The sequence below is a fragment of the Lactuca serriola genome, chromosome 8 (assembly GCF_051521515.1).
Source record: "Lactuca serriola cultivar US96UC23 chromosome 8, Lser_US96UC23_V15, whole genome shotgun sequence".
Taxonomy (NCBI): domain Eukaryota; kingdom Viridiplantae; phylum Streptophyta; class Magnoliopsida; order Asterales; family Asteraceae; genus Lactuca; species Lactuca serriola.
The window spans coordinates 216,532,143-216,604,231 of record NC_136415.1 but is presented as its reverse complement, the minus strand read 5'-3'; the positions used below and the strand labels follow the sequence as shown (position 1 = coordinate 216,604,231).

At 37.9% G+C, this 72,089-nt stretch overlaps 1 protein-coding gene across 1 annotated transcript; it reads left to right on the top strand.

Moving 5' to 3' along the window:
• The first annotated feature begins 40,121 nt into the window (after positions 1–40,121).
• On the top strand, positions 40,122–40,535 carry LOC145067865 (uncharacterized). Its single transcript, XM_079014903.1, has one exon. It carries the CDS (start codon positions 40,122–40,124, stop codon positions 40,533–40,535), a length of 414 nt encoding a protein of 137 aa, XP_078871029.1.
• Positions 40,536–72,089: the final 31,554 nt, after the last annotated feature.

Below are 72,089 nucleotides of genomic sequence, written 5' to 3'. Positions count from 1 at the left end.
ACTAATACATATAACATATCATACTAGCACATAGAACACATCAAATAGTAGCAAACTAGACAATTATCACAAGGACAATCATCTCAACTATAATTAACTGCTAGTGGGTTGGCCTTCGTGCCTTAGACCCACTTCTACTAGAAGGTACCTCACCTCGATGTCGTGTAGTGTCTGAACTGTCATCGGTATGAGAGTCAACTCGTCTCAAATCCCGAATTCCTACACTTTAATCTTTGTTGATTACTATCTCATTTTCATAACCCTCTTACAACGGCCAACTCAAGTCCAAGTCAAATTCAAAGTCAACTTTGGTCAAAGTCAACATCTAATTGACTCGACTCGTCGAGTTGGTCCACCAACTCGCCGAGTCCCGATGTCCACCTGCTACCGTAATCCCGTCCTTACTCGTCGAGTCTAGCAAGAGCTCGATGAGTTCGCCTTCAATCAACACATCTGACTATCTTCAACCGACTCACCGAGTTTGACCTTGAACGCGTCGAGTCCATCTTCATCTATATGAAGGTCTTCAGTCTATGAATCGCCAAGATCATCCTTGAACTAGTTGAGTCCGTCTTCATGTGGTTGGGACATTGCCTTGAATTCTCCGTGTCGGCTCACTCACTTGCCGAGTCCTATAATTTCCATGTCCATAGCAACGCCAAACAGGCTGAGTGTTCCTTCAACTCAACCAAGGACCATTTCCAGAAGACGTTTGTGTTGGATTAATGTCTAAGTCTATAACTATATTCGGTATATACTTGACCCGACCCGGCATGGTCCATTTGGGTTGCACTTCACCGACACAATTGAGATGGATAGTCTTTTGAAAATAGTATATTTATGATTAATATTAATAAATTATAAGTTCTAATATATTAATATGGAATCATATTATTTAATTAGTGTTGATCAAGAATTAATTTAGAATTAATTAAGTGATCAAAATGAACTAATTAAATATGGACTCTTATATATATGGAATGGGCCAAGTTCATTTAGGTTGGGCTAAGCCTTCATGGATAGTCCATGGAGTGTTTAAACCCATGGATCATATGAAATGAAAGGTCATGGGTTTAACCCTAGTTTCCGTACTATATAAAGATGTCCATGGTTGGTAAAATTGGCACTAGTGTGGGTACACTATGGAGGGCTAGCCGATTTCACTAGAGAGAACCAAGTATCCATATTCTCTAAAGTCTTCCAAGGTGTTTTGGTGATTTGTGATTCCACTTGAGGCTTCCATACTATTGGGGCTAAGCTCTTAAAGCTTGAAGACATCAAGCTACATCAAAAGGTATGTCATCTAACTAGTACTTTGTAGTATAAGAACTTCATAATATGCTAGTTAGGATTAAAGCCTTGGAAAGTTCTTATTTGCATGTATAATAGAGAAAACATAGGTCCAAGGTTTATAGGGTTGCATGTACACCATAGGAGTGTTAGAATGCTCAAAACCCAACAGTTTTGGTGAAAATGCGACCCGACTCGCCGAGTCCATCCATGTCCACAACTATACAGTCTTTTATAATGGGTCTTCATGCACGAAAACCATAGATTTGGCCTCCTAGGGACCATTTTATACGTAAAGCTACAAACTTGATGTCCATGCATGGGCCCTTTGGTTCAAAAAGCCATAAAAAGGGGTATACAAGATGCATGGGGTGCTTATGGAAACAAAGTTGGAACCTTTATGCCATAAGAACCCCCAATAGTTCCAGATATCAAGTGCAACTGCAAGCACACCCACAAATCCGATTTTAGCTTCACTATGCTCATTAAAAGGTTAGAAATAGCCACGAATCACAATCTAAGCGATAGATGTTCAAGGTTCTAGCATTTTACCTTGAATGAGCTGAGAACGGAGTAAAACCTCAGGATCTTCTTCCTCCTACTTGAACTCCCAAGCTTTCTTCCTCCTTTCCAACTTTAAAACACACAAAAAGGTACCAACAAGCTCAAAAACACACAATAATGTGTAGGGTTTCGAGTTAGGGTTTTCTCTGGGTTGGGAGAGAAGATGGAGGCTGGTTGGTGGTGTTATAAGCTATTTAAATACGGTGGAAACCCAAATATTAGGGTTTCATCCAGACAATCCTACTCGCCGAGTCGGTTAATTAACCCCTCGATGAAAAGTCCAGTCTAATCAATGACTTGGCCCTCCAAGTCGCCGAGTCCCAGAGTAAAACATGGAGTTACTTGAGTTTAAATACGTACAAGGAATTTGGTGTTTACTTTATGCTTTGTGGAACCCTTATTGATTTGAGTTAACCATTATGTTAGTGCGTTATGTCACATGCTACAAAGGTTAAATAATCTCAAAATCATGGATTTGACCCTATTGCACAACTCTCATTTGAGTCTAACCGTTGTGGGTTGAGTCTTTTACTTGAAGGATTATCTAAGCTTTGTAACATGTGATTATATTCATAAAGTAGTTAGCTGAAATTAGTGGGAGTTGTTCAGCAGCTGATGGTACAGTGAGGAACCTAAGAGAGCCGAGGAAGTGTTTTAATGGGTATGGATGCGTTGTTTAGCGATTACTTGGAGTACTAGTTTGAGAAGGTAACTTAGAGGATTTGGGATAGTTCTTGAAGAAAGTATGTGTAGGTGTGGAAGGTAGTATTACTCTTGTACTACTGAAAGCAAAAGATCCATACTCGAATCAAGGAAAGGCATGGAGATTCTAGAAAGCCTATAGGATGACGAATCTTTGGGTATGTTTTGATCTTTTGTATGATTGCTTGTCAGAATGGTGATCAGCACGCATGGAGGAGGTTCATGTTTTGGTTTAGGCTCCGGTGCAAGTGTTGGGCTGATTGATGAGCAAATGTGGGAATTCATCTCATCGAAGATCACCTGTAGTATCCTGTAGCAGACTCGTGTGATCTTCGGTTCGATCAAGGAGGATATTATGAAGATTTTGGATGAATACATGGTCACGTTCCATATAAAGATTCTGGACAGTGTGGGGACTCAGGCTCCTAGTTTTCGAGGATTTCAAATCTGCATCATACGATCGAGACGGTGACAGAGATCACCTACAAATTTAGGACAGAGAGCTCTGGGATTGACTTTGACAATGTAGGACTCCATAACTGGGTTACCACTGATGTTTCACATAATTTACTAGAGGAGTCAACGAGTATCATTAGACAAATCACTAACAGGTTGATCGCTAAATTCGAGGAGCGGGTCACAAATGCTCAACCAATGGATAGGAGTGTCGAGGTTACCCAAGAGAAAGATTTTGGTTTTGGCGACGCTGCTTGGAATAAGGAAGTGGATACATGATCCGATTCTACTAGCAATATCCAAAAAACTAGACGTTGTTTTGCTAAGTGCTGAAAGCCAGAAGGACCACAACATTTATGATCAGGGTGGAGTAACCCATAAGCGTGTGTGCGGCAAGTCTAAATGTGGAAGGTACAGATAGAGGGGCCACATTCGCCAATAATGCACCTTGGAGGTAGAGTTATGTCATCATTTTCATAAGCCTGGTCACCTTAGGGCAAAATGCCCAAGTTTAGCAGTTGAGGCGACACATAGTACATTGCATGAGCTATTGTGGGGGAGGGGAACAGAACCTAGAGACACCACAAGTATGTATCATATTTTTCCCCTTCCATGCTTTAATCATTATGCTTATGATTCTGTGTTGGTGCATGTGAAATTTTATGTCCTGATTATCTAAGAGTGGTAGCACCTGTATAAGAGATGTAGTTATTTTTATCTAGAAGTCGTCTTATGCCTTTTTGCATACCCATAATCATGATTGGAGTGTACCAGGATGAGTTGGTATTAGGTTGTCGGCCATTGTTAGTGCTACTCTCGGATGGAAATAAAATGAGTGTCCTGCTCGGAGGATCAGCAACCGAATTGATGTGATAAATTCAACACAATCAGACAGAAGGAGTTGCAACGTAAAATAATTTTAATATTTTAAATTTATAATGGTTGGGATCTTAATGATTAAGAGGAGTGGGGGATTGGTCAGAACGTGAGTTCAAGGGAGTTACGACCATGTTGAAAATATATGAACAAATCACCACGAATAAAGGCTCGGAGACAAGTTACTGTGTGACATATATATAAATTAAAGAGATAAGATATGGATATATAAAGAATAAGAATTGCGGAATAAATATAAATTGGAAAGCTATAAATGACTGAAAGCTATAATAATATAAATAACTATATTTAAATGACGTAAAGCTATAAATAATATAAATGATTGTATTTAAATGACGTTAACCTATAAATAATATAAATGATTGTATTTAAATGAAGTAAAGCTATAATAAATACATAACTACATAAATATATATATCAAGTAGGTTCGCCAATAAATTGATTGAACGACTTTAGAACTGGACTGATGGAATGATTGGTCTATAGATGGACTGATGGAACGACTGGTCGATAGTTGGACTGATGGAACGACTGGTCGATAGTTGGCCTGATGGAAAAAATTGGTTAAAAGTTGGACTAATGGAAAGACTGGTCGATAGCTGGACTGAATCTAAATAGGCTTTGTTCCTATTTGGTCAAAGTTCAATCAAGTATTTGATAAGTAACAAAAAGTTATTCCGAAGCTCGGTTTAATGAAAAAAAAAGGTTGTTTACATAATAGTACAAAATACACGTGTTTATGTATTTGTATTTAAGGTATTTTTGGGTAAAGACATGTACACGGGTCGTGTAAAGGAAAGGGTAAGTGACACGGGTGGTGTAGGAGTGTCTAGTCTTCAAACATTAATGAAAACAGGTACACGGGTTGTGTAGGATAAGGCCCAAGTGACACGGGTCCTGTAGGAGGGTTTAGAAGGTTTTGAAGGTCAAAATCCTTAACACAGGTCGTGTTGATTTAGGCAAATACAACACGGGTCGTATTCGTGAAGATCCTTGCATACATAGATCAAAAACCTTCAGTTTTCAGAAAATCTCTCTGGATAGCCAATTCTCTCTCGCGTCTCTTTGGGATTTCACGTGGTCAAAATCATCCACAAAAATTACTAGATGTAGTTAATGTTCTAAAGAAATTGTGGTGAAAATCTCCTTAGTCGTATCTTAGCTATGTTGTGCCCATTTTTTTATTTTCTAACTTGCAAATTCTGATCTCGAAAACAGCAAGGTGGTGATAGTTGAGGTGACTTAGAAAGGGTTATGGAGGAGGTTTCAAGATGGTATTTGGAGGGTGTTTAGAGATTATTTTTAGGGTGTTTGGAAGGTATTTGGAGGTTGTTTGGAAGGTGAAATAAGGTGGTTAAAATGGAGGTATAAGGTCGTGATGGTGGTGAAGATGATCATCTTTAAGTTTGATGATGAACCTGTGATGAAGATGATGAACATGGTTGATGGTGTTCTTCATTTTGTTGTTGATCTAGGCGTTCTTGAATTTTCTCTAGGGATGAAGCTTATTCTTGAAGAAGATGAAGATTGTGATGTTCTTGGGGAGTGTTTGGTGACGTTGCAGGAAGTATTACAAACACAAAATGAACACACACACACACACACACCTCACATTACATACACACGTACATATATAGGTGGTGAAAACGAATATATATATTCTTCTAGCGTCAATGATGAAATAAATAGCTGCGGTTTTGCAAGTTGTAGTAGGAAATAACATGGCTTGGTTTTGCTTCTCATTTTCCTTTGTTTAGCAAGTGGTAAGAAAGGTGGTAGTTGCTTTTACTTCTCTCCCCTTTTTGACTTAGTTACACACAAACATACATATATAATACATACATACATACATATATATATATATATACATATATATATATATATATATATATATATATATATCTATATATATATATATATATATATGCATATATGTGTGTGTATGTACATGTGTGTGTGTTTTCTTGTCGTATGCGTTTTATTGCAACTACTCAGTCGTGTAGCTACATTTTCTTGTCTATGCGTTTTCCATTATTCGCGTATTTTAGTATTTTCTGTTTGATCATGAATTCATGCAACCTGAAATAACTGATAATATATTGGGCTTGCTTCTCATTTTCCTTTATTTTGCAACTGGTGAGAATGGTGGTTGTTGCTTCTACTTCTCTTCGCCTTTTTGACTTAGTTACACACAAACATAAATATATAATACATATATATATATATGTGTGTGTGTGTGTGTATATATATATATATATATATATATATGTATTATTGCAACTGCTCGGTCATGTAGCTAAATTTTATTGTCTATACATTTTCCATCATTCGCGTATTTTCGTATTTTCTGTTTGCTCATGAATTCATGCAACATGAAAAAACTGATAATATTTGTTAGATAACATTACAACAGTTTGTCTTATTTCAATGATGGTCACATACAAAAACATTTTTCAACAATTTCCCCCTATGTGATCATGCTAGAATAAGAACAATTATGATTTAATCATATTGACAGTTTAACATTTGAAGATTTGAGATAAAATATTTGTCAATAGATAAGATATATCAAACCATAGTAATTTATTTGAATGTTTGCGATTTGGTTTATCATATCTTATGTAAAAGATTTTTAGAAATTTGTTTCCGAATCAAAGTCTCGGGTTCAGTTATCAAAGGGTAGACGTATATGTATCTAAAGAAATTCCTTAAGATTTATAACATTATTAATGACGAAAAGTGGTCTAACAGGTTGATTCAGATGAATGTTCATAGGTATAGCTCACACTTTACTTGGGTATTTGGTTGTTCTGGCAATAGAACAAGTTAATGATCACTAAAAATGAGTGATATCTCTCTCTGACGACTCACTCTCATATTGGAGGTGTTTAGCTATGTTTTTCCTGTAAAATCACTTAGTCTCATTATTAGATAATCAATCACAAAAGACTTGTTTCGGCAATACTCAACAAGTTTCTTCTTTCATGCCATTAACATTCACTCTCTCTCCATTGGGAAATACATATAGAGGGGTTTAACAATTTTCATAGTGCACTTTGCAACTAAGAATCTTCAGTGATGAAGGCTATAATATCCTGGGAAATCCATTGTTGTTGCATCTTCTTCTTTGATGGTATCCTGTTTGTTGATGAATATCGATTTATTGTAAAAAGATATTTTCTTTTAGCATTGAGAATTTGCTACATTTGAGATTTTTTTTAAGAGTATATATCTTGAGTAATTGATATATCGTCTTTTATGAAAAATGGTTAAAAACAAATCGCGGGATCTTATGATGTTTGTTTTGAAATAACCATTTGGATGTTTGTTTGAGAATACCAAATGTAGAATATTTTTATTTTTTTTGGTATTTCTTTAGTGAATGATTCGGCTTTTTTATTGATTCATCTTTATCTAGATTTGTCTTTGAGGATTGGATATTGATAAATCTTTGTTTCTCCTCTGGTTTTCTTGTAATGATATGTCATTGCTTGGAGTCTTTATGTCTTGAGGTTCTCTTTGATCGATGATTCTTGAAATCCTTTTCATTTCATCCTTTCTTGTAGATGGATCACAGGATATCAAGTCTTCATTTTTGGTTGGCTTATATCTAGGTAGGGTTTAGTGGCATAAAAAACAGTTTGTCTAGTATCTAAGAAATGAATGTATTCGTTGGATAAGGTGTCTAAGTCCATAACTTATTTGGTATATACTTGACCCGACCGACATGGTCCATTTGGATTGCATCTCATCCAAACTATTTACGGATAATTTTATGAGAGTTATACACATATGTTTATTAATATATCATAAGTTATAATATATTAATATGAAGTTATGTTATTTAATTAGTATTAGTCCTAAATTAATTATGAATTAATTTAGAGATTAAAAGGAAAACTAATTAGATTATGGGATATTGGTTTTATATGGTGTGGGCTAACACTCATTTGTTAATGGGCTAGGCTTATATGGAAGTCCATGGATGATCCATGGAGCTTTTAACCCATGGATCCTTGGAAAGGAAAGGTCATGGGTTATTAGGGTTTCACCCTAACCATGCACACTATATAAGCATGCTTATGGAGCATGAAATGGTGGCTAGTACAACTAGTGAACTAGTGTGTGTGTGCTTGTGTGTGGCCGAAAATACAAGTGTGTATTCTTTCTCAAAGTTTTCCAAGAGTTTGTGGTGTTTTGTGATTCCATTTGAGGCATTCACACTGTTGGTGCTTGGCCCTCAAACTCCTCAAGAACCAAACTCATCAAAAAGGTATGTAATCTCTTCTAACTCTTTTATGTTGAAATGTTCCCCATGCCATGTTAGATAGGTTATAAACCTTGGAAAATTATTATTTTGCATGTATTTAGACAAACATAGATCCAAGGTTTACTAGGGTTGCATGCACACTTAGGAAGTGTTAGATTGCTCAAAACCCAACAGTGGTATCAGAGCCTAGGCTTGCTTGTGCGATACTTGATGCAAAATAGTTGAAAAAGTCGAAAAACTAGCTGTCTGCCTGATGAAATCGCCGAGTCCATGGGGGGACTCGCCGAGTTCATGTGTATCTTCAACCTACTCGCCGAGTAGGTTCATGCACTCGACGAGTAGGAGCGACAGAGTGCAGATTTTCGACTTTTGCTACTGGAAATGGACTAGAAACATTACCCTAAACTGTTTTGATGTTTTAAAACTTATTTTAGTTGGTGTAATGGTTGTTCTAATCCATTTACAATAGCGTATATCAAAATTCCATGATTTTTATGTGTTCATATAATTCTTGAAATTTTGATGATCATGTTCATGTTCTTATGAATTTAGAAGATGATAGGAATTATTTGCTGAATTGTTTAGAATTAATTCTTGATCATTTATGTGTTTGAATGGAGTCCATAATTTGTCCTCAAGTTATGGATATCCAAAGGTCACATTTCGTTAACACACACTTAAAACACATAAGTTACATGAAAATGAAGAGTCTTCATTTTTATGAACCTTTAATTCATAAGTTATGAAATGAAAAGTTTTGGATGGTTACAAAAGATGAAGAGTCTTGTCCTTAAGTTATGGAGGTTCAAGAGTCACTTCATTAATAAATATATAAATAAAGTGTAACCTTAATTAATTCCATAAGTTATAAAATAAAGAAAAGTAATTCTTTTATTTAGTTTAAAGTCTTCCGTAACTTGTCCTCAAGTTATGGAACTTGAAGAGTTTTTGGATTAAAACTACTTTAAACACATAAATCATGGAATTAATTAGTTTTGAATAGTTTCAAAACTTGCCCTCAAGTTTTGGCATTTGGAAAAGTTTCACACTCTTTAATAAACTTTAATTCCAACACTTAGAATTTTAAAAGTTAAAATTCAACACTTATACTATTTATAACATTAATGGTTTATTATAAATATATATATATATATATATATATATATATATATATATATATGTATAAGAACAAGTCGTTTTACCGTTAGTAGGTCTCATTCACGAAGCCGGTCTATAAGGTGGGTATAAGGTTTTTGCCTATAAAATGGCGACTTAATGGGTGTCCACTCTCACCCACCGCTTGCTTGATCGGTGGAGGGTCGTTAGCCGAATGGGTAGGACAATGACTTTAAGTTCTCATTAAAAGTATAATGAATATTATAAAGTAACTAAATATTTTTTATTTAATTCCCAATCTTAGTTACTTTAGGAAAAATGTGAATTTGGTGCTAGCCCATGGAATTCACACTTTGTACCTTACCAAGTCGTTGGTGGAGCGTGTGTGGTTAACCGGCACATTAACTTGGACTAGTAAGGATCCCAAAGGGTGACTTAATGTTTGTCATAGATCAATGGAGCATGTGTGGTTAACCGGCACATTGATTGGGTGATAATATTAAGGGTACCAAGTGAATTGGTATGGTTATTCACACCTTGTTTTGTGATCCTCGACATCCCAGTCACAAAATTTGAGAGGGCACACTCGAGATTAAAACATGCCATTGAAAAGTTCAATGAATCTCAAAAGATCTAGGAATTTCAAATCCAATTAAAACCTAATAAATTATTTCGTTTTTCATGGTGGAAATTGGTGAATCGTCATTCGCCTACCTTTAAATATTTTATAGCTTGGATTACAGCATCCCTCTTCCAAATTATAAAATATTGTGTTGGGTCCTAGCCTTAATATTTCATATTGGGTGTTATATGAAGGACTTTGAATCAACTAACTTGATTTTCTCCCATTATAGATGTTTGGTTTAGACAACTATGATCTTCCCAAATCTCTTGAAGATGGTGTCCCTCAACATCATCCTTCACTTCCTCCACCTCCTCCAATTATTCTCCCTCACCCACAAGTTCTTGAAAAATTTAAAGTCACTCAATCCCTATTGGCAAGCATAGTCTATGTGTGCTCACATCTTGGAGATAAAGTCACATATTGACAAGCCGGGAGAGTTGGTTGTCAAAGTCTCGTGAAAGTTGGATGTTCAATCACTTTCTTAGTAACATAGTGAGTCTCTTTGGGACTACTATGAGACAGACTATGACATGACCCTTAATGATGTTATCTTTTTGCTTGGTGTTGTGGAATCAGCAATGATTTGGAACACCAGTAAAGCAAATTTGATTAAAAGAACAACTTCCCAAGTCTTAAATGGACATTGACAATGGTAGCATTGGATATCTAAAAAAGGATTTCTCTTCCCAATGGAAAGGGATCGGCCATAGTCAACTCGGTTGACCAAATGGTAAAGAGAAAGGCTAAGTCTGAGATAGTCCCATGTGCCATTACCAAAGGGTCCATGTGTTTTGTTGCCAAAGGGAGGGACACTGATTGCGAAGCTGCCATATTTACCTTAAAGGTCATAAGATTGATCAAGTCAAAAAGTTTGACTCTACTTCAGTTAAAGTCCACTGACTATCTCTATTAAGTTTCTATTTGGAGATTCTTATTACATAATGTGAATGGGTCACATGTTGATGTTTTTAAAGAATCAAAGAAAAGATAGGAAGCTTAAAGTAAGTATATGTTGATTCTGATTGCAAAGGTGGGTTTCGAGCGCATGGTTCGGCAATCAGAATTTTAAGTTGTTGCTTAAGAGTTATAATACATTGCTTATGAATAGATAACAACAAGGTTTTCATGTGGATTGTAAGGATAAGTTTTCCGCAAAGTTTTAAAATAAAAGAAAAAAAGGGTTTTAATTTTATTTACTTTAAAAATATCCTTACAATGGCATCTGTGGAAAATTGTTGCTTATATGTTTCCAGTAATAGAAATATTGGAAAATGGATTTGATTCTTTTATTTGTGGTAGTGTCTGAATTTACCAAATGAAGAAAGTTTTTCATCACCCAAGTTTCAATTGGACAGAAACTTGGAATCATACAAGTTGTATTGTATGATGAATGAGAATTTTCATCTTTGAAAATTAAGACTAATTCTGTGATCACATGTATATGTGAGTCAGTTGAAGGGATAAGGAATTAGGTACACTGGGTGTGCGCTGATCAAGGTCCACCACAAAGATTGATTTGTCATGATTTACTAAAGATTAGTAAATATGATTATACTTATGAGGTTAAGTATAATTATGTAACATTGGAAAGGTTACAATGTATGACAAAACAAATGAGAAGAATCAAATTAGGCAGAAAGATAAAAGTTTCTCAAATCTGAAAGGATGGGAGAGTACTTTAGTATCGTATTTCATGATCATCTTAATGATTATGAAACCATATCACAAATTCGTACTCTAAGGACGTCTTAGTGCATTGTTATGGCTAAGAGGAGAGGTCATGAATTGTTGGATTGGTTAAACTCAAGAAGATGAGTCATACTCCGTTCCAAAACACTAGTCAAATGTAAGAGTAAAATGTTCTCTGCTCTTGTACATTTGAGATTGGTAAGTTGTGATGTCTTGGATGAGACAAAGACCAGCTAAGACCAATTGTGTGAAGTGTTAGTCTTGATAAGAATCCGCACTGTCCCTTGAATATTTGTTTTGTCAAGGAATGGTTCTTGACTGGGGAAACTTATATGTCAAGGGCACAGTGGGAGCCTTAAAGATCCTGAAAAAGTTTCAAGATTTAATCAAGAGTAAAACCTGTAATTTATCACTAGCACACGACTTAAGGTTTGCAACCTATTGTGTTGACATAATTCTTATTTCTGTACCTACTTCAAATAAGTTGAATTTGCATGTGAGTTATCAGAGTTCAACTTGGAAGCATTAGTGGGCCTTGTGCTACCAAGGTGACAAGAAACTAAAATTGAACAAGTTTAATCCATGTAAGGCTGAATTTGTCACTAATCTTATCTTGTGATTATGGTTTTGACAAATTCACATGGATAGGAACTCATACACTATAAAATCTTAGTGTCATAAGGTTTCTCTCCGATTCATGAAAATGATGGTGAGGAAACGCTTTCACTAAGTAGATTTTACGTAGATATCAATTGTGTTATTTGCATTTTCAAAAGTCGTTAGTGGAGCGCGTGTGGTTAACCGGCACACTAACATGGACTTGTGAGAAATGGCAAATGCATAAGCAATTGAGACTATGATTATGTCATCCCTTTTCATAGTCCTGAAAATTGTTTAGACACACATGTGAGCTATCTAAGAAAGGGTGTGTGAATCTAAATTTCAGAAGTCCAACAAATTTCTAGAATTATGTTAGAGCTAGTGGGAGCATAAGCGTTATGCTGATAATCATCATGTTAGTGGGAGCATGATTATCACGTTTAGTGTTGCAAGTTAGAAATGTTAATTATAGAAAACAAAGTTTCAATTCGTGAAGTTGCAGGGGTTGAAAAGTTGTTTTGCTATAATTAAGGGAGAGGAAATTATACTTCGTTTCAATTCTAAAGCTTAGATTGAGATTTTTAATCATCTTTAGTCAAGAATATATATATGAATTTTATGTTGGAATGGTTCAACTTGAAGAAATTCTATATATATTGCGTTTTCAAAATTCGATTATGATTACGGCATCCCTCTTCATAGTTAAATTTTGAAAACATGGCAAATAAAAAAAAATATTGTAGCAAAAGACTTGTCTAGTAGGATGTCTTTATGTCAAACATCATGAATCGTGTCCCATATGCTTCGGATATAGGATCGATTGCATGTGCTATAATATTCATCTTTTCTTAATTTTCCAAATGCTTAAGGCATTGAGAAGGGAAAAGTCTAGAACTAGATATGACTAAAGTGATTAAGCAATTGTCGAGGACAATCTGAGGTTCGCCAAAGATTGGTTGCTTAGGGAAAGTTGGAAGTATGATGTAAGTTGTCGGAAAGGACCATATTGACATATTCTGAAAAGAAGTAACTCTTGTTCGGAAGTGATAGTCAAAATGAGACTATGGAAATGTCTCCATAGGTGGAAGTTATTCAATCAATGTAAGATTAGAAAACCTTAATGCAAGAAGGATGTTCAAAGCAATGTACTTTGAATATGAGACTTTCGTTCCATAGAAGTTGACCTTCTTTGGAATACTCTGTAATGACTGGTGACAAGGTTTTGGTGACTTTGTGCATAATCATTACAAGAGGAACATTGCATAAAAGTTTAAAATCTAACAAATTTTTTGGTAAATGATAGGAATCGGGGATTCTCACATTTACAATAAGGATTTGGGATTGTGAAATGAGTATCATTGGAATCATGTTCAATTGATCTACACCACAATGTAAGGATCATAGAAAAACATAGTGTAACACTCGTTTTTCTAGCCTACGCATTTATATTGAGTTGATAGTCTAGGTTAACCTTTGTAACTCATTTTGAAGAAATGGAAAGGAGTTATGTGAATATTATGTGAATTATGTGTTTTATGCTTAATTATTAAGGCTTAATTAATTAAGAATAAAAATAAGCTTCAAAATTAAAGTGTGAGATAAGCCCGATATCTTTACATAAATTTGTAGTGCTCGAAACAAGGATTTCGGGGATATAAAGAATACCAAAATCCGAGTTATAACGAAGAAGTTATGACATGTCGAAGTTTCGCGACAAAACCGGCATGGTGCTGAATGTCGTAAAAAGTGAGTTTTTGATAAACTACTTTTTAGCCTTAGTAATCTAAACGAAAGACGTAGAATTCGTTAAACCGAGAACTTCGATAAAAAGAACACCCAATTCTGACTTCGTATGAGGAAGTTATGATTTTTCGAAGTTTCAGCGTAGCAGTAGACAGCTAAAAAGTCGAATTTTTGATCGAGCGATTTTTAGCCGACACAACCTAAACGAGAATTGAAGGTCTCGTCATTAGGAGCACAACGGTAAAAAGTCTGACGAAAACGGACGTCGGATGAAGAAGTTATGTATTTTTAACGGATTTCCTGTCCCGGTCTGTTAAAAATAATAATATAAAATTTAAAGTCAAAATTAGCCAACGAAGTCTAAACGGAAGTTGTAGATCGTAATTTTAGCTACGCGTGCATATAAAGAACGTCAAAAACGAAGCTCGTCTGCAAAAGTTATGGATTTTAGAAGTTTTGGCGCGAAAACCGAGAAATTTCTCATAGTCACAATTGCCACGTCACCCTCGCTTAGAAAGTGACACGTGTCCTCTTCTGATTCGACCGAGGAGGAGGCCCAATTCGAAGCAGCCAGCTCCCCAGCTGAAGCTTCGCCCAACTGTCGCGTGTGTCCCAGCCTCGCATAGCCTAGCTCCGAGCCTAGCAGGTGCGCCAGCAAGCCGCGGTCGACTTAGAAGCCGACAACGAGCCCTCGCATGTGCGAGCTAGGTGCGAGCCATGCGAGGCATGTGCGAGACCCCCCCTGCGAAGCCTCTTAGCCGTCGGATCAGGAGACTTCTCAGCCGTTGGATCAAACTTCGGACCCTATATATAGAAGGGTACCTGCGAGGGTTTCCGGTTACTTTTGGAATTTAGCCATTTTTAGCCCCTCTCTCCATATTTTCTTCATCTTAACATCCCGCAAAGCCCCGGTATGAATTGTAAAGCCCGGAATACCCCACGAAGTGCCCGAGAAGCCCGGAAAATTTATCTTTTCGGTTTCGAAGCCCGACTTTTGCAGAGCCCGGTTTCTTAATAAAACTCCCGGTTTTATTAGAAACGATCGTTTTAGGAAACAAATTGCTGCCCGATTTTCACCAAAATACGTGAGTGTGTAGTTACTTTCAATTTACACATAGATATGAAGTATTTACCTTGAAATACGTGTTATTTGTAAATATGCTAATTGTTTTTTCGAGTTGACTGTTGAATTGATGTTTTATACAAGTTTTAAACTGTATATGCTTTTTATCTACAAAATATGTTAGGTAGAACATGGGTAGATGAAATAGTTGATGTGTGTTAAAATGGTGAGAGGCCTCGATGTCGATGTTGTGTTGTTGTTGTAGTCATCTAGCGAAGTATGGACGACGACCACGGACTTTCTAGATAGTCCAGTGGAACACTAGCAGGTTCGCAACTTGTAGGTGTTGATGAATTAAATGTTCATTGGCGTACTTCATCCCCCTCATGGTTGCCTTAAGGACATGTATGGCTGAGGAAACCCCTTAGCAGTAGTGTCCATCCCGATGATAATCCTTAGGCTAGGTCCCTTGTGATAGGTGTTTAGGGACGTAAAGTGAGGACAACGGGAATGGGTAATCAGGGTTATTGTTGATTGGTGAACTTAATAAGTATATAATTATTGTGGGTTGAAAACACTATATGCTCACCAGGCTCCCAAGCCTGACCCAATCAGTTTTATGATTACAGGTAGTGGACCCCGAGCATAGTCGGAGGATGATGAGAGATTTTTGGATTATAGGCCAGTAGTTGTAAATAACTGTTGAAAGGCTTATAATGTCTTGTTTATGCTTTTGATCTATATCAGAACATGACATCCCGAGGTTTTGATATATATATATATATATATATATATATATATATATATATATATATATATATATATATATAAATATGGAAAATATATACCTTCTTAATGAAGGATTTTGATAAACTTTTATCATATATTGTTTGGGGACCAATTCCGCAATACCTTATAAAAAGATTTCTCTGATTTTATTTTAAAAAGCATAAACTAAATCGGTCTTTTCTGGCCGAGAAATATGGGGATGTCACAGTTGGTATCAGAGCATTAGTTTAAGCGAACTAAGAAATTGTAAAATTTCTAGACTTGAACTTAGAATGCTAAGTGATGATTGTGAGATGAGTGTCTACCGTATTTTAGACACGAGCACTAGTTTATTTTAGGGAGGATGCCTAAAATGCCCTTATGTGCTAAATGCTATGTGTTTGCCATGTGTGCCATTATTTGTTCGGATCTATGGTCTGTTGCCGACCGGATCTGGAAACCTTATGTGTGTAGGATTCTAAGCGTATGAATACGAGATTAGAACTAACATGTAAACGTTTCGGAGTGATAAGGGAATTGACATGTCTAACAAGGATAAAGACCTAAATTTCGCCTTATTCGGTATATAGATTGTAATGGCAAGAACTCAGAGTGGAGCTGGAAATGCAAACAGAAACCAACAACCTCAACCTCTAGTGGTGGAACAGGTGCCTATAGTAGGAGCTGCACCCGAACCCATCACTATGGCTGGAGTACGAACTATGATTCAGGCCATGTTGGCTAAACAGAGGGAGGAATTGAGGCAAATGTTGCTGAACGACAGGGATGAACCTTCAGTTCCTGTTGAACAACATGCACTAAATGACGATCGATCTGAAGAAGGGAACAATAGCAGATCGGTTAGTCATGGTGAACCGCTTGTGGTTGGGAGGAATAACCACGAGGGTAGAGTGGAGAGAAATGGGTGCAAGTATAAGGATTTTATGACTTGCAAGCCATCGACCTTCAATGGAAAAGAAGATCCTGTCGGAGTAATGGATTGGATCTCGGAAATGGAGTTGGCTTTCATGACTTGTGATTGTCAAGGCAAGTTACAAACTACGTTTGCAGTACGTCAGTTCAGGGGTAGTGCTGCTCGTTGGTGGAGCACTTTGGGGAAAACCCTAAGCCCTAATGAGCCACTAAAATTAACTTGGGCAGAGTTCTTAGTGCACTTCAAGCGCAAGTACTGCTCGGCCCAAAACGTACTTGAGTTAGAAAACCAATTTCTAACGTTGCAGAAGGGGAGTATGACCGTTGACGAATATACAAGTAACTTCACAGACAAAATGGAGTTTGCTTTGCGTATTGTCCCAGATGAGTTGGCAAAAATAGACAGGTACGCAAAGGGACTTCCATGGGAGTATGCGGTGCCAGTACGTCAGGCACTTACTTTGGAGGCAGCTATCTGGGCTGCCAAGTCTGTTGAATACATGAGAAAAGGGAGAGCCGCCAGCAAGGTTGAAGTTGGCGAAAAGAGAAAGTTTGAAGGAACTTCAGGTTCCAATAAAAAGAACAAATTCTCGAAGACTGGTTCGAGAAAGTTTGGAGGAGGAAGCGAAGCCAAGTGGTGTGACAAGTGTAGGAAGAAACATGCTGGGAAGTGCAGCGTGGAAGTCACTTGTTACAAATGTGGAAAGCCAGGGCATTATGCCAATGAATGCACCTTCAATAAGAACGTATGTTTTGGGTGCAATGAAGAATGGCATATTTTGAGGGACTGCCCGAAGAAGAAGGACGCAGCAAAACCCAATCTACCACCAAAGCCAAAGGCGAGAGCCTTTCAGATGACCCTCGAAGCTGCGAAAGAAGACGCCGATGTTGCTTCAGGTACCTTTCTCGTAAACGAATTGCCTGCCCAAATTTTGTTTGATTCTGGAGCCAATTACTCCTTTATATCGCATGAATTTGGTAGAAAGCTAGCTTTGCCTGTAGATATGCTAGTTAATGCTATAATAGTCGAGATTGCTAGTGGCAAGTTTGTACCTGTTAGCCATCGTATGAAAAACATCCTCATTGACTTGGATCGGAATAAGTTCCAAGAGGAATTATTGCTTATCGAGTTAAATGGATTCGACATAGTTTTAGGAATGGATTGGCTTAGCGCCAACGACGCAGAAATACTATGTAGAAAGAAGATAGTAAAAGTAAACCCGCCAGGGAGAGAGTCGTTTATGGTGTACGGAGAAAAACACAGAGTAAACTCAGGAATCATTTCCCTAATGAAAGCTAGAAAGTGTTTGGCTAAAGGATGTACATCATATCTAGCGTTCGTGATCGATGCCAAGATGGAAAAGAAGGAGGTGCAGAATATTCCGGTGGTGTGTGACTATCCAGAAGTCTTTCCCGAAGATCTTCCCGGATTGCCCCCTGATCGACAAGTAGAATTTCGTATCGACTTGTTACCAGGAACGACGCCGATAGCGAAAGCACCTTATCGATTAGCGCCAACCGAAATCAAAGAACTTATGACACAACTTCAGGAGTTATTGGATAAAGGTTTCATTCGACCTAGTTCATCACCCTGGGGAGCCCCTGTGTTATTTGTAAAGAAGAAAGACGGAAGCATGAGAATGTGCATCGATTACAGAGAGCTGAACAAAGTGACGATAAAGAACAAGTACCCGTTGCCAAGGATCGATGACTTGTTCGACCAGTTGCAGGGTTCGAGCTATTTCTCGAAGATCGATCTTAGGTCGGGATACCATCAACTAAAGGTGAGAGAGAAGGACATCGAAAAGACTGCTTTTAGAACGAGATATGGACACCATGAATTTTTGGTTATGTCGTTCGGACTAACCGATGTGGATTTGATGAATAGGGTTTGTAAACCATTCTTAGATAAATCCGTGATAGTATTCATAGACGATATCTTGATTTATTCGAAAAGCAAGTAGGAGCATGAAAAGCATCTGCGTGAAGTGCTAGAAGTCCTGAAAAAGGAGAAGCTGTATGCAAAGTTCTCCAAGTGTGAATTTGGGATTCAAGAAGTCCAATTTTTAGGTCATGTGGTTAACCAAGAAGGGATAATGGTCGACCCAGCAAAGATTGAAGCTGTAATGAAGTGGGAACAACCAAAAAGTCCTACGAAGATTCGAAGCTTTTTAGGATTAGCTGGATATTACCGAAAGTTTATCCAAGGCTTTTCTTCGATTGCTACTCCATTAACAGCTTTGACCCACAAAGGAGCCACTTATGCTTGGAATGAGAAGCATAAGGAAGCCTTTGAGAAGTTGAAGAAGAGATTGTGTGAAGCACCGATTCTTTCATTGCCCGAAGGAGTTGATGACTTTGCAGTTTATAGCGACGCATCCGGAGTTGGGTTAGGTTGTGTTCTGACCCAAAGGGATAAAATGATCGCGTATGCATCGAGGCAATTGAAGGAGCATGAAAAGAACTACCCCACTCATGATCTGGATTTGGCAGCGGTAGTATTTGCCTTGAAGATATGGAGGCATTATCTTTATGGCACCAAGTGTAAACTTTTCACTGATCATAAGAGTCTGCAATATCTCTTTAATCAGAAGGAATTGAACATGAGGCAACGACGCTGGCTAGAGTTACTCAAGGACTACGACTGTGAGATACTTTACCACCCTGCTAAAGCAAATGTTGTTGCCGATGCTCTCAGTCGGAAGGTAAACCTTGAAAAGAAAAGTCCAAGAGCGTTGAGAATTGAAGTTGTCTCGACAATCGTGGAAAGTATAAAGAAAGCTCAAGAGGAAGCTATAGAGAAAAATGACCGAAAGGAAGAACGTTTGGGCAAAACGTTAGTGTTCGGTACAAACAACCAAGGGTTGAAGGTATTTCAAGATAGAATTTGGGTACCTAAGACGGGCGGAATAAGAGATCTTCTGATGGAAGAAGCTCACAAGACCATGTACTCAATTAATCCCAGTAGTATGAAAATGTATAGGGATCTAAAACCCTATTATTGGTGGCCGACGATGAAGCTCGATGTTGCTAAGTATGTGGCCGAGTGTGTAACTTGTGGTAGGGTTAAGGCACAACATCAGAAACCGTATGGGAGTTTAGAACCTTTACTCGTACCCATGGGTAAATGGGAAGACGTCACCATGGATTTTGTGACTAAACTGCCCAGAACAAGGAACGGTCACGACATGATTTGGGTGGTCGTTGATCGCTTCACTAAGAGTGCGCATTTCATAGCGGCCAAAGAGAAATGGTCTATGGATAAACTTGCGAATTCTTACGTGAAGGAAATTGTGAGGCTACACGGTGTTCCGTTAACGATTGTGTCCGATCGTGACAGCCGTTTTACCTCAAGGTTTTGGAGGAGTCTACAAGAGGAATTGGGTACCAAGTTGTGTTTGAGTACAGCTTACCATCCGCAAACCGATGGTCAGAGCGAGCGAACGATTCAAACATTGGAGGATATGCTGAGAGCATGTACCCTAGAATTCCAAGGTAACTGGGACAAACACATACCTTTAGTAGAATTCTCCTATAATATAAGTTTCCACTCAAGCATTAAGATGGCACCTTATCACGCTTTGTATGGGGAGAAATGTCGAACGCCATCATGTTGGCTGGAAGCTAGGGAAAAGCAGTTTATGGGACCTGAAATAGTCCATGAGACTGCTGAAAAGTTGAAAGTGATAAGGGAAAGGATGTTAGCTGCTCAAGATCGACAAAAGAGTTATGCTGACAAGAAAAGACAACCGATATCCTTCGATGTTGGAGATTCGGTTTTACTTAAAGTCTCGTCGTGGAAGGGACTTATAAGATTTGGGAAACGAGGGAAGTTGAGTCCAAGGTTTATTGGACCATTTAAAGTTCTTCGGAGGATCGGGAATCAAGCTTACAAGCTAGAGTTACCGGAAGAACTAGAGGGTATTCATAACACCTTTCATGTGTGTTTCTTGAGAAAGTTCACAGGAGATGTGCCCGACATAATTCTGATTTCTGAGTTAAGGTTGGATGAAAACAAGAGGTTGATCGAAGAACCTGAGGCAATCGTTGACCGTAAGACTATGAAATTATGACGCAAGATGGTCGATTTAGTGCTTGTGCGCTGGAAACATACGAATGGTCCAAATCTCACTTGGGAAACGGAGAGTGACATGATGAGTCGCTACCCGCAGTTGTTTGGTGATATGTGATTCCAGGGACGGAATCATCCTAAGGGGGGGAGAATTGTAACACTCGTGTTTCTAGCCTAGGCATTTATATTGACTTGATAGTCTAGGTTAACCTTTGTAACTCATTTTGAAGAAATGAAAAGGAGTTATGTGAATATTATGTGAATTATGTGTTTTATGCTGAATTATTAAGGCTTAATTAATTAAGAATAAAAATAAGCGTCAAAACTAAAGTGAGATATAAGCCCGATATCTTTACATAAATTTGTAGTGCTCGAAACAAGGATTTCGGGGATATAAAGAATACCAAAATCCGAGTTATAACGAAGAAGTTATGACCAGTCGAAGTTTCGCGACAAAACCGGCACGGTGCTGAATGTCGTAAAAAGTGAGTTTTTGATAAACTACTTTTTAGCCTTAGTAATCTAAACGAAAGTTGTAGTATTCGTTAAACCGAGAAGTTCGATAAAAAGAACGCCCAAATCTGATTTCGTATGAGGAAGTTATGATTTTTCGAAGTTTCAGCGTAGCAGTAGACAACTAAAAACTCGAATTTTAGATGGAGCAATTTTTAGCCGACACAACCTAAACAAGAATTGAAGGTCTCGTCATTAGGAGCACAACGGTAAAAAGTCTGACGAAAACGGACGTCGGATGAAGAAGTTATGAATTTTTAACGGATTTCCTGTCCCGGTCTGTTAAAAATAATAATATAAAATTTAAATTCAAAATTAGCCAACGAAGTCTAAACGGAAGTTGTAGATCGTAATTTTAGCTACGCGTGCATATAAAGAACGTCAAAAACGGAGCTCGTATGCGAAAGTTATGGATTTTAGAAGTTTTCGCGCGAAAACCGAGAAATTTCGCATAGTCACAATTGCCACGTCACCCTCGCTTAGAAAGTGACACGTGTCCTGCTGAGTCACCTGGCTGCTGATTCATTAGGCTGCTGAGGCACCGAGGCTACTGAGTCATGCGAGCCACGTGTCCTCTTCTGATTCGACCGAGGATGAGGCCCAATCCGAAGCAGCCAGCTCCCCAGCCGAAGCTTCGCCCAGCTGTCGTGTGTGTCCCAGCCTCGCATAGCCTAGCTCCGAGCCTCGCAGGTACGCCAGCAAGCCGCGGTCCACTTAGTAGCCGATAGCGAGCCCTCGCATGTGCGAGCCAGGTGCGAGCCACGCGAGGCATGTGCGAGACCCCCCCCCCTGCGAAGCCTCTTAGCCGTCGGATCAGGAGACTTCTCAGCCGTTGGTTCAAACTTCGAACCATATATATAGAAGGGTACCTGCGAGGGTTTCCGGTTACTTTTGGAATTTTGCCATTTTTAGCCCCTCTCTCCATATTTTCTTCATCTTAACATCCCGCAAAGCCCCGGTATGAATTGTAAAGCCCGGAATACCCCACGAAGTGCCCGAGAAGCCCAGAAAATTTATCTTTTCGGTTTCGAAGCCCGACTTTTGCAGAGCCCGGTTTCTTAATAAAACTCCCGGTTTTATTAGAAACGATCGTTTTAGGAAACGAATTGCTGCCCGATTTTCACCAAAATACGTGCGTGTGTAGTTACTTTCAATTTACACATAGATATTAAGTATTTACCTTGAAATACGTGTTATTTGTAAATATGCTAATTGTTTTTTTGAGGTGACTGTTGAATTGATGTTTTATACAAGTTTTAAACTGTATATGCTTTTTATCTACAAAATATGTTAGGTAGAACATGGGTAGATGAAATAGTTGATGTGTGTTAAAATGGTGAGAGGCCTCGATGTCGATGTTGTGTTGTTGTTGTAGTCATCTAGCGAAGTATGGACGACGACCACGGACTTTCTAGATAGTCCAGTGGAACACTAGCAGGTTCGCAACTTGTAGGTGTTGATGAATTAAATGTTCATTGGCGTACTTCATCCCCCTCATGGTTGCCTTAAGGACATGTATGGCTGAGGAAACCCCTTAGCAGTAGTGTCCATCCCGATGATAATCCTTAGGCTAGGTCCCTTGTGATAGGTGTTTAGGGACGTAAAGTGAGGACAACGGGAATGGGTAATCAGGGTTATTGTTGATTGGTGAACTTAATAAGTATATAATTATTGTGGGTTGAAAACACTATATGCTCACCAGGCTCCCAAGCCTGACCCACTCAGTTTTATGATTACAGGTAGTGGACCCCGAGCATAGTCGGAGGATGATGAGAGATTTTTGGATTATAGGCAAGTAGTTGTAAATAACTGTTGAAAGGCTTATAATGTCTTGTTTATGCTTTTGATCTGTATCGGAACATGACATCCCGAGGTTTTGATATATATATATATGGAAAATATATACCTTCTTAATGAAGGATTTTGATAAACTTTTATCATATATTGTTTGGGGACCAATTCCACAATACCTTATAAAAAGATTTCTCTGATTTTATTTTAAAAAGCATAAATTAAATCGGTCTTTTCTGGCCGAGAAATATGGGGATGTCACACATAGTGTGCATACTTGGAGTATGGCATAACTATTGTTTAGAAAAAAAGTGTACATGCTAGGAGCATGGGACGACTGTTGTTTTTATTCAAGTCTTAAGTTGATTGATTGAAACATTATACAATGAATAATGTGTAATCAATATGGTGATAAATAAAAGGTGGTTCTATTTATATTCAAAAGGGTTCTGAGACCATATTGGATTCGATTATTATTGTGTTTCACTTTGCATGTTTTGACTTCCTAAATAGCTAGGTTATTCTTTCCGAATGACTAAGTTATTTAAACACTCCACAGTCGTTCATATGTTGGAAGTAGGTATGAATCAAGACTGTCATGAATCGGGTTTGTAGATGGCTAAATGGGTTTAGTCATAGCAATGGTTGCTACAACATTCATGAGTGCTCATAAGTTATGAGTATTGGATTAAACCCACGCTCACTTGTATCACTTCATGGAATTTATCTCGAGTGATCGTGAGACGGTAATATCATATAAATCTTTAAACCTAGAGATATGAGTTGTTACCTATGAGTTGGTTGTGCATTGATTGCACGTAAACGCATCAGTAACTTGATGTTATAAAACGTGCCTTTGTGTACAATTCAACAAGTAGTATAACAAGCATATGAGTCGAAGTTTATCTGTTCCTTCTAGAAATAGAAGTGATATTTGGGCCCCTCGATGATTTTGTTGTGACCTATGTATCGGCCGGTCAGAACTAAATTGATGTGTTCGATTAAGTTCTTTTTCAATCAAATCGAAAATCGGGAAACAAACTGCTAGACAATAAGTACGACGTTGTTCCATGTATTTGTCCGGCTGATATCATGAGAACATAGGATTATATGATCACTTATCTTAAAATGGCGCTTCATAGTTCTACGGAGTTTTCGAGAGCTACGATTGCTGGTTGGTTCCTGAAGTTATATAGGCAAATACAGTTATTAGACTTATCCAAGTGGGAGTCTGTTGGATAAGGTGTCTAAGTCCATAACTTATTTGGTATATACTTGACCCGACCGGCATGGTCCATTTGGGTTGCATCTCATCCAAACTATTTATGGATAATTTTATGAGAGTTATACACATATGTTTATTAATATATTATAAGTTATAATATATTAATATGAAGTTATGTTATTTACTTAGTATTAGTCCTAAATTAATTATGAATTAATTTAGAGATTAAAAGGAAGACTAATTAGATTATGGGCTATTGGTTTTATATGGTGTGGGCTAACACTCATTTGTTAATGGGCTAGGCTTATATGGAAGTCCATGGATGATCCATGGAGCTTTTAACCCATGGATCCTTGGAAAGGAAAGGTCATGGGTTATTAGGGTTTCACCCTAACCATGCACACTATATAAGCATGCTTATGGAGCATGAAATGGTGGCTAGTACAGCTAGTGAACTAGTGTGTGTGTGCTTGTGTGTGGCTGAAAATACAAGTGTGTATTCTATCTCAAAGTTTTCCAAGAGTTTGTGGTGTTTTGTGATTCCATTTGAGACATTCACACTTATGGTGCTTGGCCCTCAAACTCCTCAAGAACCAAACTCATCAAAAAGGTATGTAATCTCTTCTAACTCTTTTATGTTGAAATGTTCCCCATGTCGTGTTAGATAGGTTATAAACCTTGGAAAATTATTATTTTGCATGTATTTAGACAAACATAGATCCAAGGTTTATTAGGGTTGCATGCACACTTAGGAAGTGTTAGATTGCTCAAAACCCAACAGTATTGTCCATGGTCATTTTGATATCTAAGAAAAAATGAGACCGTGACAAGGTATAATCGGGTGTACCTTATAAGCATTAGTGACACACCTAAGCTCACAAGAAATGAATTCCATTGTGATTCAGATTGACGAGCCACAAATTCTCACATGGATTTTTGTTTTCATCTGAACCTCCTAACATTATGCCCCTTGATTGTTTAAAATCATCAATAATGAAATAAAATCGAAGGAAATAAGTTATATACTTTATGAAAAGTAGGAGATTTGAACCTTCACTCCAATTGAGAATCAATATGACTTAAAATTTTCATCGAGCATAAACATCTAAAAAATAAGTCAAGAGACGATTAATCACCAGGTTCTATAAAAGCTTATTATGGAAATTCTTATATTATATTTTTGAAGATTTGTTTTTCTGAATTTTTTTGGAAATATTGGTTCTTTGAATGTTTTGGTATTTTTGAAAGGAAAACAGTTTTCAATTGTTTTTTTAATTTTTTTTTTGAAAGAAAGTAAACACACTTTTGTACAAACAAAAAATAAAAGTTTAAGGATGGATGTTATCTGGATTTAACATTTCTAGACGGCCTAGGAAGTAAAAGTTTAAGGATGGATGTTATTTGGATTAGAATCATTACCAAAAAATGTCTTTGTTCATAAAATTTGATGTTATTGTTATGGTAATGTTGATTCTTTTCCAATTAAAAGATAATTGTGATAATTTCAAGTTTTGTATTAGTTTATTGAATATGCTAATTTCTTGAAGATTGATGATATGAATTATCTTGTTCTTATGAGTTAGTTTAGATTAATAAAAAAAATTATGCGATAATTGTTTTCGATTCAAACTGATCTAAAAGTTGTTCATAATATGTGTTTTTCTAACTTGTCCCCAAGTTATATGAAAACTCTTATTTATGAATTTTAAAAACTCATAAAATTTCCATAAGTTATGAAAATGAAAAGTCTAATTTTTTTTAATGTTTTTAAAGTCTTCCATAACTTGTCCTCAAGTTATGGAACTTCAAGAGTTTTTCATTAAACTACTTTAAACTCATAGGTTATGGAAACAAAAAAGTTTTGAATTGTTCAAAACTTGCCCTCACGTTTTGGAATTTGTGAAGTTACCCCCCAAGTATACTTTAATTACAACCCCTATAATTTTAAAAGTTTAAGATTCAACCCTTATACTATTATAATACTATAGTTTTAATATATATATATATATATATATATATATATATATATATATATATATATATAACGTATAAGAGTAAGTCAGTCTTACCATTACTAGGCCTCATTCACGAAGCCGGTCTATAAAGGGGGGGAGGATAAGGTTACTGCCTATGAAATGCTAGTTTAATGGATGTCCACTCTCACCCACTGATTCCTTGACTGGTGGAGGGTCGTTAGCCGAATGGGTAGGACATGACATTAATTATCCCTTCATTAAATGTATAATGATAAATATAAAGTAAGTAAACTTTATTAAATTCCCAATCTTTGTTACATTAGGAAAATGTTAATTTGGTGCTAACCCATGAAATTGCACTTTGCACATTGTTAGGTCGTTAGTGGAGCGTGTGTGGTTAACCGACACGCTAATCCGGGACTGACAATGTGTGGAAAAGGGTAGTTTGATGTTAATCATAGATCAATGGAGCATGTGTGGTTAACCGACACATTGATTAGGTGGTTGTAACATTAAGTGTACCAAGTTAATTTGCATGGTTATTCAGTCCTTGTTTCTGATCCTCGACATCCGAGTCACAAACTTGAAGGGCACAATCGAGATTTAAACATGCCATTGAATAGTTCAATGAATCTCAAAAGATCTAGGAGTTTCAATTCATTTAAAACCTAATGTTAAATTTCCTTTTTCATGGTGGAAATTGGTAAATCGTCATTTATCTACCTTCAAATATTTCGTAGCTTGGATTACGGCATCCCTCTTCCAAGTTGTAAAATATTGTGTTGGGTCCTAGCCTTAATATTTCATATTGGGTGTTATATTAAGGACTTAAATCAACTAAACTTGAAATTCTCCGTCATAGATGACTAGTTATGACAACTATGGTCTTCCTTATCTTTTTGAATAAAGCTTTCCTAATGCAGATGATATCCTACATGGCAATCAAGGTGAAAGGTTAATCCCTTTGTTGTCCATTAATGGGACTGGAAATCATACTTCACTTCCTTTACCTCCTCCAATAATTCTACCTAACCCACAAGTTCCTAAAAAGTTCAAAGGTCACTCAATCCCTATTGGCAAGAAATTTTTATATGTGCTTACATCTTGGAGATGAAGTCACATATTGACAAGTTGGGAGTGTCAGGTGTCGAATTCTCACGGAAGTTGGTTGTTGGCTGGGTTCTTCAAACACTTCCTAAGTCATATAGCGGGTTCATTAAGGACTACTATGTGACAGACCACGACATGACCCTTAATGATCTTACATGTTTGTTTGTTGTTGCTGAATCAACAATGATTTGGAGCATTGGGAAAGAAATTTTTTGATTGGAAGATCTACTTCCCAAACTTACATGGACATTGACAATGGAAACATTGGAAGTCCAGAAAAGTCTTCTCTTCCCAATGGAAAGGGATTGGCCATAGTCAACCTGGTTGAACAAATGGTAAAGAGAAAGGCTAAGTCTCATATCGTCCCATGTACCATTACTAAAGAGTCCATATGTTTCTACTGCCAAAAGAAGGGGAATTGGTTGCTTACTAGGATGGTAAAAGTCAATAAATTTGACTATGCTTCAGGTAAAGTCCACTATCTAACTTAATTAAGTTCCTATTTGGCGATTCTTATTACATGATTACACTAGGTCGCATTTTAATGTTTTGTAGAATCGAAGAAAAGAAAGGAAGCTTAAAGGAAGAATAAGCTGATTCTTATCGTGAAGAGATGGATTTCAATCGCATGATCTGAAGATCAGAATTTTGAGTTGTTGCTAACAGTTATGATAGATTGCTTAGGAATAGATAACAACATAGTTTTCATATGTATTTGCATTGTAAGGATAAGTTTTTCTGTAATTTTAAAATAAAAGGAAAATTTTGTTTTTATTTATTTTAAGTATCCTTACAATGGCATTTGTGAAAAATTGTTGTTTATATGATTCCATTGATAGCAATATTGGAAAATGGATTTTATTTTGTTGTTTGTTGTAATGTAATAATTACCAAATAATGAAAGACTATCATCACCCAAGTTTTAGTTGGATAGAAACTTAGAATCATGCAACCTCTATTGTATGATGAATGAGAATTCACATCTTTGGGAAATTAAGACTAATTCCATGTTCACATGTACATGTGAGTCAAGTGAAGGACTAGGAGATTGGGTACACTTGGTTGTGCACTGATCAGTCAACCACAAAGAACGATAAGGCTATTTGTCATGATTTACTAAAGTTTAGTAAATATGGTTGTGCTTACAAGTTTAAGTATAATTTTGAAACATTGGAAAAGTTTCAATATATGGCAGGACAAATGAGAAGAATTAAATTAGGCAGAAGGATAAAAGTTTCTCCAATATGAAAAGATGGGAGAGTACTTCAGTATCATGTTTTATGATCATCTTAATGATTAGGAAAAACATATCACAATAGATCCTCTAAGGACATCTTAGTGCAATTGTTTGACTAAGAAGAGGAATCGTGAATTGTTAAAATGGTTAAATCAAAAGATGAAGCATACTTCGTTCCAACATTGAATTCTAGAGTAATACTCCAAGATCGAGCCTTGAGTAACATAATGTTACTAAGGTTTAAAAAACTTTTCAAATGAAGAGTAAAATGTTTTCCACTCTTCCCATTCGATATCAAGCATTAAACCATCATCAACCAACGAATCCAAGTCCAGACATAGAAATCAATCACCAAAATTGACTTCTTCATTTTTCAGTCATCAACCCAAATCAACAAAACTCCAAAATCGAATACTTAAAATTGAATTTCAAGGAAATTGATCTTCATTCTTAATCCCTTATCATCAACATCCACGTCTCCAAACAAGTTGATAGTTTCATTTTTATTACTTCTTTTCATAGTTTATTTTTAGTTAAAACCATCGCATTTTAGTTAATCTTCATGCATATTTTCTCTTTTTGTTATTTTTCTCCTTTACCGGGTGCTTTCTAGTCTTTTTAGATTAATTATTTATCGATGACTTTTTATTATTTGAGGAACGGAGGGAGTGAGGGACTGTTGGAAGCTTGCAATTTTATAATGGACTTGAAGTGGTGCAATTGGGCTTGGTGTCAACTTAAACAAGAAAGCGCGTCTGACTTAAATTTAGGGCGGGACGATGAGAATTCGAGCTATAGAATATTAAAGGAGCATTGGAGCATCTTGGAAGAGTTTGGAAGGCACAATTGGGCTACCAAGAATTATGCACGTGGGCTGTAGCATAAATTAGAAGATTAGGCTGGATTGTATTTTTAATGGGCCAAAGCATGCATTCAGCATGACCCACACGGTCCACACGGATCCATACGCGGTCCGCGTGAATAGAGGTAAAATGAACACGGGTATTGACTTTTTTTGACTTTGTTTGTGGAAGGTTGGTGGGTGGCTTTTGACAACTTTTTGAATCCGGAAATGAACCCCTTTTACTGGAGATTTGAAGCATTTTTGCATCATCAACACTTTGAAGAAGAACTCCATTTTGCTCTCAAGAAGGCTTTGGAAGAATTGGAATATTTAGAAGATTGGTGTAATTTCTTTCCATCTTGTAACTAGAACAATGTTTGGTATCACTAAACTATCTTGTATTTCTTTTATTTTTGCCATGCTTGGCTAAATTCTCATTTGGTTGATTAGGGTTTAACCCATGGATGATTAGTTGCATTGAATACTTATTATTATCTAGTGTTTGAAGTTTATGGAAATGTTTTCTAGTTAAACATCTTGTTGTGTTTATTTATCTTTGATCATGACCATAGATGAATGAATGCTTATTTTTGTTGATTAATTTCTTGGTTAAGTAATGGACCCTCAAATTAGTAAGCAACAAATGGTTTATATGTTTGTTTTCATTTCATTTAGACCATGGAAATGTTTCCTCCATAATGATAATGTAAACATTTGATTAACTTTTGTACTTGGTAACTCTTAGAACTTAAAGCTAATTGATTTTCACAATATTATGTGCTTCATTGATTTTCTGACTTTAATTAAGGAAATGTGTTAAGAGCTCCTCTAGCCATTTTAATAACAGTGACGAGTTAAGGTAATTTGTGCTTATGAATTGCTATAGCCAAGTTAAACTAATTCACAAGATTTACTTCATTTAGTCTAATGATAGGTCAACCATGTCATCCATGTGGTGTATCCCAAAATCAACCAATTTCACTTCATTGGATTTAATCAAATCTTTTACTTGTTTACTTGTCATATTTACATTCTAGTTACTTTCAATTTTTTCAAACAATCAAAAAGAATTAACCCCCCTCCCCATTTTACTTTTACTTTTGTTTTACAAGTATTTGAACAAGTAATTTACATAGAGATTTTAATTGAACCAATCCGTGGATACGATCCCTTTACCACTATACACTATTTTAGTGTGTAATACTAAGGGTATTAATTTTTTGGCCTCGACAACCACCAAATTTTGGCGCCGCTGTCGGGGATTTGTTTATTTTTAATCAATTTGTTTCTCTATGCCCAGATCTCAGCATACAGGTGACTTGACTTACAACCCAGAAATTGAAAAAGAAGCAATGCGTTTGGCGAAGGAAAAGCGAGTTGAACGTGGTCAAACCTCCAACCCTCACGGGGATCCGAAGGTTGAAAGCGCTTCATCAAGTGACACGGAACTCGATTCTAGTCCCGACCCTCGCCAAGAAATTCCCGAAACACCACCTCTACAACAAAATCCACCCATTATTGAACCAATTGCAATGGAGGACGGAGAAGAAGTCCCCGAGAGAACTTTGAGGCAAATGAAGGTAACCGATGTTACACAAACTCCAACCGGATCAATTACCCAGTTTTGGAAGGAGGTTCGGAATTGAAGTCAAGTTTAGTCCATCACCTTCCAACTTTTCATGGATTAGAGAATGAAGACTCGCATAAGCACTTGAAGATGTTCCACATTATTTTCACTAGTATGAAGCCATAAGGGTCAAACGATGACCAAATTAAGCTAAGGGCATTCCCATTTTCACTGGTCGATAGAAAAAAGGATTGGTTATTCAATCTTCCCCCAAGTTCAATCAACTCATGGAACGACATGAAAAGAGCTTTCCTTGACAACTTCTATACCGCTTCAAGAGTCTCAAGTCTTAGAAATGAGATTTGTGGAATCCGGCAAGGTTAAAATAAGACTTTTCATGATTATTGGGAGAGGTTCAACAACTTGTGCTATAGGTTCCCACAAAACAAAATTTTGGAACAACTCCTCATTCAACACTTCTATGAGGGATTGCTACCAATTGAGAGAAGACTAGTTGATGCCTCAAGTGGTGGAGATGTCTTTAGCAAAACTCCACAACAAACTGTTGGATTAGTGTCTAAGTCCATAACTATTTTGGTATGTACTTGACCCGATTATGAGCATGGTCCTTTTGGGTTGCCTTCACCGTAGCAATATGTAGGATGATTTAAGGAGAGAAAGGTTTAAATATGATTTATTAATATATTATGAGAATAATATATTAAAGGAGAAATCATATTGTTTAATTAATATTAGTCAAGAATTAATTGATAATCAATTTTGTGGCTAAAAGAGATTAATTAAACTTAGGGGACTAGACTGCAATTATTGGATAATTCAGTTATTGGGCTAAGGAATGCTAAAGGAGTAAGGGGTTAACGAAATTATGATGGAAGCCCATCATATTTTCGTCCATGGCCTTATCCAGAAGGTTCCATGGGCTGCTTAGAGTTTAAGCTGTCAATTAGGGTTTTGACTGAAACCCTAGCAGCCCACACAAGTATATAAAGGACCCCTTAGGCCCCAAAAACGGGGACAACTGATTCTCTAGGGTTTCCAGCCGTTTTTGGTGCCTCCCCTCTCTTCCCTCTTCATCCAAGTTGCTTAGTGGTGTATGTGACTCCATTAGAGGTGCAGCACTTGAGGCACTAAGCTTTTGAAGCCAATCCATGCAAGGAATTGATTGTTATTGCTATATAACAATCAAAGGTAATTCTATAAACCCTAATTCAGTTTATTATATGTTAGATCTAAGTTTATTAGTCTTGGATTCAAAGCATGTACAATAGAGAAACCTAGATCCAAGCATTAGGGTTTGTATGAGCGCATAGGATTGTTCTTATGCCTAAAACCCATCAGTGGTATCAGAGCCTTGATTGGTTTCAGTTGAATGTGTTGCTATGTTGAATTATTTACTGAAAAAACGTTTTTTTGGCCTCTGCCCGACCTGACTCGGCGAGCCAGTGGATGAACTCGGCGAGTCAGTCCCTGACTCGGCGAGTCCAGGGGTCAGACAGAGGGAATATCGGGTTTTATTATTGTTTTGTTGAAGGATTAATACCTAAAACGTATTTTGATGATAAAATCCGATTTTTATTATATTTGGGTGATTATCCTTCATAAAACAAAAGATAATTTCGAATCTTTTAAATAATAGTTTCTTTATATGATAAATATGGATTATTTAATTTTTTTTGGTAATTATCTTTTGAATAAAATGAGATTAGGTCAAATATAGATAATCACCAAATTAATTGTTTAATTTTTTTATTTGTTGTTTGATCCCTTATGTTTTGAAAAGTTTCAAAACTTGCCCTCAAGTTTTGGAATTTAAAATTTAATTAAAAGGTTAATTTTGAAATGTTAAATTCTAAAACCCTAGTATTTTGAAAAGTTCAAATCACACCCTTATGGTTTTATTAATTAATTAAAGTGTATAATTAAAAGTGATTTAATAAACCCATAAAGTTTTGGTTTACATTTAATTAAATTAAAAGTATAATTTTACTAAATTAAACCACCTAGTATTTTAAAATTGTAAAATACACCCTATAATATATATAACATTACAAGTCTAATATTATATATGTATGAGTAAACAGTCAGTCTTACCGTTAGTAGGCCTCATTCACGAAGCTGGTCTATAAGGGGTGTTTAAGGAAATTGCCTATAAAATGGCGATTGAATGGGTATCCACTCTTACCCACCGCACTCTTGACTAGTGGAGGGTCGTTAGCCGAACGGGTAGGATAGGACAGAAACCTTCCATTATAAGTATAATGAAGTACAAAGTAACTAAATGCTTTTTCAAATTCCCAAATCATAGTTACTTTAGGCAAAATGTGAAATTGTATGCTAACCCATGGAATTACACTTCGTACCCTTGTCGAACGTTAGTGGAGCGTGTGTGGTTAACCGGCACACTAATTTAGGGATGACATTGGCGGCGAAGGGTGGCTCGATGCTTATCATAGATCAATGGAGCGTGTGTGGCTAACCGGCACATTGATTAGGTGATTGTAGCATTGGGTGCACCACGTGATTCGTATGGTTATTCACACCTTATTTGTGATCCTCGGCATCCCAGTCACAAATAGTAGGGCATAATCGAGATTAAACATGCCATTGAAGAGTTCAATGAATCTCAAAAGATCTAGGAGTTTCAATTCATTTAAAACTTAAACTTCCTTTTCGTTTTTCATGGTGGAAATTGGTAAATCGTCATTTACCTACCTTCAAATATTTTGCAACTAGATTACGGCATCCCTCTTCTAGGTTGTAGAGTATTGTGTTGGATCCTAGCTTGATGTTTCATTTGGGTGTTTCATCAAGAATTCTAATCAACTTAACTTGAATTTTCTCCTGTTTTGTAGATGTCTACATCCTACAATGGTCTTCCCAAAATTCTTTGGAACAAGCTTTCCAAATGAAGATGACGTTCCGAGATACGATCAAGGAAATGCGAGTCATGCTTCACTTCCTCCACCTCCTCCAATTGTTCTCCCTGACCCACAAGTTCAAAGGCTTGAAAAGTTCAAGCTCACTCAAGCCCTTTTGGCGAGTAAACACGAAGATGGGAAACCTGTGTGTGCACACGTCTTAGAGATGAAGTCACACATTGATAGGTTAAGCATGTTGGGTGTCGAGATTTCAAGCGAGTTGGCTGTTGATTGGGTTCTTCAGTCACTTCCTGAATCATATAGTGAGTTCGTTAGAGAGTACTATATGATGGATCACGACGTGACACTCATTAATCTCACCTATTTGCTTATAGCTGCTGAATCAACAATGATTTGGCGTGCTGGTCAAGCAAACTTGTCTGGTGAATCAAACTCCCAAACTTCAATGGACACTGGCAACATTGGAAGTGCAGAAAGAACTAAGTCTGTGATTGTCCAATGTGCTGTGCCAAAGGAGTCCATTTGCTTTTATTGCCAAGAGAAGGGGCATTGGAGACGAAGCTGCCCTAACTACCTGAGAGATCTAAGAGATGGGAGAGTCAAGACGTATGGCTCTGCTTCAGGTAAAATCCATTATCTAACTCTTTTGAGTTCCTATTCTAGATTCTTAATACATGATGTGATAAGATTACGTTTTGATGTTTTGTAGGATCGAAGAAAAGAGAGGAAGCTTGAGAAAAGAAATGAGCTGAATCTAATCATGAAGAAATGGGTTTCGATCGCATTACTTGAAGAATGGATTCTTGAGCTACTACTTGGAGTTAGAATAGATTGTTAAGAAATATGTAATAACATAGTTTTTCAATTGAATTGCATTGTAAGGACAAATTTTTTCCACAATAAAATGAACTTTGATTTTATCTTATTTATTTATCCTTGCGATGGCATGTATGAAAAATTGATGTTTGAATGTTTCTATTATTTGCAATAATGGATTTGATTCTTAACTATGTTATTTGTGGAAATGTCAAAAGTTTACCAAATAAGGAGAGTTTCTCATCGCCCATATTTCAATTGGACAGAAACTTGGAATCATGCAATATGTATTGTATGATGAATGAAAAACTTTCACATTTGGGAAACATAAACTAATTCTTTGGCGAAGTGTCAATTGAAGGACTAGGAGATCAAGTACACTAGGTTGTGCGTTGATCAAATCCACCACAAGAGTGACAAAGATATTCGTCATGATTTACTAAAGTTTAGTAAATATGGTTATGCTTATAAGATTGAGTATAATTCTGAGTTAACTGAAATAGTTTCAATCAACAGTAGAACGAATAAGAAGAATCAAGAAGGCAGAAAGATAAAAGTTTCTCTATTCTAAGAAGAAGGGAGAGTACCTTTTATTGTGTTTTATGATAATTCTTTATGATTAAGAACCATGTCTCAATTGATCCTCTAAGTGAGTCTTAGTGCAATTGCATGTCTAAGAAGAGGAATTGAGAATTGTAGAAATGGTTAAATCAAAGAGTCAATCATACTTCGTTCCAATATCAAGTCTTAGAGTCATACTCCAAGATTGTGACATTGAGTGACAAGTCTTAAGTAGGTTTATAACACTCATCAAATGTGGAATTTGGAAAAGTTTTCTTATTCTTGCACATTAGAAATTGGTAAGTTGTGATGTCTTGGATAAGACAAAGGCCAACTAGGATCAATTAGTGAAGTATTTTGTCTTGATAAGAACTACACTAACTCTTGAGTATTTGCTTTGTCAAGAAATGTTACTTGACAAGAGAATCTTATATGTCAAAGAGTCAGTGGGAGTCTTAATGGTCTTGAAAGGTTTCAAGAACAAATCAAGAATAAACCTTGTCGATCATCACTAGCACACGACTTCAGGTTTACAACCTATCGTGCTGACATTATTTTGTTTCTGCGCCATTCCAATTGAGTTAATTGTGTATGTGAGTTCTATGAGTTCTCATTTGAATGCATACTAGAGCCTTAGTCGATGGAAAGTACATTGATATGTAAGGACAAGTTACTAAACTACTTGGAAGACATGGTGGGCACTCGTGTTACCATAGGGCAAGAAATCAAGATTAAGAAAGTTCAGTCCATATAAGTTTGGATTTGTCGCAAACCTTGGTTTTGGCAAATTCACATGGATAGGAACTCATACACCATAAAATCTAAGTGTCATAAGATTCCCTCCTTCATGAAAATGACTGTGAGGAAATGCTTTCACTGAGAGAGATTTTAAGAAGATAGCTATGTGAAAATTGTATTCTCAAATTCAATTATGGTTACGACATCCCTTTCCATAGTTCGAATTGTGAGATTTGGCAATTAGTTTCAACATTTGGAACTTAGTAACATAAGCTCTAAATTGTTTAAACACACATATGAGCTATCTAAGGCAAAGGTGTATAAGTTTAAGAAGCTTAGATAAAGGCTTATCGAAGCGTCTGGTATTAGAAATATGAATTTCAGAAATTCAATAGGCATTGTTTTCTGGAAGTTCATTTGTTTTCTGAATACATGTCAAAGCTAGTGGGAGCATAAATGTTATGCTTATATGATAATCATCATGATAGTGGGAGCTTGTATGATTATTATGGCAAGTATTGCAAGTTAGCAATATTAATTATAGAAAAACAAAGATTCAGTTTGCAAAGTTGCATGGGTTGAAAATTTGTTTTGCTATAATTAAGGGAATGAATATTATACTCCGTTTCAAAATCTAAAGCTTAGAATGAGAAATTTTAATATTCCAGTCAAAGGACACATTGTGTGTTCTTAAAATTCGATTATGATTACGGCATCCCTCTTCATAGTTCGAATTGTGAGAACATGACACATAAAATATTATGGCAAAAGATTGGTAAAGTATCATATCTTTATGTAAGACATTATGCATTATGTCCCATATGCTTCGGGTATAGGATCGATTGCAAATGATATAATATTTACCATTCTAAAATTTTTTCCAAATTTCTAACGCATTAAGAGGGGAAAAGGACTAGAATTGGTTTTGACTAAAATAATTAAACAACTATCAAAGGACGATCCAAAGTTCGCTGAGGATTGGTTGCTTATGAGTAGTTGGGAGTATGGTATTGTATGGACCATATCGACATTATTATGAATAGATAAGATTCTATTAAGGATTAGTTGTCATATGGCAAATGTGGAAATGTTTCCACATTAGGAGTTGGAGATTGAGAGTCTATGCCTAGATAGAAAGTTTTATGCAAGAAGGATGTTCAAATGAATGTACTTTGAATGTAAGACTTCACGTCTATGGAATGGTCTTGTAACAATTTCCGATAGAGTACTTTGTAATTTCATTGGCCAAGTCTTGGTGACTTTTGTGCTATGACTTTACGAAAGGATCGTTGCGTAAAATGTTAGAATCTAGCATATTCTAATAGTAGCAAAGAACCTTGTGTTCTTACACTAATGATAAGGATTGGGAATTGTGAAATGAGCATCATTAAAAGGGTTTTTCAATTGATCTATTTCACAAAGTATGGACCATAGGAAACAAAGTGTGCATGCTTAGAGTATGGGACAATTGTTGTTGTAATTCAAGTAATGAGTTGATTATCCGAAACATTAAATGATAAATAATGAGTGATCAATATGGTGGATAAATAGAAGTGGTTTATTTACTCTCACAAGTTTGGGGCCATATAGGATTAAGTATTATTGTTATGTTTCACTTTGCATGTTTTGACTTCCAGAATAACTAGGTTATTCAAACATCCACAGTCGGTCATACGTTGGGAGTAAGTATGAAGGAAGATTGTCATGAATCTGTCTGTAGATTGTCCGAAGTGTTTAGACATAGCACAAGTTTGCTGCATAGTTCATGACTGCTTTGATAAGATTAAAGTATTGGATTAAACCCACGCTCAATTGGATCACTTCATGGTTTTATCACGAGTGATTAGTGAGACGATAATATTGTGTATTCTTGAAACCGAGACATGTGAGTTGTTATTTGTTGGTCGGTTGCACATTGATAATAAGTAAACGCACTAGTAATTTGGTGTTATGAAACCTATTGTTGTGTGTGATTCAATAAATAAATGCAAGCAAGCATTTGAGTCGAAGTTTATCCATTCCTTTTACCCAAAGTGGGATACAAGCGATATCTATGGGCCTCTTGATGATTTAATGATGACACTTAAGCGCTTGGCCAAGCCGGGACTAAGTTGATGTGTTCAATTGTAGTCTGTTGTCAGTCGTCCTAAATCGGAAGTCGGGAAACAGTATAGAGAGAATGATTGAAATTCATGTCTTATGTCTATACGATATCTTGAGAATGGAGGAATATATAATCCCTTATCTAGAGGACACGCTATTTGATAAGATCAGAGTTGACAGCGGCTTTTGAAAGCTAGGATTGCTAATCAGGTTCTGAAGTCATACGGAAAATAGTTATTAGACTTATCCAAGTGGGAGACTGTTGGATTAGTGTCTAAGTCCATAACTATTTTGGTATGTACTTGACCCGATTATGAGCATGGTCCATTTGGGTTGCCTTCACCGTAGCAATATGTAGGATGATTTAAGGAGAGAAAGGTTTAAATATGATTTATTAATATATTATGAGAATAATATATTAAAGGAGAAATCATATTGTTTAATTAATATTAGTCAACAATTAATTGATAATTAATTTTGTGGCTAAAAGAGATTAATTAAACTTAGGGGACTGGACTGCAATTATTGGATAATTGAGTTATTGGGCTAAGGAATGCTAAAGGAGTAAGGGGTGAACGAAATTATGATGGAAGCCCATCATATTTTCGTCCATGGCATTATCTAGAAGGTTCCATGGGCTGCTTAGAGTTTAAGTTGTCCATTAGGGTTTTGACTGATACCCTAGCAGCCAACACAAGTATATAAAGGACCCCTTAGGCCCCAAAAACGGGGACAACTGATTCTCTAGGGTTTCCAACCATTTTTGGTGCCTCCCCTCTCTTCCCTCTTCATCCAAGTTGCTTAGTGGTGTTTGTGACTCCATTAGAGGTGCAACACTTGAGGCACTAAGCTTTTGAAGCCAATCCAAGCAAGGAATTGATTGTTATTGCTATATAACAATCAAAGGTAATTCTATAAACCCTAATTCAGTTTATAATATGTTAGATCTAAGTTTATTAGTCTTGGATTCAAAGCATGTACAATAGAGAAACCTAGATCCAAGTATTAGGGTTTGTATGAGCACATAGGATTGTTCTTATGCCTAAAACCCATCACAAACAAGACAAATCATCAATACCATAGCCGCAAATTCATAACATTTTGGCCCTCGCCAAGATATGAAGACAGAAACTCTACAAAAAGTCAATGAAGTGGGAGCATCAATCATAGAGTCTCAAATCAAAGATCTAACCTCTTTTTTCCAAAATTTAGCCATGGGACAAACTCCACAAATGATGGTTTGTGGAATATGTACAACAATGGGACATCCTACGGATATGTGTCCCATTCTTCAAGAAGATGCGGAACATGTAAATGCCACGAGAGAGTTCCAAAACCACTACAACAAGCCTTTCGGTTACCAAAATGCATATAATTCAAGTTGGAAGCCAAATCCCAACATGAACTACAACCCAAGACCATTGCCTCAAAATGCATTGGTTAGACCATCCTATCCACCACCACAACCTCATTACCAACATCCACAAACACTCTATCAACACAAACCGCACTCTCCCCATCATCGTCAACAACCTCCTCAATCACAACCAAGTAGCGCTGGAATGTTTCTTGAAGACATTGTCAAATCCCTATCCACTAGTACCCAACAATTTCAAAAAGAGATAAGGACTAGTATCACCAACCTTGAAGCACAAATGGGAGATATAGTTACATCCATAAGCAAGTTGGAGTCCCGTGGTAAACTCTATTCTCAAACCGAAAAGAACCCAAATGTCAATGTGGTGACCTTGAGAAGTGGCAAACAAACCGGAGAAAGTAGTTTAAAGAAGAAGCCAAGGGATGAAGACGAAGAAATAAAAGTCATTCCTATTGAAGAATCTATAGTCAAGGACGATGCAAAAACCAGAGTCCCAAAGAAGACTACCCCTCTAGTGACTCCAATAGCCACTCAACTGCCATTCCACTACTGACTTGCAACATCAAAGAAGAACATGGAAGAGAAAGAGATTTTGGACACGTTCCGAAATGTGGAATTAAACATTCCTTTACTCGATGCAATCAAAAAAATTCCTAGATATGCAAAATTTTTGAAAGAGATTTGCACCAACAAGAGAAAGTTGAAGGGAAATGAGAAGATATCAATGAACGAAAATGCATTCGCGGTTTTACAAAGGAAGCTTCCACCTAAGTGTAAAGATCCGGGAATGTATACGGTTCCTTGTAAGATAGGAGATGTCACTTTTAGTGGTGCCATGCTTGACCTTGGTGCTTCTAGTAATGTCATGCCCTATTCAGTGCATGAATCATTAAATGTTGGTCCTTTAAGTGAAACAGGTGTCATAATCTCTCTTGCTGATAAATCAAGTTTCTTTCCTATAGGTGTTTTGCAAGATGTCCTAGTGTAAGTAAACCAATTGATCTTCCCGGCGGATTTCTATGTGATTGATCTAGATGAACAAGTGTCCTCAAAGTAGGGTATAATTTTACTTGGGAGGCCAATTTTGAAGATGGCTGGAATGAAGATATGTGTATGCGGGAAGCTTAACGATGGAGTTTGATGGGGAAATAATAAGTTTCAATATCTACGATGCTATGAGATATCCTAGTGATGTTTCATATTTGTGTTTTGTTGATGTTTTTGAACCATTAACCCAAGAGTTGTTCGAGTTGTCTAATGGTGACATGTTGGAGATGGTTTTGAGCAAAGGGTTTGATTGTGGAAAATTATCCAAGAAGTTGAAACTCTACTCACTAGGACCCAAAGTTGAAAGATTGGTTAATAATTTGGAGATCAAGAAAACCACTCAATTTAGTGTGAAGCAAATTGAATTACCTCAAACTCACACAAGATTGCCACCCTCCCTTGTTCAACCACCAGAATTAGAATTGAAGGTCCTTCCTCAACACTTGAAGTCTGCGTACTTGGGAAACAGTGAGACTCTTCCGGTCATCTTTTCAACTCATTTAACCAAATTCGAAGAAGAGCAACTTCTCAAAGTGTTGAAGGAGCATAAAGAAGCAATTGGTTGGACGATTGCGGATATCAAAGGGTTGAGTCCCTCCACTTGTACGCACAAGATTTTGATGGCGGATGAATGCAAGCCGAGTCGAAACGCACAAAGAAGGTTGAACCCGCCAATGATGGAAATGGTGAACAAAGAGATTTTGAAGCTCTTAGATGCGGGAATGATCTATCCAATCTCAAATAGCAAATAGGTGAGCCCGGTCCAAGTTGTGCCAAAGAAGATGGGTATCACGGTGGTCTAGAACAACAAAGGTATAATTGTTGGATAAGGTGTCTAAGTCCATAACTTATTTGGTATATACTTGACCCGACCCGGCATGGTCCATTTGGGTTGCATTTCACCCGAACTATTTATGGATAATTTTATGAGAGTTATACACATATGTTTATTAATATATTATAAGTTATAATATATTAATATGAAGTTATGTTATTTAATTAATCTTAGTCTTAAATTAGTTATGAATTAATTTAGAGATTAAAAGGAAGACTAATTAGATTATGGGCTATTGGTTTTATATGGTGTGGGCTAACACTCATTTGTTAATGGGCTAGGCTTGGATGGAAGTCCATGGATGATCCATGGAGCTTTTAACCCATGGATCCTTGGAAAAGGAAAGGTCATGGGTTATTAGGGTTTCACCCTAACCATGCACACTATATAAGCATGCTTATGGAGCATGAAATGGCAACTAGTGAACTAGTGTGTGTGTGCTTGTGCGTGGCCGAAAATTGCAAGTGTGTATACTCTCTCAAAGTTTTCCAAGAGTTTGTGGTGTTTTGTGATTCCATTTGAGGCATTCACACTATTGGTGCTTGGCCCTCAAACTCCTCAAGAATCAAACTCATCAAAAAGGTATGTAATCTCTTCTAACTCTTTTATGTTGAAATGTTCCCCATGCCATGTTAGATAGCTTATGAACCTTGGAAAATTATTATTTTGCATGTATTTAGAGAAACATAGATCCAAGGTTTATTAGGGTTGCATGCACACTTAGGAAGTGTCAGATTGCTTAAAACCCAACAGTGGTATCAGAGCCTAGGCTTGCTTGTTTGATACTTGATGCAAAATAGTTGAAAAAGTTGAAAAACCTGCTGTCCGGCTGATGAACTCGCCAAGTCCATGGGGGGACTCGCCGAGTCCATGCGTATCTTCAACCTGCTCGCCGAGTAGGTTTATGCACTCGACGAGTAGGAGTGACAGAGTGCAGATTTTCGACTTTAGCTGCTGGAAATGGACTAGAAACATTATCCTAAACTGTTTTGGTGTTTTAAAACTTGTTTTAGTTGGTGTAACGGTTGTTCTAATCCATTTACAATAGCATATATCAAAATTCCATGATTTTTATGTGTTCATATAATTCTTGAAGTTTTGATGATCATGTTCATGTTCTTATGAATTTAGAAGATGATAGGAATTATTTGCTGAATTGTTTAGAATTAATTCTTGATCATTTATGTGTTTTAATGGAGTCCATAATTTGTCCTCAAGTTATGGATATCCAAAGGTCACTTTCTTTAACACACACATTTAAACACATAAGTTACATGAAAATGAAGAGTCATCATTTTTATGAACCTTTAATTCATAGGTTATGAAATGAAAAGTTTTGGATAATTACAAAACTCGCCCTCAAGTTTTGGAATTTGTAAAGTTTAACACACTTTAATTAACTTTAATTCCAACCCTTAGAGTTTTAATAGTTAAAATTCAACCCTTATACTATTTATAACATTAATGGTTAATTATTATATATATGTATAAGAATAACTCGTTCTACCGTTAGTAGGCCTCATTCACGAAGCCAGTCTATAAGGTGGGTGTTGGGTTGAAGATTCGTTTAAGTATTGCGTCATTAGGCTCGGCTATTTGTCCATTTGTTTGTACTACGGTTAGGGCCTGTCCAACCGTGAGCCTGTTAGGTTTACTATATAAGAATATGCTTGCATGCATATTAGGTTAACGATCTAGAATACAATAAAGAAAATTACGATAGCTTTGATTTTCTTCATAGTTCGTGTAAACCTTCTAACCCTCTACAGTTGATGTTCTTGATCGAGCTCTTCTGAGGGTTGTTTTATAATCATTCGACACGTTTGATTCATTCTTGAGTTGTTCTTTATTTTTGCGTTCTTGCTGTTTAATCTTTATTTACCTGTTTAAGATCTAATCGATCTTCAAGATTAAGTTTTAATCTCAACAATTGGTATCAGAGCAGGAGGCTGTGTAATCGATACACTTCTTTTCTGTGAAAAGGTTTCAATTAGGGTTTTTCCGCAATTACTGATATTTATTGAGCTGTCATCTCATTATTGACGTATCTTGATATTTATTGTTTTGCCCTAATCTGATTTATTACAAGTCTGATCTTTGAACAGGTTATTCGATCATTATGGACGAATCACAATCGAATCCCATCAATATTTCCAACATCATTGGATCAACCACGAAGATTCCCATCCTATACACCCATGATTATGAAGTCTGGGCGCATCACTTTGAAGACTATGTTATAGGATCTGAGGATAATGGATACCTCATCTGGGAAGCAATTATTAATGGACCGTTTTCTCACTCTGCAACGTCAAGGATTATTAAAACTCAAAAGGAGTATAATGATCTACTGAAGGATGTTAAAGATATTGCGCAAGATGAAAAGGATAAATTCTAGTGCAATATCAAGGCGTTAAGATTGATCAGATTCGCCCTTCAGTCCGACACTTTCAGGTTAGTAAGTTCATGCACGACGGCAAAGGAAGTTTGGGATAGACTTCGTGAACTGTACTCTACAGACAAGGATCTTGAACACTCTATCCAAACCTTACTCTTATCTGAGTTTGGAGAATTCAGGCAAGGAGCCGAAGAAACTGTGACCCAAACGTTCGATCGCTTCAATCATCTTCTCAGCAAGATGATCAAACATGACGTCGAAAGGAAGCTTATCGAGCAGAAGGTTACGTTTTTAAATGGTCTAAGATCAGAGTGGAGAGCAGTGGTGTCTACTGCTAAAGCCCATGAGCAGTTTAAATCATATTCTTTGGCGAAACTGGTGGGTATTCTCAAGTCTCAGGAGAAAATTGTGCTGCAGGAAAAGAATGTTGTCTCAAGCCTAGGTTCGCTGACCCTCTTGTCAAAAAGTAAAGCTGTGATGGAGGACGAAGACCTCAACTTGGAGGAGTATGACCTCACGACTGAGGATTATGCTATGATGGTGTCTAACCCCAAGAGGTTCATTAAGAAGAGATTCCCCAGCAACAAAAACCGAAACTGGCAGGGGAGTTATAGTTCAGAAAAGGTTAAAGATGAACCGAAGGTTGATGAGTCTAAGAAGGAACCGAAGGCAGAGGGTGATTCTGAAGTAAGCTGTTACTACTGTGGAGGGAAAAACCACTATGCTAAGGATTGTGTCCTCAAAAAGATGGCTGAAAAGGATGAGGAAAAGGATGAGGAAGCTTTGCTGCAGAAAAAGCTTGATGAGATGAGGAAGAAGAAATCTACCAGTAACCCTTCCATGAATGCTCTAATTGTGCAGGGTTCGGTTGCTGATGACGAGTTCGGTGGCGTGGAAGTTTGGTCAACCGACTCTGAAGACGATGAAGTGAGGAAGCCTTCTCATGGAAAGGCTTGTGTGGCAAAAGAGGAGAGCAGTGGAGGAAGGTGCTTGATGGTGTCCGAAGTATCTCAGATGAGGGGATACAACATTGATGGTGGAGGCAATGAACCGAAGGAGCAGCAGGATATGTGCTTTACAGCCAAACCGCTCAGCGTGCAGTTCAACGAACTCGATGAACTGATCAAGAAGGTACAATCGGTTTTTGTTTAATTTAAAGTACCACAATGCTCATATGAAAAAGAACTAAAAAGTGTTAATTCACGAATTTCTCATCTAGATAGTAGTTTAACTCAAACTCGAGTCACCAATTCTAACCTAACTAATCAATTAAGCAGGGTGTCTTCGAAGAGTGAGGAACGGCGCATGTGGATCAAGTTGAAGGAGTCAGAATTAGTTAAAATAAAAGATGAAAACATTTATTTACAAAGAGACAATTTAAAGCTGTTAAAACAACGAAATGTTTTTTGTTTGATTGCAAAACGTCTTTACACTAATATTACTCAGCTTCACTTGGACTGTGAAATAGGACAAAAGATTCATCGCATGATTTTGCCCTTCCTTGAGTTTAAGGAGGATGAAATTGATGTTGAAGCTTATAATTGTGAGAGTGTGATATCATCTGATGACGTCAATCCGACCTATATGTATGGACTGGACAAAATAGAATCTTTCATTAAATCCAAGGACCATAAGGACATGTTTAAAAACCTTTTGGATGAAAATGATAGACTTAAAATGAGAACCGAAACCATACAAAAATTTGACTCTTTAAACGCCAACTTGAGCTCAGAAAACAAAATTGATGTTGAAAATGCATCTGAGCTTAATAAGGATGACAATATGAGTGAAATTTCTATAGAGGACACGGTTGACTGCTCAGAATTTGTGAAAAGCGAACCTGAAAACCACAAGAATCTAATTTAAGAAAATTCAGTGGAGTTCGCTCGATTGTCCCAACAAAAGTCCCCGATCTTAGCAGAGAAAGCAGTTGTATATCAAAAGGTCAGGACCACTCCAAATCAAGTGTACAAGGTCACAGGAGTAACCGAACATCAGACTGCTGAACTCACAACAATTGTAAACGAAGACAATGCTGATGGCTGCGATGAGTTCTTCTTGTCAGCTCCAATCGATAATGCAGATGAAACGGTAGGCTTATCAGAAAGGACCTCATGGATAAGTAAAGGTAGATACATACCAGAACCCTTGAACAAGCCAGATAATTTCGATGTGCCAAGTACCAGTGGTACGAAATACATTCCTCAAGAAAATGGAAGTTCGGCAAAAGAAGACGTTCCCTCTAGTTCCTCAGTTCAAAGTGAAACTTCCACAATTCAAAGTGAACCAGCCAAAGAGAAACCGAAAATGAAAGCCAATATCCATCATTAACCGAAGCAGATGAGGAATCAGAAACGTCAAAGGAACCAGAGATACAGGAAGAATCTCTCTGAAAGGAAACAATTCTGGCAATCCCAGAATGCATATTTGTCACATCAAGACAAGAATCTGAAGTTTGAGAATAAACCTGTTAAAAAGCATGAGAGCCACAACAACCGAAAGCCAAGGTTCGGTTCGGAAAAGAATACCAACCGAAAGCAAAGGTTCGGTTCAGAGGATGACTCCAACCGAAAGCAAAGGTTCGGTTCAAAAAACGACTCCAACAGAAAGCAAAGGTTCGGTTCCGATATCAAAAGAGATCAAAACTCTAAGGTCAGTCCCACCAATGATCAAAAGCAAAAGGGTCACCTAGAGTCTCCAGACAAGAAGTCATCTAAGCCCTCTCCTTCTCACTCATCTAATTCATCTAATTCTTCTAATTCTTCCAATTCATCTCCATCTCGCTCTAAATTTCACTCAGTTTATTCTCAAAAATCTCATTCGTCAGCTGAGCAAAAGGGCAAACAGAAGGTTTCTGCATCCAAACCAGAGTCTAAACCGAACGCACCTAATCCTAATAAAATCAATGTTTTTACCATCAAAAAGAAATAGGAAACAACACTAATAAAACGAACATATCTTGTTGACATCTCTCTTACTATTCCTATACCTGTGAAAGGCTCATGAGGACCCAAGAAACTTTGGGTTCCTAAATCTGCTTAATTTTTGCAGGTTATAAGTGACGAGCAGTTTGACGAAGAATGGTACATCGATAGTGGCTGCTCGCGTCACATGACAGGGAGGAAAGAAGAGCTCAGGGAATACAGGTCTCTTACAAATGGTGGCAACGTCAAGTTTGGAAATAACTCCTTCGGCACCATAAAGGGATACAGAATGATTACCAATGGTGATTTCACTATAAGGAAGGTGGCATACGTGGAAGGACTACAACACAACCTCATCAGTGTATCTCAGCTTGTTGGGGGTACAGGTCTCAATGTCTCATTCGACGATGAAGGTTCTGAAATTATTGAGAAGAAGACGAAGAAAGTAATTCTCAAATCAGAGCGTAAGGGTGAAATGTTTCCTCTAAACCTCAAACCCATCAAAGGAAACCCAACTATATGCCTGTTATCAAAAGCACAATCTGACGAAAGCTGGGTGTGGCACCGAAGACTCTCTCATCTGAACTTTAAAGATATCAACAAAGTTGTCACTGGAGGTCATGTTCGAGGTCTTCCATTGCTCAAGTTCGACAGAGATCATTTGTGTGCTGCATGCGAAATGGGGAAGCAGAGTCGTCAAAGTCATCCATCTATAATTAACACGAAAGTTGTTGAACCACTCGAATTACGTCATATTGATTTATGTGGTCCATCATCTATCGAAAGCATCAGTGGTAGCAAGTATATTCTTGTTATTGTTGATCACTTTTCACGATTTACATGGGTGTTCTTTCTAAAGCTCAAATCTGAAGCGACTCATAAGCTGAAAGTGTTCATCAAGCAGATTGAAGTACAGCTCAAGAAGGTCGTTCGCAACATCAGGAGCGACAATGGTCTGGAATTCAAAAATAGAGAATTTGAAGAATTTCTGGCAGAAAAGGGAATAAGTCACAACTTCTCAGATCCCTACACACCTCAACAGAACGGAATTGTCGAAAGACAAAACCGATCTTTGTGTGAAGCTGCCCGAACAATGCTAAGTTTCGCTTCCTTACCTCTTTATTTTTGGGCTGATGCTATTTCTGCTGCTTGTTTTACACAGAACAGGTCATATCTCAACAAGCGATTCACGCTCACACCTTATGAGATTCTCAACAACAGGAAGCCCAATGTGAAATTTCTCCACGTGTTCGGCTCACGGTGTTTCATCTTTAACTCTAAAGAACACCGCAACAAGTTTGTTGTCAAAGCCGACGAGGGAATCTTTCTGGGCTACTCTCTCACTTCCAAATCATACAGAGTTCTAAATAAGCGTTCGAGAAAAATCGAAGAGACTTATTACGTGACTTTCGACGATAGCTATGTCAAAAAGCTACAGGCCAAAGAAGACACAGCTGGGGAAATCTTTCCTCAAACTGGCCAAGTCACAGTCTCGATCGCTAATCTATTCGAAAAGTTTATGGAGCTATTTGAGGAACTAGAGAAAGCTACTCTCTCAGAAGCAGGTGCAACAGACAACAAGGTAGACCATATGAAGCAAATTGTCGAAGAAGCTGCCAGGAGAATGAACGCAGGCGGATCGAATTCAAACGAACCTCCATCAAACAATGCTTCAGTCGAGGGGGAGGATCAACCGTCATCAACTCAGCCGACCTCACATGTGGAGGGGGAGCCAAGCTCTCCAACTGCTCCCGAAAGTACTTCTCCAACCGAAAGTACTTATTCAACCGAAAGTGCTTCACCATCCGAAGGTGCATCAACGCCTGAATACCCAGCAACACAAGAAACCTCTGAACCTCAAGTTTATCAAAGCATTCCAGAAAGCTCATCTATCGAGGGGGAGCAAGCTGATATGTCATTCGACTATGAAAGCCAATCCGAACCATAAAAAATGATCAATGCTGAACTGGACCCAACCTTTGATCCAAACTACCCTCCTCTTACCAAATGGACCAGAGATCATCCTATCTCTCAAGTTGTTGGTGATGTTTCTGAAAAGGTTCTAACCCGATCACAACTCAAGGCAAAACAGACATCCTTATTTTCCAAAGTTGAATTTTGCATGTTTAACTCATTCGTATCAAAAGTTGAACCGAAAACAGTTAACACTGCTCTCGATCACTCCGATTGGATTCAAGAGATGCAAGATGAACTGAACGAATTTGAAAGGAACAAAGTCTGGCGCCTCATTCCAACTCCTCCAGATGCCTCGGTTGTTGGTCTCAAATGGGTCTTAAGGAATAAAATGGACAAGGAAGGGAACGTTATAAGGAACAAAGATCGTCTGGTAGTAAAAGGATATTGTCAGGAGGAAGGGATTGATTATGAAGAGACTTTCACTCCTGTAGCTAGGCTGGAATCTGTAAGAATATTTCTTGCTTATGTTGCCCACAAAAACTTTGAAGTTTTCCAAATGGACGTCAAGTGTGCCTTTCTTAATGGAGAACTCGAAGAAACAGTGTACGTGGAGCAACCTCCTGGTTTCGTGAACGAAAAGTATCCCAATCACTGCTACATTCTGGATAAAGCTGTGTATGGACTCAAACAAGCTCCGAGAGCCTGGTATGAAACGCTAACTAAATTCTTAAAGATGTCCAAATTCAAACAAGGTTCGGTTGACCCAACCTTCTTTCACAAAAAGGAAGTTAACCACCTTATGATCGTTCAAATTTATGTCGATGATATCATCTTTGGCTCAACGAATCCCAGCCTAACAGTTGAATTCAGAAAGCTGATGGAGACTAAATCTGAAATGAGCTCAATGGGTCCTATTAACTTTTTCCTTGGCTTAAATATTAGACAGGGACCCGAAGGCATCTTTATCAATCAGGAAGCTTACACGAAGACTCTCCTACCAAAGTTTGGTATGATGGGAGATTCCAAAGTCAAAGTCCCAATGGCATTCGGCACCAAGCTCACTCCATCCCTAGACAAACCGGCTGTTGATATCACGCTCTATCGTCAAATGATAGGCTCACTGATGTATCTTACTGCTAGCAGCCCTGACATCATGTTTTCTATGTGTTACTGTGCTAGATTTCAGGCAAACCCACGTGAACCTCACATGCTTGCAGTGAAGAACATTCTATGATATCTCAAGCAAACTGCCTCCTTAGGTCTATGGTATCCTTCCAACTCAGGCTTCTTCGTTCTAGCCTACTCAGATGCAGACCTTGGAGGATGTGGACTCGACAGAAAAAGCACCACTGGTGGCTGTCAATTCCTTGACGAGAAGTTGGTTAGCTGGCAATCAAAGAAACAAACGTGCGTGTCGTTGTCTACTGCCGAAGCTGAATACATAGCCGCTGCATCCTGCACCTCCCAAGTGATTTGGATCCAGAGTCAATTTCGAGACTATGGACTCAATATGAAGAAGATCCCACTATATTGTGACTCTAAAAGTGCAATTAGGATTTGTCATAACCCAGTGCAACACTCTAAAACCAAACACATAGCACTGAGGTATCACTTCATCAAAGATCATGTGGAAGATGGAAACGTTGAAGTACACTTTGTTCGAACCACTGATCAACTGGCTGACGTCTTTACCAAAGCTCTTCCTGAAGCATCATTCAACAGAATTTTACAAGGGCTAGGTATGATGGAATCAGAGTCAGTACCTCAAACTACCTCTCAACCTCAAACGTAAGAAGCGAAATTGACCGAACGTTCAGGTTCGGTTAAATAATCTGACTCGCTCATCACCACAAAGGTAGATTTCTTGGTTGTATATTTCATGTACAAAGTTGTTTCTCTTGTTGTCAAAGGTATTTTCTTATTGCAAGCCTAAATTCCTTGGTTTTCTAAAATTTTCCAAAACCGAAACCTACCAAAGGTTCGGGTTCGGTTTCTCAAAATTTTCCAAAACCGAAACCTACCGAAGGTTCGGGTTCGGTTTCTCAAAATTTTCGAAAACCGAAACCTACCGAAGGTTCCGGTTTGGTTTCTCAAAATTTTCCAAAACCGAAACCTACCGAAGGTTCGGGTTTAGTTTTTCAAAATTTTCTTTAACCGAAACCAACCGAACGCTCGGGTTCGGTTTTCAAAAATTTTCTTAAACCGAAACCAACCGAACGCTCGGGCTCGGTTTTTCAAAATTTTCTTAAACCGAAACCAACCGAACGCTCGGGTTCGGTTTTTCAAAATTTTTTCTCAACCGAAACCAACCGAACGTTCGGGTTCGGTTTTCCAAACTTTTTCAAAGTTTTTTTTTCTCTTTCTAAGTTTTTTTTTCTTGCTTATTTTTTTCTTTTTTATTTTTTTCTTTTTAATTTTTTTTATATATATCAAAACTCCAAAAATATTTTCTTATTTTTTATGTGTTCGTTCGTTTATGGGGATATAATTGTTGGATTACTTAAGTGTCCCTAAAAGCATGCTGGTGTATGTGTCACAAGCCTCATAAGATTCTAATCATGAGCTACCTAACTCTCTTCTCACATGAGATAAGAGTTTTCTACTTGGTCCTTATTTTCGCAGCAGAGGTACTTTAATTTCTTACACCATCTCCATTACATTTCTCCATTACATTCGTGTCATCAACGTAACCCTTGAGACTCTCAGAAATTACAACTGAGGTTTATGGTTACACAACAACTGTGTTTATGATCTCAGTTTCGTGCCACTACGAGCTGAGTGAAACCCAAAATTCAACACCAAATCTGAATTGACGGTGAACAATAAATTTGCTCAACTTTTCACCAAAGAATTGACGGATGTATCTTGATGAACTCTCAAATTTTTTTGTGTGATTCCTATGAAATTGTTAAACACCATAACATTTCTTCCCTTGGGGTCCAGTTTTTTTTTTTTTTTGAGATTTTATATTTTCCAAGCTATTTAAAATTAATTCCTACCTACTTGTTCAACAGACTACACCGGTCTCACAAGTACTTTGATCACTTTCTTTCTTATTTCAAGATTAGAATTGTTGCATCAAAGCGAAAGCCACCCTTACGTAGCCTAATTAAAAGAAGCCTTTCAACATTTATTCATAAGTGTTTCATCGTCATTTAACGGGAATCCACATAAACACTTTAAGGTCTCTCTTGATCTTGAAGGAAGAGATTCGTGTCTGGGATCATTTGTTTCGTGTCATTATTGACATCACATTTATTCCTAAAAAGAGTTGCTTTATTTCTTTTCTTTTTTACACTCTTAGCACGAAAATCTTTGATTTTCCAAAATTTTGGTACTCATAATTACAGGCTGTATTATTGCTTTGGTGGTTCATTATCGGGTTATGGTCAACAATCATCCACGTGGGAATTTAATTCAAAAGATGCCATTTAAAAGATAAGATTAAGGGTTGCTGACTCAGGCGGGAGATCAAAGGATTAAATTTCAAACGACAGTTAAAAAGGGACGCGTGCGAATTTAAAACGCCCATTCTTTTATTGACATAATGGACGCGTGTGCGAATTTCAAGCAGTTCCTCTCTGGCACTTAAAGGCGCGTGTGGATTTGAAATGGTTTCTTCTGAAACGGCGCTTGTTGGGCGGCATGTTCCTAGGAATCTGACACTCTCTCTCCTACGTGATCATCGCATGCCTTAACTGTCACGCATCTGTCATTCCAGAAAACCTTTTCGTATTTCCATAGAAGATTTGATCCGATTTTTCTCTCTCCTTTCACCCACTATAAAAGGCAGTCTCCATTCCCATTTACCTTTTTACTGCATCCGGATTTCCAAGAGAGCAAAAATTCCCAAAAGCTTTCCTGTTCATCTTCTTCTTCCTACCTTTAACAATGGCAGAATCATCCTCAGTCCATGCCACATCACGCATCCTTCCCATTCGCCCTCAACAATGTTTGGTGATTGACCTAACCCCTCTGGCGTACGATTCTTATATGTCTCCGATCATCGAGTGCCTGAAGTACTCACAAATCGATCCTGCACTTTCTAGGGTTGAGTCTGTGCCCATGGAGCTCCTATCGCAGGTGTATGTGACTGCACATTACGATAAAGCAGTCGATAGGGTGTTCTTCGAGGTTTCTGATCACAAGACCTCCATTTCTAGACAACGATTTGACACACTGCTAGGGTTGGCTGCTGACCCTTCAAGAATTAATCCGGAGACGATTCCGATTGGGCATCTTTACAACATGTTTTATAATATGGGGTACACGGAGGCGCTCACCTCCGTCGCGAAGTTTAAAAAATCCTGCGTGCCGCCACAATGGAATGGCATGTTTACAGTCCTCTTCAAGGGCTTATCTGAATGGAGCTCAGGATCCGATGGTTCTAGTCGACTGTTCTTGTCGATTATGTATGGCGTCTACAACGGAGTCAATCTTGACTATGGGTTTGTTCTCTGGCAACAACTCATCCAGAGCCTCTCTTCTTCTTCACGACATTCTTGTTGGGTTTTGAGCATTCTAACACTCCTAAGTGTACATGCAACCCTAAATACCTTGGATCTATGTTTTCTCTATTATACATGCAAATAAGAACTTCCAAGGTATTATCCTAATCTAGCATACAAAAAAAATAACTATAGCAAGTTAGAATACATACCTCTTTGGTGTAGAAAGTCTTCATGAAGCTTGAGTGCCTAGTGCCCCAAGTGTGACACCTCAAATGGAATCACAATCACCAAAACACTTAGAATAGCTTGAGAGAATTCTACAACTCATGAAATCGGCTAGCCCTTCCACTTCACACTAGTGGCCGATTTTGGTCAAGAATAAGATGCTTATATAGTTAGGGTTACACCATGTAAACCCTAATTGACATGGCCTTTCATTTCCATGATCCATGGGTACAAATACACCATGGAGCATCCATGGACCATCCTATGGGTTTTAGCCCAACTTGATTATCCATGGAGCATTAGCCCACTATACAAGTATGGATGATTTACACAATCAATCCATATATTTAATTAGTCTTCTTTTTGATCACTTAATTAATCGTAGATTAATTCTTGATCAATACTAATTAAATAATCTTATTATTCTTATTATTAATATACTAGAACTTATAATATATTAATAACCATAAGTGTCTTATTTCTCTCATTATAGTCTATCCAAGTGCATGATGGTATGCAACCCAAATGGACCATGCCGGGTCGGGTCAAGTCTTACCAATTATAGTTATGGACTTAGACATTAATCCAACAGTCTCCCACTTGGATAAGTCTAAAACTATTATTGCGTATGACTTCAGGAACCAACTGGCAATCGTAGCTCTCAAAAGCTTCTGTCGAACTCTGACCTTGTAGATGAACTCTGACCTTTGTCAATGACTTGTCCATTAGATAAGGGATCATATATTCCTCCATTCTAGATATCATATGGACTGAGACATGGATTATAATCATTCTCTTTGTCCATTTGTTGTTTCCCGATTTCCGATTTATGACGACTGACTAATTGAACAAATCAAATCAGTCCTGGCCCGGCCGAGCACTTCCATTTGTCATCATCAAATCATCGAGGGGCCCACAGATATCGCTTTTATCCCGAAGGTAAAAGGAATGGATAAACTTCGACTCATATGGCTTGTTCTACTACTTGTTGAATCATACACAAAAGCACGTTTTATAGCACCGAGTTACCAAATGCGGTTTCGTGCAATCAATGTACAACCAACTCATAGTAACAACTCATATCTCTAGGTTTGAAGAATATAAGATATTATCGTCTCATGATCACTCGTGATAAAATCCATGAAGTGATTCCAATGAGCGCGGGTTGAATCCAATACTCAGAACTTATGAGCACTCATGATTGCTGTAGCCTTGTCCAACACCTTAGACCTCTACAACCCATCATGACAATCTTAATTCATATCTACTTCCAACATATGACCGACTGTGGATGGTTTGAATAACTTAGTCATTCCGAAAGAATAACCTAGTTTATTCGGGAAGTCAAAACATGAAAAATGAAACACAATAATAATTGAATCCAATATGGTCTCAGAACTTATGAATATAAATAAAACACCTTTTATTTATCACCATATGATTACACATTATTCATTGTATACTGTTTCAGCTATCAACTTTATTCTTGAATTTAAAACAACAGTTGTCCCATGCTCCAAGCATGTACACTATGTTTTCTTAAACACTAGTCATGCCATACACCAAGTATGCATACTATGTTTGTCTATGATCTTTACTTTGTGAACTAGATCAATTGAACATAACTTCAATGATTCTCTTTTCACACTCCCAAATCCTTACTGCAAATGCAAGAATTCCAAATTCATGCCATTTACTGAAATCTGTTAGATTCTAAACTTATATGCATTGATACTCTTGTAACGATTATGCACAAACTCACAAAGACTTGGAAACAATCATTACAGAGTATTCCAAAGGAGATCAACTCCTTGGAAACATCCTTCTTGCATTAAGTTTCCTTAATCTTACACAGATTGAAATTTCTAACTTTGAAGCATTTCCAGATTCCATTTTGACTATCACTTCTGAACAAGAGTTGCCTCCTTACAGATTATGTTAGTATGGTCCTTCCAGAATTATCACTATACTTCCAACTGTCCTTGAGCAACCAATCTTTGGTAAACCTTAGATTGTCCTCGACAATTGTTTAATCCTTTTAGTCATATCCAGTTCTAAACCTTTTCCCTTCTTAATGCCCTAGGCATTTGGAAAATTTTAGAAAGGATGAATATAGCACATGTAATCGATCGTATATCCGAAGCATATGGGACACGATTCATGATGTCTCACATAGAGACTAAACCAGTCTTTTGCTATAATATGTCCATTTCAATTTGCCAAGTTCTCATAATTCAGATTATGAAAAGGGATGCCGTAATCATAATCGAATTTTAGAACGCAAATAATGGACTCATACACAGAATTTCCTTATGTTGAGCCATTCCAACATGAAATTCATATATATATCCTTGACTAAATGATTAAAACCTCACGATCTAAGCTTATAGATTTGAGATGAAGTATAATTTCCTCTCCCTTAATTATAGCAAAATAACTTTTTCAACCCCTACAACCTCACGAATTGAAACTTCTTGTTTTCTATAATTAACATTGCTAACTTGCAATACTTATCATAATTATCATGCTCCCACTAACATGATGATTATTAGCATAACACTTATTCTCCCACTAGCTTTGACATGTACTCAGAAATTAGCTGGACTTCTAGAAATCAATACCTCATTGACTTTCTTACCAAAGTTCAGATTTCTAATACTAGATTGTTTTGATAAAACTTCATCAAAATCATACACCTTCCCTTAGATAGCACATGGGTGTGTCTAAACAATTATGAAGAGGTATGCCGTAATCATAATGGTTAGACCTTTTTGCCACTTCTCACAAGTCCATATTAGTGTGCCGGTTAACCACACGCGCTCCACTAACGACTTTGAGAATGCAAATATCACAATTGCTATCTAGATAAAATCTACTTAGTGAAAGTGTTTCCTCACCATCATTTTCATGAATCAGAGAGAAGCCTTATGACACTTAGATTTACTGGTGTATGAGTTCTTATCCATGTGAATTGTCAAAACCATAGACACAAGACAAGGATAATGACAAATCCAAACTCATATGGATTGAACTCAATCTTAATTTCTTGCCACCTGGCAGCTCAAGGGCCTACCATTGCTTCCAAGTTGTTGTGCAATCAATTGAGAACTCTAAGAACTCATATGCAAAGCCAACTTTAACTGGAATGGGCACAGAATATGTGAACACGATAGATTATAAACCTCAAGTCGTGTGCTAGTGAAGAACTTCAGGTTCTCTTCTTGATTAGTTCTTGAGACTTTCAAGACCTTTAAGACTCCCACTGTCCTCTTGACATATAAGACTCCCTTGTCTAACATCCAAGAGATAGTGCAGATTCTAATCAAGACAAACACTTCACACAATTGGCCTAAGTTGGTCTTTGTTTTATCCAAAACATCACAACTTTACCAATTTCAAATGTACTAGAGTAGAAAACTTTTACTCTTACATTTGACAAGTGTTTTAAACCTTCTTTTGAGACATGTCACTCAAGTTGCAATCTTGGAGTATGACTCTAAGACTTGTATTGGAACGAAGTATTACTCATCTTCTTGATTTAACCATTTCAACAATTCAAGATCCCTCTTCTTAGTCATAAGAATGCACTAAGATTTCCTTAGAGAACTAATTGTGCTATGGTTTCTTAATCTTTAAGATGATCACAAAACTGATACTAAAGTACTCTCCCATCTTTTCAGATTTGAGAAACTTTTATCCTTCTGCCATTTTGATTCTTCTTATTCGCTCTGCCATACATTAGAACCTATTTCCAATGTCTCAGAGTTACACTTAAGCTTGTAAGTATAATCATATTTACTGAGCTTTAGTAAACTATGACGAATAGTCTTATCAAACTTTTGTGGTGGACTTAATCAGTGCACAAGAATGTGTACTCGATCCTTTAGTCCTTTACTTGACTCATACATCCATGTGAACAAGTAATTAGTCTTAATTTTTCCAATACTTGAAAGTTCTCATTCATCATCCTATACAACTTGCATGATTCCAAGTTCCGGTCCAATTGAAACTTGGGTAATGGGAATCTTTCCTTATTTGGTAAATTTAGACATTACCATAAATGAAAGAATCAATTTCATATTTCCACTCTTGCTATTAGTGGAATCATATAAGCAATAGTTTTTCCTCAAATGCCATTGTAAGGATATTTTAAAATAAATAAAATCAAAAATTTTCTTTTATTTTAAAACTTTGCGGAAAAAACTTATCCTTACAATCCATATGGAAACTTGTTGTTATCTATTCCTTAAGCAATATCTCATAACTCCTAAGAAGTAGCTCAAGAATCCGATTTTTCCAAACTATGCAATAGAACTCCATCTATGCGATCAGATTCAGCATATTCTTTCCTTAAGTTTCTTCACTTTTCTTTGATTCTTAAAACATCACCATGTGACCCAGTCACATCATGTATAAAGAATCTCAGAATAGAAACTTAACAGAGTTAGATAGTGGACTTTACCTGAAGTAGAGTCAAGCTTATTGACTTTAACATCCTTAGGTAAATTTGGCAGCTTCGCAACCAATGCCCCTTCCTTTGGAAATATAAACATATGGACCCTTTGATAATGGTACACGAGACTATCACAGACTTAGCTTTTCTCTTTACCATTTGGTCAACCGAGTTGACTATGGCCGATCCCTTTCCATTAGGAAGAGAAAGCTTTACTAGATACCCAATGTCATCATTGTCAATGTCCATAAAGTTTTAGGAAGTTGATCTTAGCAAATAGATAAGATCATTAAGGGTCTTGTCATAGTCTGTTTCATAGGTGTCCCAAAGGAACTCACTATGTGACTTAGAAAGTGATTGAACCACCAACTTTCTCAAGACTTTGACACCCAACTCTCCCGGCTTGTCAATATGTGACTACATCTCCAAGATGTGATCACACCTAGACCTTGCCTTGCCAATAGGGCTTGAGTGACCTTAAACTTTTCAAGAACTTGTGGGTTAGGGAGAATAATTCGAGGAGGAGAAAGAAGTATGATATCCATGGGACATCATCTTCATTAGGAAAGCTTGTTTCAAGAGATTTGGGAAGATCATAAATGTCTAAACCAGACATGTTTTGGGAGATATTCAAGATAGTTGATCTTAAGTCCTTAATATGACACCCAATATGAAATATTAAGGCTAGGACCCAACAAACTATTTTATAACTTAGAAGAGGTATGCCGTAATCCAAGCTATAAAATATTTGAAGGTCGGTGAATGACGATTCACCAATTACCACCAAGATAAACGAAATGTATTATTAGGTTTTAATTGGTTTTGAAACTCCTAGATCTTTGAGATTCATTGAACTGTTCAATGGCATGTTTCAATCTCGAGTGTGCCCTTCAGGTTTTGTGACTGGGATGCCGAGGATCACAAAACAAGGCGTGAAGTAACCATGCAAATTACTTGGTACCCTTAAGTGTTTACCCCTCAATCGATGTGCCGGTTAACCACACACGCTCCATCGATACTATGATAAACATTAAGTCACCCTTTACCTACCTTGTTAAGTCCAAGTTAGTGTGCCGGTTAACCACACACGCTCCACTAATGACTTAGACAAAGTGTAAAGTGTAATTTCATGGGTTAGCACCTTATTCACATTTTTCCTAAGTAACTAAGATTGGGTATTATTAAGAGTTTAGTTACTTAGTATTATCATTAATATTTTTAATGAAGGGAGAATTATAGTCCTGTCAAACCCGTTCAGCTAACGACCCTCCACCGGTCAAGCAAGCGGTGGGTGAGAGTGGACACCCATTAAGTTGCCATTTTATAGGCAACAACCTTATACCCACCTTATAGACCGGCTTCGTGAATGAGGCGTACTAGCGGTAAGACTGACTTTACTCTTATACATATATATATTATTAACTTATAATATTATAAAGTATAAGGGTTGAATTTTAACTTTTAAAATTCTAAGGGCTAACTTGGAATTAAAGTATTCATAAGTGAAAACTTTACAAATTCCAAAACTTGAGGGCAAGTTTTGAAACGATTCAAAACTTTTCATTTCTTGTAACTTATGAGTTTAATAGAGTAACAAAATGAGGACTTTTCATTTTTCTAACTCTTGTGTTCTTTTAATGGTTTTTTTAATCCAAGAGACTTTTGGTTTTCCATAACTTGAGGACAAGTTATGGACTCCATTAAAACACATTATGATCAAGAATTAAACTACCATATAGGTTACAAATAATCCCTATGATCATCTAAACTTCATATGAACAAGAACATGAATATGAACACTTTCAAGAATCAAAATCACATTAAACTTTGTAATTTTGATAACTAGTTGTTGTAAATGAATTAGCAAAAACATTACACCAGCTAAAACAAGTTTTCAAGTACCAAAACAGTTTAGGGTAATGTTTCCAATCCATTTCCAGCAACTAAAGTCGAAAATCTACACTCTGTCGACCCTACTCGCCGAGTTGCATGAACCTACTCGCCGAGTAAGTTGAAGATACACATGAACTCGCCGAGTCCCCCCCATGGACTCGCCGAGTCCATTCGTCAGACAGCAAGTTTTCGACTTTTTTCAACTTTTAATTACAAGTATAAGAGAAAGCAAGCCTAGGCTCTGATACCACTGTTGGGTTTTGAGCATTCTAACACTCCTAAGTGTACATGCAACCCTAAATACCTTGGATCTATGTTTTCTCTATTATACATGCAAATAAGAACTTCCAAGGTATTATCCTAATCTAGCATACAAAAACAATAACTATAGCAAGTTAGAATACATACCTCTTTGGTGTAGAAAGTCTTCATGAAGCTTGAGTGCCTAGTGCCCCAAGTGTGACACCTCAAATGGAATCACAATCACCAAAACACTTAAAATAGCTTGAGAGAATTCTACAACTCATGAAATCGGCTAGCCCTTCCACTTCACACTAGTGGCCGATTTTGGTCAAGAATAAGATGCTTATATAGTTAGGGTTACACCATGTAAACCCTAATTCACATGGCCTTTCATTTCCATGATCCATGGGTACAAATACACCATGGAGCATCCATGGACCATCCTATGGGTTTTAGCCCAACTTGATTATCCATGGAGCATTAGCCCACTATACAAGTATGGATGATTTACACAATCAATCCATATATTTAATTAGTCTTCTTTTTGATCACTTAATTAATCGTAGATTAATTCTTGATCAATACTAATTAAATAATCTTATTATTCTTATTATTAATATACTAGAACTTATAATATATTAATAACCATAAGTGTCGTATTTCTCTCATTATAGTCTATCCAAGTGCGTGATGGTATGCAACCCAAATGGACCATGCCGGGTCGGGTCAAGTCTTACCAATTATAGTTATGGACTTAGACATTAATCCAACAATTCTAAGGTGTCGTATGCCCGGTTCTGGACTCTCATCACAAAATGGGCGATGGATAAATTTGATGTCCCCACTGCTGCTGGTGCATCGATGTCTTCGATCGGTTCTTTTCATACCACGAAGATCATCGTCTCTGATGCATCCAAGTTTTCTTTCATTGGCTCCATTCCGGAGACAATGTACGGCGCTGTTCCATCTGACAGCAGGCTCCTCCGAACGATTAAGGAGTTCAAGACGTCTGGACCGAGGGAACTCACATAGGAAATGCTCAAGTCCATCCATGATGCTAACAAGCCTGTTAATAGGGGCAAAAAGGCGGATAAAGGGAAGCAAATGACCAAAGCTTTTAAAGGTCCTTCTCCCAGGAAGAGGAAACCAACCAAAGCTGCACAATCCCCGCAGCCGAAGAGACGGAAGACTCAACCGAAGCGAAAGCTTGTCATCGCTTCCTCTTCGAGTGACTCAGAAGGCGAGAGTTCGGGTTCGGACAACTCTCAAAGAGGCGAAACCCCTCCACGAGGCAACACCCCACCCCGATCACCTACCCCAGACATGGAAATTCATGTCTCACCCATTCCGTCTCCTACTCAAACAATCCCTACTTCCATTCCCACCATAAACCCCACTACCACCATTCCTAAAACCTCTTTCCCTATACCTCCACCCATTTTCACAGATACCACAACCACAACTGCAAAGGTTACAACCAACGTATCTGATACGGGGGTTCATACCGATGCAACCCAAACACCACCTGGAACCGAACCTCCTCATAAAACCGAAACCCAACACTCAACCTGAACCTACACAAACCACCACCCCCCAGCTTCCCCACCCCCAACATCTCCAGATCATGCCTCTGATGGAGATAACCCTTTCCTTGGAGGGGAAAATATGACCTTCGATTCAGTCTACTTTAGTCCGTTTCAGGTTCAAAGCGACGACGAGGACGATGCTCCAGTAACAAAGAAGCATCTTAAGGAGCTAAACGAGAAGGTCGACTTGCTTCTTGCTTCATCCTCCAACACTCAGTCCTCTCTCTCTGAAGCCGCTCTTCAGAAGATTTTTGATGCCTTCTCCAGGGCTCAGCATGATTCCATCGCTTCATCCACTGCAGCAATTGACGCCTCCACAAAAGCTTGTGAGGCTGTGACCGTAAAAGTCGATAAACTATACTCTGAAGCCTCTTCCCTGTTGAAGTCCTTACAGGAGAGCGCTGATGCTACAAAGACAACGTTGGAACCAATCGTTCAACAATTGGCCACGTTCGTCTCAACGAAGTTGCATTCGTTCGCTACCCTTCGTCAATCTATCAGCGACGACAACTCGGCCCTTCGTGCCTCCATTGACAAGCGCCTCGCTAAACTTCAAGAGGATCTCGCTGCCGAAAACTCGTTAATGGACGTTCTGGCAAGTAAAACCACCGCCCTCAAGGTCAAGAGCACTCAGCTTTCAAACTATCAGCAACAGATTGAAGCTCTGCCCTATCCAACATCCTGGAAGCACACGATCCGATTCACAATCATTCGGTGAAGCGAACCCTTGCTGAAAAACTTGCTCCTGCCCTGGACCTCCTCAGCAAAATTGAAGGGCTACCTAGTTTCGTGTCCAATCCGAAACAAGGGGGAGAAGTGAAGTCCGGATCGAAACCACCTCCTTCCTCAAAAGCTGCTCACACAACCTAACCACCTCTGACTGGTCAATCTTCGGGTTCAGGTGTGAAGGATAAAGGAAAGAAAATAGCTGAGGAAGAAGATGAAGATGATAAAGAAACCATTGTTGACTTGCTTATACGCAAAAATAGTCGCAATGTTGAAAATGATAATGTTCGTGTGGCGCGAGAAGCTGAAGAAGCCGAACGCAAGAAGAAAGAAGCCCACGATCTCCTTAAGAGTAGGAAGACTCTTTTCCCTGCTTGGACTCGGGAGAGAATGATAAAGGAGGCCATAGATACTCCTAGCATCCTATAGCTCGAACCGGTGATCTCCTTCGACTGCTACAATTCTGTCGATTCGCAGTTCGATATGCCCTTGACTCGAAAGGCGTTTATCTTCCAAGCCTTCTCCAACATTTTTGAAGTCCCTCATCCTAATCCTGAGGTCGATAGGGAGTTAATCGAATTCTATCTGAAGGCCGCTCAACCACAGTACCCAACATGGAGCGCTCAGAAGATCGTTAATGTTCGGGTTTTAAAGCCGTATACCGAAGGGAGATTCATCAACGTTCGGTTCAGGGTGATCAGAGGGTCTGCAAGAACCGAACATCTTATATCCTTACCAGATCTACAGAACCTCAACCCTCATGATTAGATCGTTTTGCATAACATCCTTTTGACGAATGAAGCTGAATATGGTCAAATTATAGACCATCTCAAAAGGATGATAGTCTGTTACATCATGGAGGTCGCCTTGATGGATCAGGAGATAGCCACAGTCTTCAAGAAGAAACCGAAGATATCTCCTGTTGGATCGGCCAGTGATCTCAATCAAATGAAGATGGGTAAGATTGACCCGAAGCGTAATTCGGTCATGTTCACTAGAGCATAAGGACAGAAATGTCTCTTTGCTTTAGCGGATAAACATCTTTATACCAATGCTTGTCTTGAGCATGTGTTGTCGATCATCCGTCGGTGTAAAGAGAATGCAGCGGACAATGTCAAATACTTCAACGATATGATCCAATGGTACATCAGATTCAGACAGACGATACTTGCTCTTATCTCTCGTCTGTTTCAGACTGTAAAGAAGAAAGTACCTGCCGCTGCTGCTGGCCCAAGTAACAAGTGAAGATCTCGCTCCAATTGACGCAAAGGGGGAGATTGTTAAGTTGAAGATTCGTTTAAGTATTGCGTCATTTGGCTCGGCTATTTGTCCAATTGTTTGTACTCCGGTTTGGGCCTGTCCAACCTGAGCCTGTTAGGTTTACTATATAAGAATATGCTTGCATGCATATTAGGTTAACGATCTAGAATACCATAGAGAAAATTACGATAACTTTGATTTTCTTCATAGTTCGTGTAAACCTTCTAACCCTCTACAGTTGATGTTCTTGATCGAGCTCTTCTGAGGGTTGTTTTATAATCATTTGACACGTTTGATTCATTCTTGAGTTGTTCTTTATTTTTGCGTTCTTGTTGTTTAATCTTTATTTACCTGTTTAAGATCTAATCGATCTTCAAGATTAAGTTTTAATCTCAACATTGGGTATAAGGTTGTTGCCTATAAAATGGCGACTTAATGGGTGTCCATTCTCACCCACCGCTTGCTTGACAGGTGGAGGGTCGTTAGCCGAACGGGTAGGACAATGACTTTAAATCCTCATTAAAAGTATAATGATTATTATAAAGTAATTAAACGTTTTTAAATCCGAATCTTAGTTATTTTAGGGAAAATGTGAACATGGTGCTAGTCCATGGAATTCACACTTTGTACCTTACCAAGTCGTTGGTGGAGCGTGTGTGGTTAACCGGCACACTAACTTGGACTAGTAAGGATCACGAAGGGTGACTTAATGTTTGTCATAGATCAATGGAGTGTGTGTGGTTAACCGGCACATTGATTAGGTGATAATATTAACGTTACCAAGTGAATTAGCATGGTTATTCACACCTTGTTTTGTGATCCTCGGCATCCTAGTCACAAAACTTGAAGGGCACAATCGAGATTGAAACATGCCATTGAAAAGTTCAATGAATCTCAAAAGAATCTAGGAATTTCAAATCCAATTAAAACCTAATAATACATTTTGTTTTCATGGTGGAAATTGGTGAATCGTCATTCACCTACCTTTCAAATATATTATTACTTAGATTACGGCATCCCTCTTCTAAGTATAATATATTGTGATTGGGTCCTAGCCTTAATATTACGTTTGGGTGTCTTATTAAGGATTCTATATATCTAATCTATGCTTGCTTTCTTCTTTCAGATGTCTTCCAACACTAATGCTTCAGGCTCTAACCCAACTGGTTCTTTCTCTCTCATGAATCTTTGTGGGAAGGTCATCTTTGATGGTTCCAACTTCATGGATTGGATTAGGAACATCAGGATGGTTACTCGTTATGAGGACAAGGAATATGTCCTCAATAAGGAGTTAAAAGAGCTTGATGAGTCTACTGCTACTCCTGAAGAGATCACTGAATTCAGGACACATGAGAGAGATGTTACTAAAGTGGCATGTATGATGATGGCCACGATGACAGCCGAGCTCCAAAAGTAATATGAAGATTTCTACCCTTTTGAGATGCACGAGGACCTGATGGAAAGGTACCATCAGAGTGCTCGTCAGGAGCGGTATGAAATAATCTCCTCCATAATAACTACCCGCATGAAGGACGGTGATTCCGTCACGGCTCACATGAAAAGATGCAAAGGTATGTGGACCGTTTGCTGAAGCTGAATGTGAACATCCCTGAGGAGTTGGCAATTGACATCATTTTGCACTCCTTTCCTTCTTGTTATGACCAATTTCGTATGACATATCATATGAACAAGGAGGAAGTTACCCTCAGCAAGCTTCAAGGACTCTTGAAGACCGCGGAAACCGGTCTTAAGGGCAAGGCGGTTCTTACCTCTCGTACTCCTACTCCAACATCTACCCCTGTTTTGGCTATCGGGCAAGGCAAAGGGAAAAAGAGGAAGCACCCTTCCAAGGGTACCAAGGGAAAGTCTCTTGAAGGCTCCTCATCAAAGACCAAGAGCGGTTCTATCACTCCTTCTGCCATTCCCAAGGATGCTGAATGCTTTTATTGCCATGAAAAGGCACGCTGGAAGCGAAACTGCCCTAAGTACTTGCAGGATCTAAAGGATGGGAAAGTGAAACCCACCCATGCAGGTATTTACACTATATTGTCTAATTACTCAACATATTCTAACTCTAGGGTGCTTGATACAGGATGTGGTATTCACATATCTTCTGATTTGCAGGGCCTAAGAAGAAGTGAGGATGTGGAGCACGGGAAGATAAACTTGATCATGGGGAATAGGAAGGCTTCACCTGTTTCCAAGATTGGAGTTTATACTTTAATAATGGGTTAAAATTAGATTTGAATAAATGTGTGTACTCGTCTGAAATGGTGAGGAATATTATTTCTTTTCATGCTTTGTACAAACAAGGTTTTACCTTTTCGTTTGATAATGAATGTGGTGGTATTAATGCTTTCTTTAAAAATGTGTTTTATTTTAAAGCGTTACCTTGTGATGGTGTGTATGAAACTGTGTCGATTGTAGACAACTTAGGAAATAATGTGTTGTATATTGATTCTTCTACTAGCCTAGATAAAGCATCATTATGGCATTGTCGTCCTGGACATGTAAACAAGAAACGCATAGGCCAACTCCAAAAGAATGGAGTCTTGGAATCATTCGACCTTAAATCCGATGATAGTTGTGAATCTTGTCTACTTGGAAAGATGACAAAATCACCCTTCACTGGAACTTGTGAAAGGGGTGAGGGTTTGTTGGACCTAATACATACTGATGTATTTTGGCCATTCAAAACCGCCACAAGGGATGCTAATCGGTATTATGTGACTTTTATTGATGATTTTAGGAGATATAGGTATGTCTACTTAATCAAACATAAGTCAGAAACCTTTGAAAGGTTTAAGGAATTCAAACAGGAAGTAGAAAATCAATTCGGCAGGAACATTAAGATGCTTCGATCCGATCGAGGTGGTGTGTATCTTAGTACCGAGTTCCTTGACTATCTTAAGGAGTGTGGGATTGTCTCACAATTGAATCCTCCCAGGACACCACAGCTGAATGGTGTAGCTGAGAGGCGTAATCGAACCTTGTTGGACATGGTTCGCTCTATGATGAGTCGAGTTTCGATACCAATCTCTTTTTGGGGGTATGCCTTAGAGACTGCCGCCCATATCCTGAATCTAGTCCCTACAAAGAAGGTTACCAAAACACCTCATGTGATGTGGACTGGGAAGGTTCCCAATTTGGACCACATCAAGATTTAGGGTTGCGAGGATTTCGTGAGGCGTGAGACTCATGATAAGCTCGAACCCCGAAGTGAAAGGTGCATTTTCATCGGCTACCCACAGAAATCCTTCGGTTACCTCTTCTACAGACCCAGTGAGAATGTGGTCTTTGTAGCAAGAAGAGGGGTCTTTCGTGAGAGGGAGTTTATAAGCCAAGGAGACAGTGGGAGGCAAATTGATCTTGAAGAAATTTAAGAAGCAATTGGTGAAGGAACCTTAGACACTAGCAATCAACCTGAGGAGGAAACTCCTGTTGAGCAAGCTGACATGTCTGTACCTCCGAGGCGTTCCACACGGGTTAGGAACACACCTTCGTTTTATTATGGCTTTCATATTACTATGGAAGGTGATACATTTATCAGTGATAGTTAACTGGTAAATTTAGATGAACCTAGCAGTGTTAAGGAAGCCATGGCAGGCCCGAAGTCTGCTAGATGGAAGGAGGCTATGGACAGCGAGATACAGTCCATGTATGACAATCAAGTTTGGAACTTGGTTGATAATGTACCAGGCCGTAAAACAGTCGGATGCAAATGGATCTTCAAGAAGAAGACCGACATGGAAGGAAAAGTGCATACTTATAAGGCTCGACTGGTTGCGAAGGGTTTTACTCAGACTCAGGGTATTGATTATGATGAAACCTTCTCGCCGGTAGCAAAGATTAATCTATTAGGGTTTTACTCAGACTCAGGGTATTGATTTTGATGAGAAGGTCAAAGAGTTTGGTTTCTCGAGAACCCAAGATGAGTCTTGCGTGTATGTCAGAGCAAGTGGGAGTATAGTTAGCTTCTTGGTACTCTATGTGGATGACATACTGCTTATAGGAAATGACATATCAACCTTGCAGGAGGTTAAGTCCTGGCTTAGGAAGTGCATTGCTATGAAGGACCTAGGGGAGGCTGCCTATATCATACGGATAAGGATATTAAGAGAAAGGAGTAAAAGACTAATTGGACTTAGTCAGAGTACCTACTTGGATAAGGTGTTGAATAGGTTCAACATGCAGAATTCCAAGAAAGGAGATTTACCGATCCAAAGCAATGCCAAACTAAGTAAGACTCAGAGTCCGAGTATAGAGGCAGATATAGCTGAGATGAGCCAATTACCGTATGCTTCCACTGTTGTCTCGATCATGTATGCTATGACTTGTACCCGCCCTGATGTGGCATTTGCTTTGAGCATGGTCAGCAGGTATCAGGGGAACCCTGGCAAGGCTCATTGGACTGCGGTAAAGAACATTCTCAAGTACCTACAGAGGACTAAGGATTGGATCCTTACCCTTGCTGGGAGTGATGACTTGAGAGTATTAGGGTATAGTGATGCTAGTTTTCAGAGTGATAGGGATAACTTCCACTCTCACTCGGGCTGGGTCTTTACCTTAAATAGAGGGGCAATTTCTTGGAAGAGTTCCAAGCTGGAGACGGTGGCTGATTCGACTTGTGAATCAGAGTATATAGCAGCGAGTGAAGTAGCGAAGGAGGCGATATGGCTAAAGAACTTCATCGAAGACCTTGGAGTTGTACCAGCTATTAAGGAACCTATGGAGATTTTCTATGACAACAATAGTGCGGTTGCCTTAGCCAAGGAACCAAGAGATCATGGGAGATCCCGACACATTGACAGAAAATATCACTTCATAAGATACAAGATTGAAGAAGGACTCCTCGTGGCAAGGAGGATATCGTCAGATGAGAATCCTGCAGATCCCCTTACGAAGGGACTGACGAGGGTTAAGCATTTTCAGCATGCGAGGCGCATCGGGCTGAGGGACGATATTAGTTTGACAGATTAGATAGTTTTCCAGAAACTTGTAAAATGTAATCGACGTTTGATGATGAATAAAATTTGTGATTTATTTATGAGTAAAGTGTTACTGTATTGTCAGTTACTTACTATTGTTTCAGTTTTGCATGTTTTGACTTCCAGAATAATTAATTTATTCAAACCTCCACAATCGATCATACGTCGGAAGTAGGTATGAATCAAGATTGTCATGAATTGGGTTTGTAGATGGCTAAAGGTGTTTAGACATGGCAATGGTCGCTGCAACATTCATGAGTACTCATAAGTTATGAGTATTGGTATAAACCCACGCTCACTTGTATCACTTCATGGAATTTATCTCGAGTGATCGTGAGACGATAATATCATATAAATCTTCAAACCTAGAGATATGAGTTGTTACCTATGAGTTGGTTGTGCATTGATTGCACGTAAACGCATCACTAACTTGATGTTATAAAACGTGCCTTTGTGTACAATTCAACAAGTAGTAGAACAAGCATATGAGTCAAAGTTTATCTGTTCCTTCTAGAAATAGAAGCGATATTTGGGCCCCTCGATGATTTTTTGTTGACCCATGTACCGGGCCCGGTCAGAACTAAACTGATGTGTTGAGTAAAGTTCTTTATCAAACAAATCGGAAATCGAGAAACAACTGCCAGACAATAAGCAAGACATAGTTCCATGTGTTTGTCCGGCTGATATCATGAGAACAGAGGATTATATGATCAGTTGTCTTAAAATGGCGCTTCATAGTTCAACAGAGTTTTCAAGAGCTACAATTGCTGGTTGGTTCCTGAAGTTATATAAGCAAATACAGTTATTAGACTTATCCAAGTGGGAGTCTGTTGGATAAGGTGTCTAAGTCTATAACTTATTTGGTATATACTTGACCCGACCCGGCATGGTCCATTTGGGTTGCATTTCACCCGAACTATTTATGGATAATTTTATGAGAGTTATACACATATGTTTATTAATATATTATAAGTTATAATATATTAATATGAAGTTATGTTATTTAATTAGTCTCAGTCTTAAATTAATTATGAATTAATTTAGAGATTAAAAGGAAGACTAATTAGATTATGGGCTATTGGTTTTATATGGTGTGGGCTAACACTCATTTATTACTGGGCTAGGCTTGGATGGAAGTCCATGGATGATCCATGGAGCTTTTAACCCATGGATCCTTGGAAAAGGAAAGGTCATGGGTTATTAGGGTTTCACCCTAACCATGGACACTATATAAGAATGCTTATGGAGCATGAAATGGCAACTAGTGAACTAGTGTGTGTGTGCTTGTGTGTGGCCAAAAATTGCAAGTGTGTATACTCTCTCAAAGTTTTCCAAGAGTTTGTGGTGTTTTGTGATTCCATTTGAGGCATTCACACTATTGGTGCTTGGCCCTCAAACTCCTCAAGAATCAAACTCATCAAAAAGGTATGTAATCTCTTCTAACTCTTTTATGTTGAAATGTTCCCCATGCCATGTTAGATAGGTTATGAACCTTGGAAAATTATTATTTTGCATGTATTTAGACAAACATAGATCCAAGGTTTATTAGGGGTTCATGCACACTTAGGAAGTGTTAGATTGCTCAAAACCTAACAATAATGGTCCCCACCCGCATGCAACACGGGTGGAGAGTAAGTATTGACTACTCCAAACTCAATGCAAGCAGAAGAAAAGACCACTTCACATTACCTTTCAATGACCAAATTTTAGAAAGGTTGGCCAGGAAATCTCATTATTGTTTTCTAGACCGGTACTTCGGTTTTCACCAAATCCCGGTGGCACTGGAAGACCAAGAAAAGACAACATGTACATGTCCATTTGTCACTTTTTCATACAGGAGAATGCCATTTTGATTGTGTAATGCCCCGACCACTTTCCAATGTTGCATGGTTAGTATCTTTTTGGAATATGTTGAAAATATAATTGAAGTTTTCATGGACGATTTTACGGTATATGGAAACTCCTTTCAAGAGTGTTTGACCAATCTCACCAAAAATTTGAAAAGATGTATTGAAACAAATTTGGTTTTAAATTTTGAAAAATGTCATTTTAAGTTGAGTCAAGGTCTTATTTTGGGTCACATTGTTTCAAATAAATGAATTGAGGTAGATGAGGCCAAGATATTGTTATTCGAAGCTTACCTTACCCGACTTGTTTTTGGACAGTTCGTTCTTTTTTTGGCCTTGCAGGTTTATACCAGAGATTCATCAAGGACTTTTCATTGTTAACAAGACCAATGTGCCAAATCTTGCAAAAGGATGTTGATTTCAAGTTCAATGAGGTGTGCAAAGAAGCTTTTGAAAAGCTCAAAGAGTTTCTTACATCCGCTCCCATCCTGCAAGCACCAAATTGGGATCTCCCCTGTGAGATCATGTGTGATGCAAGCAACTATGGAATAGGCGCCATTTTGGGTCAAAAGAAAGGACAAGCCTCCCATGTGATATACTATGCATCGAGAACACTAGACAATGCACAAAGCAACTACTCTACCACATAGAAGGAGCTATTGGCCATAGTGTTCCCTTTGGAGAAGTTTAGGAAATATCTACTTGGCACCAAAGTTATTGTGTATTCGAATCAGACAGCCCTCAAGTACTTAATAACAAAGAAATATGCAAAGCCAAGACTCATCCAATAGATTTTACTATTACAAGAATTTGATTTGGAAATCTGGGACAAGAGTGGATGCCAGAATCTTGTTGCCGATCACCTAAGTCGGATCACTTCAAATGAGACTCCTCTCCTGTTACGGGACGAGCTTCCAGATGAACATATCTTTTCCCTTACTTAATTTACTCCATGGTATGCCGATATCGTTAAATTTTTGGTCACCAAAGGTATCCCGCCATATTCTCACATGCTCAAAAAGACAAGCTCAAAAGTGATGTAAAATACTATGTGTGAGATGAACCTCACTTTTGGAAACATTTTCCAGATGAAATCATTAGGCGATGTGTACCCCAAGAAGAGCATCAATCCGTTTTGCAATTTTGTCATGAATTTGCTTGTGGGGGACATTTCCGACCTAGCCGAATTTTGAGAAAAGTTCTTGAGTGTGGACTATTTTGGCCAACCATGTCAAGCGATTGTTATATGTTTTGTAAAAGTTGTGAACGGTGCCAAAGGAAGGAAAATAAATGCCACAAAATCCAATCCTTGTTTGTGAAATTTTTGACGTATGGGGGATTGATTTCATGGCCCCATTTCCCGTTTCGTTTGGCAACATTTACATCTTGTTCGCGGTTGACTATGTTTCTAAGTGGGTTGAGGCCAAAGCCACACGATCGGATGATTCCAAAACGGTTATCGACTTTTTAAAATCTAATGTCTTTGTGAGATTTGGTGTGCCTAGGGATTTGATGAGTGATTAAGGGACGCATATTCGCAATAAGATGATGGAGGCCTTGCTAAAAAAGTAGAACGTGACCCATCGTGTCTCTACAGCCTACGACCCTCAAACGAATGGTCAAGCGGAGGTTTCAAATCGTGAGGTGAAGAGTATTCTTGAGAAAACTGTGAATCCTTCTAGGAAAGACTGGAGTTCAAGGCTTGATAATGCCTTATAGGCCTATCGGAGCGCGTACAAGACCCCGATA

What these genes read in the sequence shown, in the direction of transcription:
- LOC145067865 (XM_079014903.1), top strand. Translation starts at nt 40,122, where the DNA reads ATGGAAGAGAAAGAGATTTTGGACACGTTCCGAAATGTGGAATTAAAC.